The 72,089-nt window shown below is 36.2% G+C and overlaps 2 protein-coding genes and 1 long non-coding RNA gene across 3 annotated transcripts; 1 reads left to right on the forward strand and 2 right to left on the reverse strand.

The window, feature by feature from the left end:
• Positions 1-5,456: 5,456 nt before the first annotated feature.
• LOC126818225 (zinc finger protein 501) lies at positions 5,457-9,807 on the reverse strand. Its single transcript, XM_050545517.2, has 2 exons — positions 9,675-9,807; positions 5,457-7,057 (listed from the first exon to the last, which is right to left on the reverse strand). The coding sequence occupies exons 1-2, from the start codon at positions 9,675-9,677 to the stop codon at positions 5,867-5,869; spliced, it is 1,194 nt and encodes a 397-aa protein (XP_050401474.1). The 5' UTR covers positions 9,678-9,807; the 3' UTR covers positions 5,457-5,866.
• Positions 9,808-12,061: 2,254 nt separating this feature from the next.
• On the forward strand, positions 12,062-18,855 carry LOC126818981 (uncharacterized). The gene is made up of 3 exons (XR_007679438.2): positions 12,062-12,185; positions 13,460-13,561; positions 16,752-18,855. It is a non-coding gene; the product is annotated as an uncharacterized LOC126818981 (long non-coding RNA).
• Positions 18,856-62,438: 43,583 nt separating this feature from the next.
• LOC126818821 (zinc finger protein 235-like) lies at positions 62,439-63,321 on the reverse strand. Its single transcript, XM_050546426.2, has one exon. It carries the CDS (start codon positions 63,250-63,252, stop codon positions 62,548-62,550), a length of 705 nt encoding a protein of 234 aa, XP_050402383.1. The 5' UTR covers positions 63,253-63,321; the 3' UTR covers positions 62,439-62,547.
• Between the last annotated feature and the right edge of the window lie 8,768 nt (positions 63,322-72,089).

Here is a 72,089-nt window from a genome sequence, read left to right on the forward strand (position 1 = left end):
AAACAATTGATTGAAATGTTTCATCAAATATATTGTTTTTTCAATAAATTAGTATATTCTGGTCGTTTTGACAAAAGCGAGTTTTGGCCATTATAATTTAATCCCATTTAAATCAGGTCAATTTAAATCATTCCACTTCTGACGATTTCTTTACAGGTCATGTGACTTGAATTTATAGTAACAGGCTACAATTTAAATCGTTTACACGTCATTCGTTTACATGGCATTCGTTTACCCGGAATGTTGCTTACGTAGTAACAGTAATACTCGCCATTATTTTGTTTCTAAAGTTCTGCTACAGTAAATGGTCGGTTATCTTGTAAGCTGTTCTTTCGCCAAGTTCAAAATATGCTTTAATATACAGAAAATTACAAAGGGAAAACAAGTCTTTCTTATTTCCCAAGTTCATTTCCGGTGGAGCACAGATTGCCGGTTGTATTATAAATATAGTCTGGATCTATTCAATGCGAACAACTCATAAACAAATTTAACGTTACAACAACATAATATTGCAATTATTTTAAGACATATGATTGAGGTAATGGCTGAGTCGATATGATTGCAGCAATACCTGGGTTGATTCCATTTCTTAATTAAAAAACAGGTGTCAGTTTCTCATACGCTACACTTATTTCGATTCAGGTTGTCATTTCTTTTACCTAGGTGGGAATTCAGAAAGACAAGTCAACACTACACTTCTGGAACCGGGATTGATAATCATAAATCCTGAGATGAGATCTATCTGTGTATCGAACCAGAAATTCAAATATTAAAGTCGGGAGTCCAGAGCAATAGCTACTTTAAAGTTATATTACCCTAGATATTTCAAATAAATTTAGGCTTTTTTTGTCAATAAGAATTTTTTCAATTGAATTTGGCTGATTTACTACAGAAGCTATATTACTTTAGCCCATATAAAGCTATATTACCCTAGATACTTTAAAGCTATATTACTTTAGATCATTTAAAGCTATATTACCCTAGATATCTTAAAGCTATATTACCATAGATATTTTATAGCTGCATTACCTTAGATACTTTAAAGCTATATTACCTTAGATATTTTATAGCTGCATTACCCTAGATACTTTAAAGCTATATTACCATAGATATTTTATAGCTGCATTACCTTAGATACTTTAAAGCTATATTACCTTACCGCATTTAAAGATATATTACCTTAGATCCTTTAAAGCTATATTACCCTAGATATTTTAAAGTTATATTACCATAGATATTTTATAGCTGCATTACCTTAGATACTTTAAAGCTATATTACCTTAGATATTTTATAGCTGCATTACCCTAGATACTTTAAAGCTATATTACCATAGATATTTTATAGCTGCATTACCTTAGATACTTTAAAGCTATATTACCGTACCTCATTTAAAGATATATTACCCTAGATCCTTTAAAGCTATATTACCCTAGATACATTAAAGCTATATTATCTTAGACACTTTAACGCTATATTACCGTAGCTCATTTAAAGATATATTACCCTTGATCCTTTAAAGCTATATTACCCTAGATACGTTAAAGCTAAATTATCTTAGATACATTAAAGCTATATTATCTTAGACACTTTAAAGCTATATTACCATAGATACTTTAAAGCTATATTATCTTAGACACTTTACAGCTATATTGCCACGGATACTTTAAAGCTATTTAAAGGTATTACAAATCATCGTAACTACTAGGCCAAGTTTGAACTACAATTGCAGGTCTGTATTGGTTGGAATTACCTGTAACTTCATAGAATGACTCAATATATTTCCTGTGTGCCTGTAAAAAAAAGAAGTCATTGTATTTGATGTTTATTTTTTCCTATGTTTACATCATGTATTGGTAGGCCTATAGTTCAGTACATTAAAGCATAGAAATAAATGGAAAGGTAACTCACACATCAGAATAATAAAATTAAAATAATCTTGGCCTTTTTATTTTTCTCTCTATCGAACAGAGCCAACAAAGATAAAACCAACTGAATGAAACTATAGATGTAATATTACTAAAAAAAAAGAAAATAAATTAGTTCTGATCAATGTGTAGCTTTAAAGATAGTTGTGGTCATTTTCTTTAACGGTTTCTTCACTGACTTCCCCTTTCTGATTACCAGAACTTTTTTCAGAGTGTAGCATTTTCTCTGGAAGTATACCGAAAGCATTATACTTCAAGTAGTTGAAAGCAAAGCTGCGAATATCTTCAAATTGCAGTTTGATTCTCTGAATCATGTCAAAGGTGTACTTCCGCTGGTTGTGACATACGTGTAAAGTCCATCATATAGCTCAGGAGGGTAAGAACCTCTAACCGACAGACTCATAAGACTTATCGCCAAAGTCAACCACCTTGTATGGTTTAGTGGACCAATTTTCCAGGCTGCAAATGATGGGTCTACCTCACCCTTTGATATCCCAAGCACATACTCCAAGAGAAGTCTTTGGTCACTACTCAGTTATGTCTTAAACCCCGTTTACATATGAGCAGCTGTTGACCCTATGACGTCAGACATCTGATTAACCAAGCAGCATTGACGTTACTAGTGGATTACCCACAGTTCCATGCAAAACATGCCTAAAGCTCGCTGTAACAGACCACTTCATTGGCTTATTCCTCACACCAATAAGAACGCCTATTATATAACAACTCTTCCAGATCCTAGTGTAGTAAAGACAAGTAAAACAAAATTTTGAACTATAAAAAACGAAACGAAATAGGATCCGTGTTTTAACCAGATTGAAATACAGGTGGCCACAGCTGTCACAGCTTACAGTTTCTCATACGATACACTTATTTGAATTCCGGCTGTTGTTTCCTTTACATACATGACCAGGGGTGGGAATTCAGAAAGACAAGTCAACACTACACTTCTCAGTCTTTCATTGGAACCGGGATTGATAAATCCTGAGATGAGATCTATCTGTGTATCGAACCAGAAATATTGAAGTCAGGAGTCCAGAGTTATAGCTACTTTAAAGTTATATTACCTTAGCTACTTTAAAGCTGTATTACCATAGCTACTTTAAAGCTATATTACCTTAGATATGATACATTAAAACTATATTACCTTAGTTCCTTTAAAGCTATACTAAAAAAACAGCCAAAAAAAACAAAAAAACCAAAAAAAAACCCAAACTCAGTACGATTTCAAAATCAGAGAGGCACTTTTACCAAATCATTATAGAAAACGACTTACTAAATGGATCAAAGCATTTTTTTGTAAACAGTATGTTGACACATTAGTGATTAACTCATCACAATTCCAAGACATTACGAGAAGATTTAGAGTCTGTACACAGTCTATACACCAGTATCTGGTGTGTCCACCACGTGTCGACCAGACGATTGATTGGCACCTGGAACCACACCCTCAGGAAAGCCTGGGCAATCCATTGGTCTCGGTACGACATTATGTTTAATTGGGTTTAAGTCCGGACTATGGGCTGGCCATTGCATAATGTTGACACCGTTCTGCTGTAGAAAGTCCCGAGTAACTCTGTCAGTGTGGGCAAGGGCGGTGTTTCCAGGACTTGTGAAATGTGGTATGACGTGGGGTCTGAGAGCTCTATCGATATAGCGCACTGCTGTGATGCCGCCTCCTCTCCCTGGACCAAGAATTTGGAACACCACAGGACCTAATATCTAGTTCAGGCCGATTCCACCCCAAACCATTATGCTTGGACTTCCCCACGAGCCTCGTTCTATGACACATTGGTCAGAATAACGCTGACCACGTTGACGCCATATTCTGGTCCTGCCATCTGCAGTTGATACGCAATACCGACTCTCATCTCTGAACAGAACAGTTCTCCATTGCCTGTGTCGCCAGTTCTGGTGTTGTTGGGCAAACTGTAGACGTTCACGTCGATGGAGAGGGGTGAGGATCGGTCCACGGCAATGGATGTTCTCTCTGGTGAGACGTCGGCGTACTGTATCGGTACTGATGGATCTTCCGTGTCTTCCCACTGTCTGACGTGCTGTCTCAGATGCCTGTGTGAAGGGATTCTGCACATGCTGTCGCACAACCTGTGGTAACCCTTTTGAAATTTGTCAATTCCGAGAACGTTGTTTAGAGCGCCTCTAGTATTCCAAATTCCAACATTAAACCCTTTAAAATACATGAAAATGAAAAAGACAAAAGACTATGTCATTCAGTCCCATGTTTAAAGCAACATTTCCATAACTTATAATTTTCTTTTTATTCGACCGTAACGGATTGAGATAAATAGATTAAATTCATTGTTCATGCCAAATTTGATAAAAAATCCATGCAGGCATAACCGATAAATTTTGACTTTTGTTGTCATCAGCACCCTTTATTATCATGCTTTTGGGTCAAGTTTGAAACATAGTTGGTAAATTTAATTGGTATTTTTTTTGGTGATGAGTATCTACCTGATCACTCCAAATAACAAAACAGTTCATATCTTACCTTATCAACAAAAATTACAGTGCTAGATTTAAAATGAATATTTTCGACTGCTATGGTAATATAACTTTAAAGTGTCGTACGTAATATAGCTTTGAAGGGGACTAAGATAATATAACTTTAAAAGCATTAGGTAATATAGCTTTAAAGTAGTGTTGTGATTTTGCGCTGTATAATACAGGTGTCCGTCAGGATAACCGGGACTACTTCCACCTTTCCCATACTACCAGTGGGATTTTTCTAACCTATATATTGCCATTTTGCCGTGGCTACGGCTCAGATTATGCTTTAGACTTCAAATTGTTAACATTGATATTATTGCGGATGACCTGGAACACCAAGTAAAGTACTTAGAGATAGACACTTTGTTTATGATTACTTCGCCATGTTTCCTCGTATTTGTTAGGAGATGGTCATGAAAAAATGTCAGCAGACTGTGGAACCGGTACCAACAAACACACAATGTTGATGATACACCTCGTTCAGGTCGTCCTAGAGCCACTACACAAGCCCAATGATCGATACATTTGTACACAGGTCCTGCGAAATCGAGGATAAATGGCCAATCAGCTTTCTGTAGGCTTCCATCCTGTCTGAGTTAGAGAGTTTATATTCAGTGGCTAACAATACAACTATGAAGTTGAAAATATCTGCATAGTTCCGACAATAAATTAACGGAAATTATTAAAATTAAATGTAGTCTGTAGAGTGTTTACAAGAAACTGTGGACGACAGACTGACCAACGTACAGACCGGGGCGACAGCAATGTACGACCAGATTTCCATTTGGGTGTATCAAAATGTCGACATAATTTGTATCTTTATCGACATTTAATAACTCATGAAATATAGATCATACTTTATTAATTCATAAGATTACGAACACATAAGTTAAGTTCACAATAGATGTTTTTTTTTTCATCTCTAGTTACAGAAATGGCAAACTTTGTATTGTTGTCGACATCTGTTAACTCATAAAATATAGATCATACTTTATTAATTCATAAGATTACAAAAACATCAGTTAATTTCCCAATAAATGGTTTTATTTTCATCTCTAGTTACAGAAATGACGGGAGAATGTCACATGACTGCTAATATTGACAAGATGGGAAAACTATCGCTCTGATTTCGTTTTATTACCCAAAAAACCAGTCGGACATCTGTGATAGGGAATTATATAGTAATGAACATTTAATTATAGATATACAGTTCGCAAAATTCAATAACCGATAATCTGATAATCTGGACTTTATTAATTAATCATACAGAAAATAATTTAAGTTCACAATAAATGGTGTGTCTTTTTGACTGCATAGGAAGCCGGACCCAATTATCCCTTTAACAAAATCGCATTCATACTTGATTCAAGTGGTAAAATAGTACCAGACATCACAATTATCTATAAATCATTTACTACAAACATCACATTTAAAAAAGTTTTTCTCCAGTGTGAATTGTGGTATGTCTCTGTAGATGATGACTACTATTAGTAAATGATTTACTCCAAACATCACATTTATAAGGTTTGACTTCAGCATGAGTTTTCATGTGTTCCTTAAGATTTCCATTCTGTGCAAATGATTTACTACAAACATCACATTTATAAGGTTTTTCACCTGTATGTATTCTTATGTGTCTCTGTAGACTTCCACTCTGTGTGAATGATTTACTACAAACATTGCATTTAAAAGGTTTTTCACCTGTATGAATTCTCATGTGTAACTGTAGGCTTCTACATTGTGTGAATAATTGACCACAAACATTACATTTATAAGGTTTTTCACCAGTATGAATTCTTATGTGTGACTGTAGATTAATATTCTGAGCAAATGATTTACTACAAACATTACATTTATAAGGTTTTTCACCAGTATGAATTCTCATGTGCTTCTGTAGACTACATTTATGTGGAAATGATTTACTACAAACATCGCATTTGTAAGGTTTTTCACCTGTGTGAATTCTTATGTGTGATTGTAGATGACTACTATTAGTAAATGATTTTCTACAAACATTACATTTATAAGGTTTTTCACCTGTATGAATTCTTATGTGTAACTGTAGACTACTATTCTGAGTAAATGATTTAATACAAAAATCACACTTAAAAGGTTTTTCACCTGTATGCGTTCTCATGTGATTCTGTAGATTACTATTCTGTGGAAATGATTTACTACAAACTTCACATTTATAAGTTTTTTCTACTGTTTGAGTTTTTGACTGTTTCTGACTAAAAGATTGACTACAAACATCACCATAATAATCTCTTTCTCCTATTTGGCCTTGTTGACTAACATGTATTTCACAGTGTTTTTCTAAATCTGTTTCTAAATTACATTCTTCATCACACAATTTACACTGATAAACAGATTCAATATCATCAGTTTTCTGTTTTTTAACATGACAATATTCATCTACATCATCAGTTTTCTGTTCTTTATCATGACAATATTCATCTACATCATCAGTTTTCTCTTCTTTAACATGACAATATTCATCTACATCATCAGTTTTCTCTTCTTTAACATGTATTATATTGTGTTTTTCTAAATCATCATAATGTTGAAAAACATCATCACATACAACACACTGATGAAATGTTTTAACATCATTGGTTTCCTGTAATATATAAAATGAAATGGGGTTTAATGTCCTACTATTCAGCTCTGACTTGGCTGACGCCATACACTAATAAAAAACAAAACGAAATAGGATCTGTGTTTTAAACAGATTTTATTTATATGTGTGTGTGCGGGGAAGGGGGAGGGTCCCTCCCAGTGCCGCCGAGTATTATAGGGTTGTGTGGAACATGCTAGGGTCATTTTGTAGCATATCTAACCCACGGTATATGTTTGACACTGGTTGAGCATTATGAGTAGGATTTAATGTTGACAACAGCATTGAAACCGCATGATTTTTGCCATTTGCGAAAGCAGCCCAAAAACTCAAAGGGGCACAAAAACTCACAACCATGATGCAAAGAAGGCCATTGCGACCCTCTCACCTAGCCCCTGCTCAGTACACTAAATTATACTGACGAAGAAAACTTTCTGTGTCTTTAACATTAAACAATACCTTGTGAACGAGTTTATCAACATATTTTTATACCGTGACAAGGAGAAACCACCCTGAAAAAAATCATGATTAACACGGGACCTCCAGAGTAGAGAGGCAATGTCTTACTCACTGAGCCACCGTGGCTCCTAGACAGACAAAAATTGCACAGGCAGAAAAACAAACATCGAGAAATAATTTTGGCCGTTTCTGAAATCTGAATGTAAATTGCACTTGAAAAACAATTGATTGAAATGTTTCATCAAATATATTGTTTTTTCAATAAATTAGTATATTCTGGTCGTTTTGACAAAAGCGAATTTTGACCATTATAAGTTGGAGGCTGTGTAGACCACATCCCATTTAAATCAGGTCAATTTAAATCATTCCATTTCTGACGATTTCTTTACAGGTCATGTGACTTGAATAGTTTAGCTATGTGACAATTCTGATTTCTCGGCAGTACAAACTTTGGCAGCAGCCTCGTTTTCGTTTGGACTGCTGGGAACTACAGCGTTGGTACCCCCCTCATACAAGCGGTGTTTTGGTGTTTATTCACATTTTTGGGGGGAGGGTCTACACACATTTTGATGATGTAGATAACATGTAGATGACATTTTTCAAGTCATCGAAACCAGTCCGTTTTAATAGAAGGTAAGTAAAATATTTTTTTAAAACTATGATAATATTTTACATTGGTTATCCAACAATCTACTTGACAAATTTCAGGCAAATCTATCGACTCCCAAATAGTGTATTTAGACGCGCAGTTTTCGCCTATGGCATTTCAGCCATTTTGTGATGTCAAATTTGCCATGGGGCATGCCGGTAAAATAGATGCTAATACTCTTCAATAATCCAACTAAGCTTATTCTTATTTGGTTCTGTGGGTATTTTAATGTGTAATGGAGATTCCTTAAAGTGGAGATTGCAAATTTTTAAGTTATATTTTTAAAATTTATTAAAATAAAGCCTGAAAATAGATGGTATCCATAAACAGTCCTACCTTGTTAAAGAATAATCCTATTAATCCTATAATTCACTATTGACAGCTGAGAAATTGGCAAAAATATCATTTTCCTCTTCATTTTCAAACGTTTGAAAAAAGCTACTCCATGGTGGAGAATAGAAAACAAGGTAGGTAATCTGGAGGTAATTGTGTTATTATTTCCTGTGTAAATGATTGTTAAGTGTGAGAATGACACCTATGATCGTATAATTGTGAGTTGACAACCTATTGAGCAAAAGACATAGAAATAATTACGTTTTGACTTTCTTAGAAAATTTGCAATTTCCGCTTTAATTGAACATTTGTGAAAAGACGCCTTTTGATGGATGTTAATCGAAGATTTTTAACGGTACTGTTGTGCCCAAAATAGAACACGCTCACGTTTTTTTGGGTCACATGAGCCATTTCCCGCACACCCATTGGCTGATTGCATTTTTTTTGACACAACAAATACTTGTGCAATTAGTCATGATTTAGCCTTGTAGGGCGTTTGTTACGCTTTCCAATGATACCAAGTTCATTGAAATTGAACAATAATTTAGAAAGTTAAAAAAACTTTTAGTGAGGTGTTAACTTGGGTCACAAAGTTATTTTGCGCGCCCTATTGAAATTGAACAATAATTTAGAAAGTTAAAAAAACTTTTAGTGAGGTGTTAACTTGGGTCACAAAGTTATTTTGCGCGCCCTATTGTTTCTTACTAAATTAATTGACGCGTTAATGACTAATTATGCAACATTTAAATTGGTGTAACTTTCTTGCTATTTATCAGAGAAAGGTGATTTTGGTGTCATTGGAATGGCTTGCTAAAGGGCTTTCTAATAGTGGTATTTGGATTGAAATCCATTGACTTTAATTTTTTTTTTTTTGTCACATAGCTAAATAGTAACAGTAATAGGCTACAATTTAAATCGTTTATGCGTCATTCGTCTACACGTCATGTGGCTTGAATAGTAACAGTAATACTCACCATTATTTTGTTTGTTTGTTTTGGTATCATTGGAATGGCTTGCCAAAGGGCTTTCTAATAGGGGTATTTGCATTGAAATCCATTGACTTAAATTTTTTTTTGGGGGAAATAGCTAAATAGTAACAGTAATAGGCTACAATTTAAATCGTTTACGCGTCATTCGTCTTACACGTCATGTGGCTTGAAAAGTAACAGTAATACTCACCATTATTTTGTTTGTAATGTTCTGCTACAGTAAATAATCCGTTGTCTGGTAAGGTGTCCTTTCGCTAGGTTCAAAATCTGCTTTAATATACGGGAAAATTACAAATGGAAAACCAGTCTCTCTTCTTACTCAAGTTCATTTCCGGTGGAGTCCGGATTTCCGGTTGTATTATAAATATAGTCCTGGATATATTCAACGCGAACAACTCACAAACGACCCATTTTCGTCAAATGTGAGAGAGAGAGGGAGAGAAATGGGGTTTAACGTCCACTCGACACAAACCAGGTCATTTCGGGACTAACATATGCTTTAATTTTATTTTAATAATTCGCATGCGCGTAGGGGTCTTTAGCAGTTGGAGGAAACCGGAGGACCCGGAGAAAACCCACGAGGGTGGACAGGCGACCCTACTCCTTGCCACGTACACCCGAGGATTCGAAACCACGCCAGTTAACTCAATGACAGACCGTATGATACAGCACGCACGTGCTAACCATTCAGCCCCCCCCCCCCCATGTCAAATGTAAATCAAAAGGAAAGGAAATTAACGTCTCACCAACACAATTAGTTTAAAACATAAGATTGCTGTAATAACTGGGTCAATTTCACGTTTAATTATTTCTGTCCGCTTCTCATAGGCTACACTTATTTAAATTGCGGCTGTCATTTCTTTTACGTACGCAGGAATTCAGAAAGACAGTGAGCTCGACACTTCCGTGTCTTTCATTAGAACCAGGATTCATAAATCCCGAGATGTGATCTATCTGTGTATTGAACCAGAAATACCTATCTGGGTATTGAAGTCTTTCATTGGAACCGGGATGGATAAATCCCGAGATGAGATCTATCTGTGAATGGAACCAGAAATATCTATCTGGGTATTGAAGTCGGGAGTCCAGACCCATTACAAATCATCCTAGTTGAACTACAAATGCAGGTCTCAGAGGCGGATCCAGGAATTTTTGCAGGAGAGGTGTAGCGTCTCAACATTTATTAGAGACTTTTTAGGGGTTCGTTCCAGCCTAGCACTTCAATCGAAAGAACTAACAAACTCGGGTGTAGATAAAAATGAACATCTTTATTTGGATCAATTTATAATTGGGATACATCGCATTAAGGGGAGATAATTTGGGTGAGACGCCAACCCTTTGGATAAATTCCCAGGTATGGAAACAGGAATTAGGTAAATAAATACATTTGCCCTGTCAGGCCGGTGGATATGACGGGATTAAATCGGAGATTTGGTGACATAAGGAATTGGTAAGACTTGGCCTTGGGGGAATGGGTGAACCACAACTATCTAGGCCTATCTTGGATCAAGCCAGTCAAGGTTAAACCAACCTATGAGTCTTTAAATAGGAGACCAGTTATGGATAAATTACCACAGCCAAAGCTAGGATATTAATTCCTTACCATTTTTGGTGATCCATATCCAATTTAAAATAGCTGGATTGCTGCCAATTACGTAAGGAGCTTTCCCGAGTGCACCGAGTGTCCACTGAGGATTTCCTTGTCGTCTGCTTCTATTTGTAAGGGGATTCCGATGACGTCAGTTGTCGACCAATCAATGCGAGCGTTACTAACAATGACGACGTTGTAGCCTTGACCGCGCTAAAGTGTCATGGCCGCCGGCTGTTTGATGTCGCTTGTTTCGCTAACTGATTTGTGTCAATTCATCGGCCTAACGGGAATGTTATAAACATAATTATGTGAAAAGGACAAGGTGGATATCGGGCATTATATTGTGATACATGGTAATGTATGACATTGTTATATAAATGTGTTTCGGGCGTGAACTCTACAAGGGAGCTGGTCTCATTTTTTGACACTCTCAGTCGGAAACGACGTGCGAAAGACTGGAATCGCCTGGACCGTAACATTGCCCCCTTCCTCGGAGAAGTTCGTCCCGAACGCTAAAACGGTTATCCAACACACACTGACTCTGACGTGATTGACTTTGCCAATGTTATCTTCCATGTGATGACTGGAAATAAGGAAAGAACAACTCACTTCTGCAGTGGTAAACGTGGATATTATTGCCACAAGATTAATTTTTATTTTAATACAGGTGAGTGGCTCAATATAATATTATATTATAAACATATATACGGGGTAATAATATTGAGTAAAAATAGTATATACAATTTCATATATGTTAAAGTTTAACATCCTCACTTGAAAATTACATTTAAGTTAATTACAATTTTGAATTAGATATGTCCAACCTCATGGGTTTTCTCCGGGTCCTCTGGTTTCCTCACACTGCTAAAGACCCCTACGTGCAAGCAAATTATTGATATACAGTTTAACCATATGTTAATCCCAAATTGACCTAATTTTTGCCAAGAGGACATTGAACCCCATTTATCTCTCTCTAAGGATTGACACATAATTGTATTTATTATCTTTATTTTTCAGCTATTACAGATTTTGTATGCCTTCAACAAGCTCTAGTACTACTAGCAAAGAAAAATCTGGAGCACTCTCAGAACTATCATCCATTCATGGCAGGTAATATTTGTTTGTAGAGCAACATGATAACTGTCTGCAACTAATAAATTTTTCTCTTTTTATACGCCCACATTGAAATGTGGTCGTATATTGTCGTCGCCCCCGTCCGTCCGTCGATTGTGGACGCTCTAGAACCTAAAGTTAATAACCGAATGACTTGAAATTTATACACAGTGTTTAAGGTCATGAGACGAAGAAGCCTATTGATTTTCAGCAATTTCCGATAATTACTGCCAGAGTTATGGCCCTTTATCACTTTAAAAAGTATTGTTGACGATCTAGAGGTCAAAGTTAATATCCGATTGACTTTAAATTTATACACAGTCTTTAAGGTCATGAGACGAAGAAGCCTATTGATTTTCAGCGATTTCCGATAATTACTTCCAGAGTTATGGCCCTTGATCACTACAAAAAAAATTCTTGTGGACACTCTAGAGGTCAAAGTTAATATCCGATTGACTTTAAATTTATACACATTGTTTAAGGTCATGAAACGCAGAAGCCTATTGATTTTCAGCAATTTCCGATAATTACTGCCAGAGTTATGGCCCTTGATCACTTCAAAAAATCTTGTGGACGCTCTAGGGGCCAAAGTTAATATCAGATTGACTTTAAATTTATACACAGTGTTTACGATCATGAGACGGAGAAGCCTATTGATTTTCAGCGATTTCCGATAATTACTGTCAGAGTTATGGCCCTTGATCTCTTGGAAAAAATCTACTGGACGCTCTATAGAGGCTAAAGTTCATATCTGATTGAGTTAAAATTTATACACAGTGTTTAAGGTCATGAGATGAAGAAGTCTATTCATTTTCAGAGATTTTGGATAATTACTGCCAGAGTTATGGCCCTTGAGCACTACAAAAATTCTTGTGGACGTTCTAGAGGTCAAAGTTAATATCCGATTGACTTTAAATTGATACACAGTGTTAGAGGTCATGAGATGAAGAATCATATTGATTTTCAATGAATTTTTATGACTTGAACAGCTAAATCCATGATGTTAAAAGTTTTGTATACTAAACGTTAGCATTGCGCAGAACTTTATAAAAACCAAACAAATTCTAATGGTTTTCTGATAATTACTTAATGAGTTGTTACTCTTAATCAGATTTTAATGTATTATAAATGTTTCATTACTGAAAAAAGTAAAAATATGCGACAACTCTTGTTGACTGCGTATGTTTCGTTACCTGGCAACCTATCTTTTGGCAATTAGGGTAGATCAGAACCATACTGGTAATGATATTGTCATGATTTTGTTTTTATAGTACTGAAATAGATGAGACCAAGAACAGACCTGATATGTCTACATCATTTGAAGGAGTCACCCCCTTACAAGATGATGTTACTCAAGAAGAGGACGTACCATGGTAAGTTTAGAGAGGGAGAGAGATATGGGTTTTAACAGCCACTTAACCCAAACTAGGTCATTTCGGGACTAACATATGATTCAATTTTATTTCAATAATTCGCTTGCGCGTAGGGGTCTTTAGTAGTGGAAGGAAACTGGAGGACCCAGAGAAAACTCACGAGGTTAGACAGGCGCCCTACTCCTTTTCAGTACAAACACAGAATCAAAACCATGCCAGACCTAATGATACAATGCGCCATCCAACCCCCTTTATAGAAGATTAGTTAAAGAACTGTCAGTTCCATTATAATAGTTAAAAACTAGATAATGTAAAGAGAATGTGCTGAAAATTGCAGTCAAATTGCTTCACTCTAAGCCAAGAAAACCTTATTTTAAAATCGCTGTAGCCTCAATTGTCATTGTTACCGCTGTCACAATAGTTAACAAAGTCTCAATTATCCATTTTTTGCGTTTAATCATCTATGGGCGTTGAACAACAGATCAAATTCAAATCCAATGAAAATCAGACACATAAGATGCCATTGAGAGTTGATTATGGTCTTTTCATGTTAATAAATGTCTTAATTAAACATACATTATGCAAGAGCTAAATCTGCCTATTGCAGGTTTTATTTTAGGCCTGAAATGCTATCTAAATTATTAATTACACATTAATTAACTTGTCCAGACCATAATCAACTCTTAATGGCATCGCTAGCCTGCGATATTTATTGGATTAAGTTCCAATTTTCTGCTCGACTTTAATTTAATCATGAAATGGATAATCAAGACTATATGATTTTTATCGTATCGACTTTAGTAATGATGATCGAGGCTAGGCCGAAAATTCAATCGCTAAAATCTTGGTTCAGAGTGGATCAATTTCAACTCTAGTTTTTAACTATTATAGTGAGAACTGCCAGCTTTTTATCTAATCTCCCATAATGTATGGTTAATAAGTCATATAACATTTCAGGCCTTAAGAAAGACGTAGGCTACAATAGGCAGAATTAGAAATTGGATAAAAGAGATAAATAACAGCTGACTAGTTATTCGGTTGGGACGAAAAAACGAGGCCCCGTGTACACATTGGCGTGCACATAAAAGATCCCTTGGCAGATGGAATTCAGTATAAGAGTAGGCCATCGTGCCGCTGCCCGGACAAAATTTCCCTCATAGCACACTGTATGGCGTATACCCATCTTCATTATTCATTAGCCAAGTCGGAGCAGAGTAGTAGGACATTAGACCCCATTTCATTTCATTGATCGTCTTCATCAGCCCAATCGGAGCAGAACAGTAGGACGTTGAACTTCATTTCATTTGGGGCATCACATAGCTAAGTGGTTAAGACGCTGGCTCGCTAGCCTGAAGGTCTGGTGTTTGATCCCTGCATTGGCCGAGAAAGTTCATCCAGATTTTCCGGCGTGGTTCTCCGTTGTCAGTGATGCAGGTCGGGGGGGCTGACAAGGAAAGCTGTCTAGTCGTTCAGATGGGACGAAAAACCGAGGTCCCGTGTACACATTGGCGTGCACGTAAAAGATCCCTTGACAGTTGGAATTTGATATAAGAGTAGGCCGTAGTGCCGCTGTCTGGGCTAAATTTCCCTCATAGCACACTGTATGGTGTATGCCCGTCTTCATTAGCCCAGTTTGGAGCAAAACAGTAGGACGTTAAACCCTAGTTTATTTCATTGATTGTCTTCAATAGCCCAGTCGGAGCAGAACAGTAGGACGTTGAACTTCATTTCATATCATTGATTGTCTTCATCAGCCCAGTCGGAGCAGAACAGTAGGACGTTGAACTTCATTTCATTTCATTAATTGTCTTCATCAGCCCAGTCGGAGCAGAACAGTAGGACGTTGAACTTCATTTCATTTGATTTCCTATCTTTGTAGTATAGAGATAGATGTGGTATTGAGTTCGGATGTTAGTGCTGATCATGAAGGCGACAACGATGTTGACGACGACGACGATGATTTTAATGACGGAGGTCATACGTAACTAACGTACGAAAATTAATTGGTGGCTAGCTTTTTTTTCGCACGTATACAGTGAATGTCCATTTTGCTCAGTAATCCCAGCCAGAATTTGGCTATTTTCTAAATTTGCGTTAAAGTTTAAAATATTTGTTTTAGAACTGAAATAAATTAACTATTAGCCAATCCCAATGATAAAAACATCAACAGAATAGATTGTGTATATCTGAAATAGACACGACCGACGCACAAAATAGTGCCAAGATGGCAGCTACCATTTGCAGACGCTGTCATTGAAGACAACGTCAATTCTATGAGTTGTAGATGTTATTTTTGTGAAAAATCATTGGAAGAAGAGAGAACACGTTGGGACTGTACGAATTATATAGTTTTTATGGGTGCAAAGGACACAATGCTGAAGATAAACCTATTGTTTACAATTTAACGTGTTGTTGACCTCATGACCCATTGAAGTAAATGTCATGACCCGTGATGTGTAGATCACGTGATATAGATATCATGGCTATTGACTGTGTCTGAGATACTTCTCCACAGGTAGCGTGTCTCAGATGTTCAGAATGGATGGAGGTGTAACATATGTCAATTCTCAGCCAGAACCAATTTCACAAATAGATAAGAAACAGAAAACCAGATCTTGATGTAAGTTCAATCACTTGTCCTATCAAAAATTGATTATTGTAACAGTTTACAAGGTGGTAGTACACAAGCTGCCAGGATCATATCCAGAACAAACAAATCATCACACATCTCCCCTGTCTTGAAATCCCTACATTGGCTTCCAATTCATTCACGTATAGACTTCAAGATCTTTTGGGGGGGGTGGATGGCCGAATGGTTAGCACGCGCGCACTTTATCATACGGTCTGTCATTGAGTCAACTGGCGGGGTTTCGATTCCCCGGTTGTACGTGACAAGGAGTAGGGTCGTCTGATCAACCTCGTGGGTTTTCTCCAGGTCCTCCGGTTTCCTCCCACTGCTAAAAACCCTTATGCGGAAGCAAATTATGTCAATAAAATTGAACATGTTAGTCCCGAAATGACCTAGTCTGTGTCGAGTGGACGTTAAACCCCATTTCTTTCTCTCTCTCTCGTTCATACCAATTGCTAGGATATCGTTTCGATGTACATGGACAAGATTCAAAACTCCTTGATCTAAACAATACTGTTCAAAATCCTAAAAAAATTAACTATTCTTAAAATATATTTTCAGTAAACCAGCTAATTTTAAAGAGAGTGAAATGAAGATATGAATGGTTGTAGTGGAAGGTTGCATCAGGGGTCATACAAGCAGCTTCTGACCCTATGATTAACCAATGACATGTGGATTACCCACATCAAGAACTTGCCGTAACAGACTGTTTCATTGATAATCCCTCACATCAACCAGATCGTGGGTTATATAACAACTCTTCCAGATTCTAGTGTAGTAAAGACAAATAAAACAAAATTTTGAACTATAAAAACGAAACGGAACAGGATCTGTGTTTTAATCAGATTGTCGAAGGATATTTTGATAGAAAAAATTCGCTTACTGCAACATAACGTCTCACTCATCTCAGTATCTTCAAGGCTTGATCTCGCTATATTTCCTTACATCTTATCAAGGCCTTCACGTAATACTCTGCACTAATATTGATTGGGTATTCACCCATCTTGAGCGTCTATCAGATTCCTTGATCATAGCGAATACCAAGTCTCGCACATTCAAGCTCAAATGTCTACCTGTGTTAATCAAGTTGCAAAGTTCAAGTTTCGTTCAAAGTCAAGGTTTCTGTGGAGGTCGCTATATTTGATTTGAGTGTGTTTGTGTCACAACCTCTGATAGGGCGCTATGTCTGCAGTAAAGGGAGAAAACGTACCTATAAGTTCGGGAATTGTGAAGCAATCTAGCAACATCCAAATGTTGTAAAACTTGTAGTCGTTGCTTCAGGAACAAGTATCTGTAGGCATATCATCTACACATTAGTCACAGGAATACCAACCTGGCGCAGTTGTGATTGGATTAGGGGATTGACTTTACTTGACTTAGAGAGAAAGAGAGAGAGAAAAGGGGTTTAACGTCCACTTGACACAGACTAGGTCATTTCGGGACCAACATAGGTTTTCATTTTATTTCAATAATTCGCTTGCGCATAGGGGTCTTAGCAGTGGGAGGAAACAGGAGAAACCCGGAAAAAACCCACGAGGGTGGACAGGCGACCCTACTCCTTGTCACGTACAACCAGGGATTCGAAACCACGCCAGTTGACTCAATGACAGACTTTATGATACAGCTCGTGCATGCTAACCATTGAGCACTCCAACCACCTATAGCCCCCTATAAAAACCTGGCACAGTTGAGATTCGATTAGGGGATTGACTTTACTTGACTTAGATCTTCCAAAATAAATAAAACTGCAGGCATTTTTTCAGCAACATCCAACAAAAGTCTCCTACATCCATCTACGGAACTTCTGGCTCATTTACCACTTTCTGAAATTGTTTGAAAATTGTGTTAGTAATTTGTAAATGATTATCTGCATTCTCCTATACTGAGTAAATATTTTATATAATTATTACCAGAGATCATCATTTATATATATATATATATATTTTTGTTTCTATGTAAATATGGGGATCATGTGGCTAAGACGCTGGCTTACTAGCATGAAGGTTGGGTGTTCGATCCCTACATTGGCCGAGAAAGTTCATCCAGATCTTCCGGCGTGGTTCCCCCTTGTCAGTGATTCAGGACGGAGGGCCTGACAAGGACAGCAGTCTAGTCCTTCGGATGAGACGGAAAACCGAGGTCCCGTGTACACATTGGCATGCACATAAAAGATCCCTTGACAGTTGGAATTCGAAAACACCCACCAACCAATCTGCCATTGCCGAACACCTATTTGAAAACCCGCGCCACCGAGTGAAGTGGACTAACGTCAAAAAGTTAGCTGTTAATTGCCACTACAAACAAAACCGAAGAACCCATGAAGCTATTAATATACGCAGGCATGAACCAAAACTAAACAGGGACCCAGGAATTTACATTCCAAGAGCGTATGATCGCATCATTAAAATGTAGTTTACATCGTCTCTGAACTATCCTTTAATTTTAATATTTGTATTGCTTTTAACTTTGTATATCTCCTCAAATCAATTACAATTTGCTTTACTGCATATTGCCTTCACTGTTAGGATTAACTGCTTATGGCTTCAGTTTCACTTCCCATAATACTTGTCCTTTCATCTTTTATTATTACTTTCATCTATAACTAATTACTGTATATATATATATATAGATTTATTTAATATGTTTTTACAGTCAGGACCAGTTGCTCGTGACTCATTATACCTGCTAATAATTGTTTGATCCTCTGGCTTCATTCCTGCACTTATCTATACCAATTACAGTTTATAACCATCTATGTACATTGTTTATTTAACGGCTTGGGACAGTTGCTCATGCTTGCTGATTTTGCATCCCATTGGAGGGTTCGCACTGCTCGTGTATATATATATATATAGCTATTTTGTTTTCATTTTATTTATTTGTGTTATATGCTTGATAACGACTTGTGAAATCTTGTTGAAACGTCGCAGTGAAATAAACCACAGTAATTGTTATCCATAAATAGTGTGTTATTTGGTCCCGTGTATACATTGGAATGCACGTAAAAGATCCCTTGGCAGTTGGAATTCGATAGTGCTGCTGCCCGGGCAAAATTTCCCTCATAGCACACTGTATGGCATATGCCCGTCTTCATTAGCCCAGCATAAGAGCAGAACAGTAGGATGTTAAACCCCATTTCATTTCTACGTAAATACATATACAATTAAATATAAGAATATAATCATCCATCGTCCGCTTATGTTTTTTTGTTTTTATGTAATTACAAGAAAGTGAGCAAATTGTAATCTACCGTGAGCTTTCAAAATGTTTCTATGTAAATATTTCTGTAATTATTAAAAATTTGTTCTTTGTTAATATCCTGTTTGTTATTTTGTTTCTGTGTAAATATTTTTATTTTACAACTATTAAAAGAGTTCTTTTCTTACCTTGATTCCAGGTCCATTTGTTTCTGAGTCTTTCAACTGTCTCCCTTGTTGTCTCAGTTTTCCCTTTTGTTCTTGTCTCGTTGGGGTGGATGAAGGGATAGTTTCTGATGACTTATCCATTAGAACAACTTGACGCTTTTGCCTCTTTTAGGTCTCGTTGTGGTGGATGGAAGGATGGTTTCTGATGACGTTGTTACATGTAATTGCAACTTCATGTCTAGATCTAATTGTCCTTGATGTAGATCGTGCTGTTCATGTTGAAGGTTGGGCAGCACAAGTAACTAGAGGTGGTCGGGGGGTGTCAACATCGGGTAACGAATCTAATGATTCCACCTAGCATGCCATAAACAGTTTTAACTGTTGTCTGTCATAGCGAGAAGCGAGCCCTTGGCCAGTATGCATGCGCTACAATGGGATTCCCATTATTCAGGTCTGTAGAATGTTTTACCAGTCTCATTGATAGCCTGTACATTCGCTTGTTTTTATTCTTTCTATGCTAAATACAAACATGGGAATGCATGAACTTTTTCTATTTTTTTGTTTTCTCTTATCTAGTGACATAAATTTTCTAGTTTTATAAATTGTCAGATACCCTATCATAGTCTCATATAACAACTTTTAGAGCAGAAATTCGCCCGTGTATCTTATCGCTCGCTGCTTCAGTCCGCTACATAGAAGAATAACACATCTTTTCCTTTTGCTTTCGTCACTTCTGGGTTTTTTTTCAAATCTTTGTTACGCAATGATCTCTGAGTTAAAATTATAACCAATATTGTCCTTTAATTTGGTGTACTCTGTATCCAATGTATTAATTTGAGGTACTTTATATCAAACGCAGGGCCAGATTAAAAATGGGCATGGTGGGGCCCAGGCCTCAGGAACTCTAACATCAGCCCCCCCCCCACCCCCCAAAAAAAATCTCAGTTGCGACAAAGTGATGTGAGCTTGGTCGGACCGAAGACTTCATCTACTAGTGGCAGAGGTAGGCCCTCTGGGGCCCTCCATCGGAGTTTCAAAGTTCTGGACAGTGGGGCCCCTTCCATCCATTGTGGGTTTGTGTTGGGGTTGACATCCGACCGAGAATTCGATGTAATCTGGCGAAAAGAGTATCAAGAAAACACATTAGAATCCTCTTCAACGACAATATTTTGGTTACAACATGTTGTTCTACTAGGAGGTGAAATCAAAATAACTTTGAACCCATTTATATTCAAGTAAAAGATGTCATTAGTAATCTCCGGACATAGATTTTTCTTTTTGTTGTCGGTAAATCGAGGAACCTTAACCATTGGACTCATATTTTTCGAGGTTTAGCCCCTAGACTATAATTATTTGATAATTTGGTGTGTATAAAATGTGTAATTAATGTTCCAAGAAAATTCATTTAAATTTGGGTTAGCCTTGTTCAACGTTCGTCAAACATCGACCTCAGTCTTTTACTATGTCATAATGTTAAAGCCTTCGCAGATATGACTAAAGCCCCCCCCCCTCCCTTATTTGTCACTCACCGAGTTCAAATTAGGTTTGATGTAGTAACATTCATGTGTATGAAATAACACTGCCTAAGTTCTGGTCACTTGTGTTGGGTTGGGTGGGGGGCAGAATGGTGAATCCAGCGCTGATCCATTGTATTAATTTGGTGTATCCATGTGTTGTTTGTATTTAGATGAATATAACTCTGAATGGATCTAGCTTTATAGGATCTGTGGTAATATAGCTTTAAGGTAATATAGCTTTAAAGGATCTAAGGTAATATAACTTTAAAGGATCTGCAGGACGGAGGGCCCGACAAGGACAGCTGTCTAGTCCTTCGGATGAGACGAAAAACCGAGGTCCCGTGTATACATTGGAATGCACGTAAAAGATCCCTTGGCAGTTGAGTTGGAATTCGATATAAGAGTAGGCGATAGTGCCGCTGCCCGGGCAAAATTTCCCTCATAGCACACTGTATGGCGTATGCCCGTCTTCATTAGCCCAGGTTAGGAGCAGAACAGTAGGACGTTAAACCCCATTTCATTTCATTTCATTTCATTTCTTTAAAGGATCTAAGGTAATATAGCTTTAAATGATCTAAGGTAATATAGCTTTAAAGGATCTAAGGTAATATAGCTTTAAAGTATCTAAGGTAATATAGCTTTAAAGTATCTGGGGTAATATAGCTTGAAAGTATCTAAGGTAATATAGCTTTAAAGTATCTAAGGTAATATAGCTTTAAAGTATCTGGGGTAATATAGCTTTAAAGTATCTAATGTAATATAGCTTTATAGGATTTAAGGTAATATAGCTTTAAATTTGTAATATAGTTTTAAAAGATGTATGTAATGCAGGGTAATATAGCTTTAAAGTAGCTACATTAATATAGCTTTAAAGGATCTAAGGTAATGTAGCTTTAAAGTGGTAATATAACTTTAGATGATATAAGGTAACATAGCTTTAAAAGCTAGAGTAATATAGCTTTAATTTTGAAATGAAATGAAATGGGGTTTAACGTCCTACTGTTCTGCTCCTAACCTGGGCTAATAAAGACGTGTTTCGAGAAAAGAGATGGTACCGGTACTATATAGATCCAACTGGCTAACCATATAGGGATTCGAATAGGGCTGGCGGAAATAATCGATAATTGCCGATAATCGTCGGGAAGTGTTTTGAAAATCGATTATAGATACAGTTTTAAAATATCGATTATCGCGCAATTATAGGTACTTCACTTGCAAGAAGAAGTCCATAAAAATAATCCTTATCACTGTATTCTTTGCTTGGGCCTAGAACTGTTTAAATTAAACAGAATAGTCATAATAAAATACACGTGTTTGTTGTTTTTTTTCACGCGAGACGCAACAGGTGAGGAATGTTGGCCGCTTATGTCATGATGAGAGCCAATGTTCAGGGGCACTTTACAAAGTGACAATGTAAATCACACATAAACAACAAGATTATGGGCTTGTTAACGATTGTATACAGAGTCAGTTAAAAGCCTGATTAAATAAATGTGTTTTAAGTTGTTTTTTTAAAAGAATACAGAGATGTACAACATCTTAAACTAAATGGTAGATTATTCCATAAAACAGGTGCTTGATAACTAAAAGAATGAAAGAGAGTGTTATCTTATACGTCACGGATATTTTCATTGCGTCAAAATTGTTTTCTTTGGTATTTACGTCATTAAAACCAAAAACCACCGTCAACTATCGATCGCGTCGAAAGAAAGAATTCCAAGAAAAATGTTAAATATTTTGGGCTACAATATCGATAAACACCCCCTGTTTAGAATTTATCGGACTGTTATTGTCCATTTGATACCGCTTAAATTTTCAGGTAAACAAACCCAGGAACGAATGTTTTGTATTATGAGTTATCCCTTCAACACACACAAAAAGGACAGCCAACTATTCCGATAGCAGGAGCGCTACATGAGAATCAACACCAACCACAGATTTCTGATTTTTTGAACAACTTTTGATATAATTTTAAAGGGCAGACTGAGTGTATGCCAACCATTTCAGATCAACAGTGATTGGGGAATGGCCATCATTCTCTCTGTCCTCGATGAAATCCCGGTTGTACGTGACAAGAAGTAGGGTCGCCTGACCAGCCTCGTGGGTTTCCTCCGGGTCCTCCGGTTTCCTCCCACTACTAAAGACCCCTACGCGCAAGCGAATTATTGAAATAAAATTAAAACAATATGTTAGTCCCGAAATGACCTAGTTTGTGTCGAGTGGACGTTAACCCCCCCCCCCTCTCTCTCTCTCTCGATGTATTCAATTTCGAAACTATGCCTATGTATCTTAAAGCGAGAATTTTTCAAATTTTGTAAGAAAGTCAAAACATAATTATTTCTATGTCTTTTGCTCAATAGGTTATCAAATCACTATTATACGATCATGGGCATTATTTTCCACCCTTAAAAATCTATGACACAGGAAATAACACAATTACCTCCCCTGTTTTACTATTGACAACATGGGGCAGCCATTTTCCAACGTTGGAATTTGAAGTTAAAAATGATATTTTTGCCAATTTCTCAGCTGGCAATAGCGAATTATAGGATTAATAGGATTATTCTTTAACAAGGTAGGACTGTTGGGTCTTCTGTCCAACCTCGTGGGTTTTCTTCGGGTCCTCCGGTTTCCTCCCACTGCTAAAGACCCCTACGCGCAAGCGAATTATTGAAATAAGATTAACACCATATGTTAGTCTCGAAATGACCTAGTTTGTGTCGAGTGGACGTTAAACCCCATTTGTCTCTCTCTCTTTTTATTTAATAAAGGGATGAACATCCAACTAAACATACTCCATGGCCTAAGACCGGAAATGGAAAGATTGCAAAATCATATTCTAAAAACAGGAAGAAGCTTCGGCTCTCCTACGTCTTGTCTGCGATATCACTTCTGTGGAAGCAGACGGTAAAGCACCAGGTAGACAGAGATCTGGGTATCTCATCTTCCTCTGTAGATACTCAGAAGATATATATTGATTGTTTCTTTCTGGGGCTAAGATCATGTTCTATGGGGAAAAGTGTAGTGTCAAATTGATTCATTTTAAATGTCAATCGTTCACTGTGTTCCTTAAAAAAATGAAAAGAAATGAAATGGGGTTTAACGTCCTACTGTTCTGCTCCTATACTAGGCTAATGAAGACAGGCATACGCCATACAGTGTGCTATGAGGGAAATTTTGCCCGGGCAGCGGCACTATCTCCTACTCTTATATCGAATTCCAACTGCCAATGGATCTTTTACGTGCATTCCAATGTATACACGGGACCTCGATTTTTCGTCTCATCCGAAGGACTAGAAAGCTGTCCTTGTCAGGCCCTCCGTCATGCATCACTGACAAGGGGAAACCACGTCAGAAAATCCAGATGAACTTTCTCGACCAATGCAGGGATCGAACACCCGACCTCCAGGCTAGCAACCCTGCGTCTCGCCCACTTAGCCAAATGTTCCTTAACCGTCTGATTCATAGATAATAACCCCATCAAGTTAAAATCTGTTGAACTTCTTGCAAAGTTTGAGATTGACTAATAGACTACAGAAGTTTTTGGATCAAGACACCTTTTCTTCATGATTTTCTAACGGTATTCCGCCCCCAGTAATTATCTAACTATCTTCCATGTCCTGTTAAAGTTACAATTGCAAATTTTCAAGTTATATATTTTTAAAATGTATTAAAATAAAGCCTTAAAATAGATGGTATCCATAAACAGTCCTACCTTGTTAAAGAATAATCCTATTAATCCTATAATTCGCTATTGCCAGCTGAGAAATTGGCAAAAATATCATTTTTAACTTCAAATTCCAACGTTGGAAAATGGCTGCCCCATGTTGTCAATAGCAAAACAGGGGAGGTAATTGTGTTGTTATTTCCTGTGTCATAGATTTTTAAGGGTGGGAAATAATGCCCATGATCGTATAATAGTGATTTGATAACCTATTGAGCAAAAGACATAGAAATAATTATGTTTTGACTTTCTTACAAAATTTGAAATTCTCGCTTTAAGATACATAGGCATAGTTTCGAAATTGAATACATCGAGAGAGAGAGGGGGGAGGGGTTAACGTCCACTCGACACAAACTAGGTCATTTCGGGACTAACATATTGTTTTAATTTTATTTCAATAATTCGCTTGCGCGTATGGGTTTTTAGCAGTGGGGGAAAACCGGAGGAAACCCACGAGGCCACCCTACTCCTTGTCACGTACAACCGGGATTTCATCGAGGACAGAGAGAATGATGGCCATTCCCCAATCACTGTTGATCTGAAGTGGTTGGCATACACTCAGTCTGCCCTTTAAAATTATATCAAAAGTTGTTCAAAAAATCAGAAATCTGTGGTTGGTGTTGATTCTCATGTAGCGCTCCTGCTATGGAATAGTTGGCTGGCTGGGTTTGTTTACCTGAAAATTTAAGCGGTATCAAATGGACAATAACAGTCCGATAAATTCTAAACAGGGGGTGTTTATCGATATTGTAGCCCAAAATATATTTAACATTTTTCTTGGAATTCTTTCTTTCGACGCGATCGATAGTTGACGGTGGTTTTTGGTTTTAATGACGTAAATACCAAGGAAAACAATTTTGACGCAATGAAAATATCCGTGACGTATAAGATAACACTCTCTTCCATTGTATTTGGTAGACTGGATAACCTGCTCTAAATGACGTCAGGCTGGTTCCTACGTCACTGTTCGGGATGAAACAGTTTTTATGTTTTGATACCCATTTTAAAAGAAGAGGGAGATTTGATAGATATCCAGTGGCAAATGGTCGAAGAAGGGGTCAATTTTCGCAATTGCAGGAAAACATATTGTAAAATCAATGCTAAGATTGGGGAAAAATATACAGATCGGTCAATTACAACAAGTGTTTTTTTTAAAGCTAGCAGGGAATTTATATGGCCGTAAATAGACATTTAATGGAACCAATGAAAGTAGGCCTAACTGATTTATTTATAAAAGCCGTAGATAGATAATTTAAAGAAACCAAAGTAACTGATTTATGTTTGAAATGATACAAATAGTATTATTAAAAGTGCTATGACGCATTGTTATTGTTATAAATGTATGAATAAAATATTAAAAATACGTAAAACTTGTTTATTGATTTGTGGGATGAAACGACTCGATATAAGTGGGGTGAAACGACTTGTCTCATTTTCGGATGAAACAGCCCGGGGTGAAACGGTCGTCGGATGAAACGACCTCCTCCCATCCAATCTATTCTATTTGGTTCACTAAGCGACTGGTTAATTGAGTCTGTTTGGTAAGGGAGGTGACTCTGCGATAATTTTAAAGATCGAAACAGAAATCGTAAGTGTATTTTATGCACTTTTTAAATGATTTTGAACTTCAGCAGTGACTAGGTTCGAAATAAATAACATTATCATGTTTGATAAATGTCCATACACTCGTGTGACCGTGTAGATATATACTGTGTAGCGTACGCATGTGGTTATGGAAGGGTATCGCTGCCAATATTAAATGCTCTGCGACAATGTGGCGTCTTTTCCATTGATTAGATTATATGTAAAAAGTACAATGTACAAAGTCCTCATACCGGTAATGATAAAGTCAAAATACCTCTAAGGCAAGAGTTAAATGTAAAACGTCAGATGTTAAGTGTTAAATGACAGATGTTTTGTGGGAAAATGCTTTTATTTTGACGTGTTTACATTTTACTCATTACATTTTACATTTCTCATTTGCGCTCTGTCACATCCCATTTGTCCTTCACGCTTTCTACACAGCAACTTTCGCACAGCATCAACTTTCATATGCAAATGTAGGATATCACGTGACTTATTAATATATACGGAAACCAATAAGCCAGAACAAGGATATTCACGACACTATAACAGGAAATCAGCCTAGCACACAATAAAAATTTACTTACCTTGACACTTTGGATGGTACTTTACCATGATTACGGGGTGTGTGGGGGTGGGGGCTGTGCAGTGTCCAAATACGAAATTCCAGGTATCATGTTACATATTAGTGAAAAGCAGGTTCATTTCTGTTTGTAAATACCGTATGTAAATAGTTTTCTGGTACAATCGTATTTTCATAATTCAAATCCAATAAATATCACACTATTAAAGGGGTATTCAAGTAAAAATACTGGTCTAAATACGATATTCCAGATACCATGTTACTTATCACTGATTAATCTTTTCAAATACCGGTATGCAAATAATTTTTTGGCAAATTCATATTTGCTTAACTTTACAAAATAAGATTAAAGTTGAAGTGAAGGGGGGGGGGCTAAACTAAACCAAACTAAAGATACAGTGCTTAATCAAAAATTCTCTATGTCTATACTAAAAAATGTATAGTCATTCCTCTCTTGTTGGGCACAATGCTTCTAGATGTATATTGGGTTTTTTTTTAATGGATCAAAGTTAATTAGGCTGTACTTAATGCTGTTTATAGAGAGACCGGAAAGAGTGGGGTGTTTAAAATATCAAAATACGGGTATTAATACGAAATTCCAGTTATTGTGTTATAAATTACTGGAAGGTATGTTTCTTTGGCTGTTTGAATCTATGAATTATTTCCTGGCACATTCATGATTATGCACGGTCGTCTAGATAGTTTCTTACGGTGTGTCAGCTTGATTTACTGTTACCCTGCGGTGAATATCCTTATAGTGTGCTGGTTTATAGTGTGCCGGGTTTCCGTATATGTTAATGAGTCACGTGATATCCTACATTTACATATGGAATTTGATGCTGTGCGAAAGTTGCTGTGTAGAAAGCATGAAGGACAAAGGGGATGTGACAGAGCGCAAATGTAAAATGCAATGAAAGAAATCTAAAATGTAGACACATCAAAAAAAGCATTTTCCCACAAAACATTTCTCATTTAACTCTTGCCTTAGAGGTATTTTGACTTTATCATTATCGGTATTAGGACTTTGTACATTGTACTTTTTACATATAATCAATGGAAACGACATTGTCGCAGAGCATTTAATATTGGCAGCGATGCTTGTTTACTTTGTCATTTTGACGCTGTGATTTTTATACGCCCACATTTTCATGTAGACGTATATTGTCGTCGCCCCTGTCCGTCCATCCGTCTGTCCACCCACAATTGTTTGTGAACAGTCTACAGGTCACAATTTTTATCCGATTTCAATGAAACTTGAAATATAGGTTTATCACCCTAAGATCTCGGTTCCTTTCGATATTGGCATGTGGAGGCAGACCACCATTAAATTTCACCATCTCGGTACCCATGAATTGTAGTTTGTCTATTTATAGCAATTCTCTCTCTCTCTTTTCTCCCCTTTTGCATGCCCATTTTTGTTGATTTTTTGTTCTAGAATGGACGAAGAGGGTTTGAATTAACATTTTCTGCCAGGTTTTGGTAAATATTCATGATTTTGAGGCGGAAGGATAACAGGGTTATCAGGTTGGCTACGGCGATATGTACGGCAACTAGTTACATGTTTTTAGTATGCTTCTTCAAGTTTGTGTATCTCAAAATTTTGGTGGTCAACCTCATACAAATTTTAGTGCAAAGACATGACCATTCGTTCCTCTGTCTATAGCATAAAGCATTCAGCCAAAGAAAATTTGGGGAAAAGTTGGAGGTGGGCAAAGAGGCCAGAATTAATATTGAAGTCAATGGGGAAATTAATAGGAGGCAGACCACCATTAAATTTCACCATCTCGGTACCCACAAATTGTAGTTCGTCTATTTATTACTATCAAACATATTCGTATCCCCCCCCCCCAAAAAAAAATATATACACCTTCTGATGTATCTAATAATAAAAGAGAAAGTTAAGACACTTTTCTGTTGTCCGTGAGGTACCCCTGTCACTATTTAATTCAAAATTGTGAATAAAATTGTCTTGCCTTACAAATCAACCACTCGGTTCCTTTCGATATATATTCCTTTGGATAAAAACACATATTTCAATTTTTTTGAAAAATGCTAAGTCAGTTTATTTGCCATAAATCACTCGAGTTTTTCTACAATTCATCGACATTTTCAACATGTTGAATAGAAATGACGGAACTGGTAATAAGGGTGACAACTCTGTCAACTGGCCCAAATAAATCGGCGTTAAGTAAAGGTACATGGAAAAGGTAGGCCGAATGAAAAATAGGAGAAAATCACAGGTGCATGCGGACAGGGATATTGTAAAACATTGTGACAAAAACTATCTGTGTGGAAAATGGATGAATGTCAAACATAGTTTCAAATGGACACAACTAAGTTATTTCTCATTCGACACACCTTTTCGTAATACCGATCAAATCGGGCCAGTTGACAGAGTTGTCTCCCTTATTACTACTTCCGTCATTTCTACTGAACATATTGAAAATGTCGATGAATTGTAAAAAATCTCGAGTGATTTATGGCAAATAAACTGACTTAGCATTTTTTTTTAAAATTGAAATATGTGTTTTTTATACGCCCACATTTAAATGTGGTCGTATATTGTCGTCGCCTCCGTCCGTCGGTCCGGCATCCACAATTGCTTGTGGACGCTCTAGAGGCTAAAGTTAATATCCGATTGATCTTAAATTTATACACAGTGTTTAAGGTCATGAGACAAAGAAGCCTATTGATATTCAGCAATTTCCGATAATTACTGCCAGAGTTATTGCCCTTGATCACTTTGAAAATCTTGTGGATGCTCTAGAGGCCAAAGTTAATATCTGATTGACTTTAAATTTATACACAGTGTTTAAGGTCGTGAGACGAAAGAATCCTATTGATTTTCAGTGATTTCCGATAATCACTGCCAAAGTTATGGCCCTTGATCACTTTGCAAAATCTTGTGACGCTCTAAAGGCTAAAGTTATCATCCGATTGACTTCAGATTGATACACAGAGTTTAAGATCTTGAGAAGAACAAGTATATTGATTTTCAATGAATTTTTATGACATGGAACAGCTAAATCCATGATATTAAAGGTTTTGTATACAAAACGTTAGCATGGGGCAGAACTTTATAAAAACCAAACAAGTTCTAATGGTTTTCTGAGTTGTTGCTCTTAATCAGATTTTAGTGTATTATAAATGTTTCATTACCAAAAAAAGTAACAATATGCGACAACTCTTGTTGACTCCCCGGACGATTTAGCTGCTGTGGGCGTATGCTTCGTTGCCTGGCAACCTATCTTATCGAAAGGAATATATATCGAAAGGAACTGAGTGGTTGATTTGTAAAGCAAGACAATTTTATTCACGATAAATAGCGACAGGGGTACCTCACGGACAAAAAAAATGTCAACAGAAAAGTGTCTTACCTTTCTCTTTTATTATTAGATACATCAGAAAGTATATTTTTTTTATTTTTTTTTTATTCGAATATGTTTGATAGTAAATATTATATGATTTAGCACCAAATAGGAAGAAAAATAAAGAAGATTAAAAAATTTGAAAAATATTAAGAAAAAACCCCAGAAAATATTTTGAAAAAATCACATGTGACATATAGCATAGGTGCACCATATAAGGGCGTGACTGTCCCCATGTACCTGTGATTGACTTCAGATTGATAATTACTTCATGAGTTGTTACTCTTAATCAGATTTTAGTGTATTATAAATGTTTCATTACCAAAAAAAGTAAAAAATATGCGACAACACTTGTTGATCGACTGCCCAGATGATTTAGCTGCTGTGGGCGTATTTTTCATTGCCTGGCAACCTATCTTTGTTTTCTATACTGTATCAGTTTTATAAATTTGTTTTAAATTATTGTGATATATTATAGGTAATCATGATCTTGTTCAACTGAAGATTTGTTTCTATAGAAACCAACCAATTTACAACTTCAAATTACTGTGTGAACATTATATGAACTGAAAATGTTCGGATATGACTTAAACGAGGTCTTAAAAGATGTGTTAAAGATGGCAGCTACCAGTCCCTGGACATTTATATATTATGTTCTCTTATGCCTATCACCTTTCTTCTTGTTAAGTGCCATTTTAGCCTGGCAATTAGCAAAGCAAATAGAAAATAAAGATAAGGAAAAGAAAAGAAGAGCTAAAAGAGAAGCTAATGTTAAAGCCAGGCGACAAAAAGCAGACTAACTTTTGTTTACTGAATTATATAAAAATTTAAGTAAATTTAAATTGCTTGATTTTTAGAATAATATCTAATCTGTCACATATTAATCCACACTAAAATGTACACAAATATATTTTTTAACATTTAAACATGCATTATGCAAGAGCTAAATCTGCCTATTGCAGGTCTTTCTTTGGGCCTAAAATGTTTTCTAAAGTATTAATTAGACATTAATTAACTGATCCAGGCCTTAATCAACTCTTGATGGCATCATATTTCTCCGATATTAAATAGATTAGAATGGTTCAGCGATACTTTGATTTAATCAAATATGGAGGACCGAGACTTAGCTTCGATCAACCAGTACGGTGGTTGAAATTATTGCACACGTCTGTCAAACCTTCAAAGGCTAATATCTTCGCTTGCAATAGAGTAATTTAAATGAAATTTTGAAATTATTCATTTTACATCATCTACTTTCGAACTATTATAGCAAGAATGGCTAGTTCTTTATCTAAATCTTACATAATGTATCTTTAAGTAAGATTCTTACTAAGAAACAAAATAAAAATAACAACAATCGGTAATCTCTGCTTGGATTCAGTGGGTGAAAGAGATGTCCATCAAAAGATTTTAGCTAAGTCTTATGGGTTTTGCTGGCTTGTTTATTATAAACCAAAATAGTCTTAAAATTTGATCAAAACTATCATAGCGTTTAGACAAAATAGCCATAGATGGGAGGGCATAATGGCCATAAAAACAGTTAAACATAATGTTATTAGATATGAATCCAATGTATATATTAATTAACACAAATTTTGACCAAATGTTTCGCTGTTTACCTCTGCTCAGACAATTTTCTGTTTATATCATCTTCAGAGGACACTGAATGTTTTTTTTAAAGTTACAATTTCATATTTTCTAAGAAAGTCAAAACATAATTATTTCTATGTCTTTTGCTCAATAAGTTGTCAACTCACTATAATACGATCATAGGTGTCATTCTCTCACTTAAAACTCATTTACACCGGAAATAATAACACAATTACCTCCAAATTACCTCCCTTGTTTTCTATTCTCCACCATGGAGTAGTTATCTTCAAACGTTTGAATTTGAAGATGAAAATGATATTTTTGCCAATTTCTCAACTGGTAATAGTGAACTATAGGATTATTCTTTAACATGGTAGGACTGTTTATAGATACCATCTAGTTTAAGGCTTTATTTTAATAAATTTTAAAAATATAACGTAAATATATGAAATTGCAACTTTTAATTGTCATATCTTTGTAAATATTGAGCATATCTTTTATGCTTATATTTCTTTTAGTGATAAACTTTCATAATATTTCAATTCCATCATGTGATGACCCTATTGAAACTTTGCATCCAACCAATATTTATTGTTATTGATGTTATTATAAACTCATCAATTTACACATGAAGTATCGAGTAGCTGCTTATATGTAACCGTTTTGATCCTCTCTTTGAATCACCCTTGTCAGGGGCGGATCCAGAGGGGGGGGGGTTGGGGGGTCCAAACCCCCCCCACCCCCGCCCCTGCTCAGCTACATGTACATAAAAAATTTTTTTGTAAAACAACTTTTTTTGTCAGAAAAGTGTCATAATTGTGCTTTATCTTTTATCGTCAGATGGTGCGACAGGATGGGCACTCAAAGCGCAAGATAATGATATATGTGATATCAAAATTAATGCTTTGCATCAATAATTAGATTGAATCACAATGTCATCGTATTAATTCATAATAAAAATTGACGTCAAACAGGATGTTGGATTTAAAAAGCTCAATGTGTATGTATATACGTTAAAATGACAATAGAGACCATTTATTTCTCAAAAAATTTCAAGCCGAGGGTGGGGGGGGGAGGGAGATATATTTTCTCAGGAACCTGGCAAACCCCCTCCTGCAAAAATTCCTGGATCCGCCCCTGCTTGTACACAGTGTGCTTCTCATCCTGTCATTTATATATACCTTCTTAGTTTCAAAACAATCTGTGTTGAGGAAGATTTTAAAAAATATTTATTTTATTCCATTTGTTAATTTGTAATTTCTCTACCACATTGCTATAAAATTATAAAGCACTAACCGCAACTATTCTTGTACAAGCCCTGGGTTATTCCTCCTTATTTATGTTGTATATACTTGTATTTGCAAATGTTGACAACGCATCCAGACTAATATTCGTAGAATATTTTTCTGGATGATAGAGACTAATAGTAACTATAAATTAGGACCAAGAAATAAATCATTCCAAGATGTTATCCTGGCTGTGTGTGTGTTGATTTACATATTTGTGTCCCCCGCCCTTCAAAGAAATTTCTCCTACTGCTAACACTGTAACCCAGGTATCGTTTAATCTTGTGTATCTAGCACTAATTTCTTTCACATTCGTTTAATATCAAATATTTGTTTAAAAATTTGTAAAAATTGTTTAAAATCACCATAAATCGTTTAATTTGTACTTCTGTCCAGTTTAAAGCTGACCATTCAATTTTGATAATAAGTGTCCAATTTACAAGTGTTTAATTTCTCAATCATTGTTAAAAAATAAACAACCCAATTGATTAATGACGTATAATGATAAATTTTTGAACAGTGATCAGTAAATTAAATACTTGTAAATTGGACACTCATTATCAAAATTTATCAGTCAGCTTTAAACTGGACACAAATACAAATTAGATGATTTTTGGTGATTTTAAACGATTTTTACGAATTTTTAAACAAAGATTTGTTATTAAATGAATGTGAAAGAAATTAGTGCTAGATACACAAGATTAAACGATACCTGGGTTACAGTGTAAAATGAGTCTGTCTGTCTGTCTGTCCTTGTGTATGTCTGTCTGTCCGTCACACTCTTTGGGACACAACAACTATCCTTCTAATTGAGCTAGAATGTTCAAACTTGGTGTAGGTGTCTATCAGGTGAATAACTTGACAGAGTTCGATCATGCGCATTTTCCACTAAGGCTAAGCAGAGATAAGCAATTTGATTGGTTGAGATTTTGGAAAATGATAACTTTGGTTCAAATCGGGTGAGAGCAATGAATCTCCAAGAGGTTCATTATATCAATACATTGACTAAGTTCGATGCTTTTAATTGGGGTATAGATGTTCATTAGGTGAATGTCTTGACTGAATTCAATGATTAATATTAGTGTATAGTTTCACTACCAGGTACAATACTTCTAAACCTGACTGAGCTTGATCGTGAACATTTTACGCTTAAACTAAGCATATATATAGAGAGAGAGAAATGGGGTTTAACGTCCACTCGACACAACTAGGTCATTTCGGGACTAACATATGGTTTAATTTTATTTCAATAATTCGCTTGCGCATAGGGGTCTTTAGCAGTGGAAGGGACCCGGAGAAAACCCACGAGGTTGGACAGGCGACCCTACTCCTTGTCAGGTACAACCGGGGATTCAAAACCACGCCTGTCGACTCAATGACAGACTTTATGATACAGTGCACGCACGCTAACCATTCAGCCATCCAACCTTTCTCTCCCCCCCAATCATAGATAATCGGTTTGATTACTTCATACTTTTGAAAAAGATAAATGTGCAATTAATTAATGTGTCATATTAGTTAATATTGCATTTTATGTTCATAAGAAATGGTTATTTACTGATGAATTTTAAAGGACAATATTGGTGCCAGTCATTATCACATATGTGATAGAGCTGGTTAAACACATTCCAAATATAATTTTAACACACAGTTTTCCTGAATCGGAAGTGACAAACGCCAAAGGAAAACATGCGTCATCTCTCTATATAACTGTCTGAAGTGACGAGTGATAACAGATACATGGGCAAATTTCTGCTCACTAATAATTCCTTCTAAGACCAAAAGTTGTTGTGTGGACGTATATTGTCGTCGCCCCTGCCCGTCCGGATGTGGACACTCTACAGGTCACAATTTATATCAGATTTTTAACGAAACTTGAAATATAAGTTAACCTCCCTAAGATCTTGATTCCTTTTGATATTGGCATGTATCGGACCGTAACTTCATGGATTATGGCCCCTGATTGTACGAAAAATTGCGTTTCTGGCTCAAGAGGTCAGAAGTATTATCTGATTTAAAAAACTATGCCAATATGTCACCGTTACAACCCCCCCCCCCCCCAAATAGTGTAAACATCTGGTATACCGTTGTGCACCCTCTAGAGGTCACAATTCTGATCCTTTTTTAATGACTTCAAATGCATGTATATAACCCAAAGATCTTGGTTCCTGTCGATATTCGCACATATCTGATCGTACCTTCCTGAATTATAGCCCTTGATGTTACGAAAAATCGCTTTTTGTTTAGCTTGTTCTCTATCCATCTCTTGAAAAATGTGGGCGTATCCTCTCTAGCAGCCGCTGGGTTTTTTCTGCGCAAAAAAACGCTGGCCACTGTATGAAAATTAGTTGTCTGTCCTATTCATATCAGTATCAGCCCGACTTGTATATTTTTAAAAATATATCCCAATCAGTTATTTACGGTCCATACAGAGTTCAATGAATTTTAGTATTTTTATTCACTTGTTCAAAATCTTCCAGTCTGATTATGATAGAATGACCATAGCAACAATTATGGTCAGACCAGCCTTGAAATGAAATTTACTTATTATCTTTCACATACACTCACTAACTTTGTTTGTTTGTTTCGGGTGTGTGTTTCAATAAGCCAATGGTTGAATTTCATTGTTGATGACATACAAGAAAAAATTCATGAAGATTTCCTAGAATAAAGTTTTGAGGTGTAGAATTTTTGGCCACTGCAAACAGAGTCTAACACCCAGGCAATTTAGAGGACTGTTATACTCATTCAACGTCACTTTTCGACCAATCAGAATCCACAAAATTTCCATTTTGGGCTACAATGAAAGCTACACATGACTTTGCCAACTTGTTCCATAAAAGCAAACTGTTGTGTAGCCAATAATAAATGAACATTGGATCAAGACCAATGTTTTGAATCAATCCTTGATCTGACCCAGGGGATTTGATGTCATTCTGGAATTTTGCCTTTAACTTTAGCAAACTTTCGTTTAGGTCTTTGCTAAGTCTCCCTAATTGATGATTCTCAGCTGATATTGGCAAGATATACTTAAAGGGATTTTCCCGAATTTCATAGAATCTGAGAATTACAAGTTCGTGTACGCCAAAATATAGAGGAATTGTGTATTAACCTTGTCTGAAAAGTTCAGTTCAAAATATTGAGTCGTTTGGACGTGAACGTCAAAACCACTTATCCAACCACTAGCATTTTTATACGCCCACATTTTCATGTGGACGTATGTTGTCGTCGCCCCTGTCCGTCCGTCCACAATTATTTGTGGACTCTCTACAGGTCACAATTCTTATCCGATTTTGACGAAACTTGAAATATAGGTTTATCCCCAAAAGATCTTGGCTGCTTTCGATATTGGCATGTATCGGATCGAAACTTCATGGATTATGGCCCCTGATTGTATGAAAAATCACGTTTTTAACTTGTGGACCCTATAGAGGTCACAATTTTTATCCGATTTATTTGAAACTTGAAATGTAAGTTTATAACCCAAAGATCTTGGTTCCTTTCGATATTTGCGCCTATCGGACCGTAACTTCCTGAATTATGGCCCCTGATTGTATGAAAAATCGCGTTTTTAGCTTGTGGACCCTATAGAGGTCATAATTTTTATCCGATTTAAAAAAACGTATTATTATATCACCGTTACACACTAAGGACGGCTGAGTTAGAATTTCGTGAAAATCGACCCAAAACTGACAGACAAAATGGCCGCCGTTCGTTCTCAAATAGCGTAACCAGCAGCTGCCAGGCAGGATACGCCCACATTTTCGAGAGATGGATAGAGAACAAGCTAACAAGAAAGTGATTTTTCCTACAATCAAGGGCCATAATTCAGGAAATTACAATTCGATATGCGGAAATATCAAAAGGAACTGAGATCTTTGTGTTATAAACTTACATTTCAAGTTTCAACAAAATCAGATAAAAATTGTGACCTCTATAGGGTCCACAACCTTGTTATACCATATTTTTACGCTATTTGAGAACGAACGGCAGCCATTTTGTCTGTCAATTCGAACTCAGCTATCCTTAGGGTGTAACGGTGATATAATAATACGTTTTTTTAAATCGGATAAAAATTATGACCTCTATAGGGTCCACAAGCTAAAAACGTGATTTTTTGTACAATCAGGGACCATAATTCAGGAAGTTACGGTTCGATATGCGCGAATATCGAAAGGAACAGAGATCTTTGGGTTATAAACTTACATTTCAAGTTTCAACAAAATCGGATAAAAATTGTGACCTCTATAAAGTCCACAACCTTGATATACCATATTTTTACGCTATTTGAGAACGAATGGTGGCCATTTTGTCTGTCAGTTTTGGGTCGATTTTCACGAAATTTGAACTCAGCCGTCCTTAGGGTGTAACAGTGATATAATAATACGTTTTTTTAAATCGGAATAAAATTATGACCTCTATAGGGTCCACAAGCTAAAAACGCAATTTTTCGTACAATCAGGGGCCATAATTCAGGAAGTTTTCGTCCGATATGCGCGAATATTGGGTTATAAACTTACATTTCAAGTTTAGACAAAATCGGATAAAAATTGAGACCTCTATAGTGTCAACAACCTTGATATTATGATATACCATATTTTTACGCTATTTGAGAACGAACGGCGGCCATTTTGTCTGTCAATTTTGGGGCGATTTTCACGAAATTCGAACTCAAACATCCTTAGGGTGTAACGGTGATATAATAATACATTTTTTTAAATCGGATAAAAATTATGACCTCTATAGGGTCCACAAGCTAAAAACGTGATTTTTGGTACAATCAGGGGCCATAATTCAGGAAGTTACGGTCCGATATGCGGAAATATCGAAAGGAACCGAGATCTTTGGATTATCAACTTAGATTTCAAGTTTCAACAAAATCAGATAAAAATTTTGACCTCTATAGTGTCCACAAGCTAAAAACATGATTTTTCGTACAAACAGGGGCCATAACCCATGAAGTTTCGATCCAATACATGCCAATATCAAAAGGAACCGAGATCTTTTGGAGATCAACCTATATTTCAAGTTTCGTCAAAATCGGATAAGAATTTGACCTGTAGAGTGTCCACAAAAAAATTGTGGACGTCCGGACGGACACGGGCGACGACAATATACGTCCACATGAAAATGTGGGCGTATAAAAATATGGTATATCAAGGTTGTGGACCCTATAGAGGTCACAATTTTTATCCGATTTAGTTGAAACTTGACATCTAAGTTTATAACCCAAAGATCTCGGTTCCTTGCGATATTCGCGCATATCGGACAGTAACTTCCTGAATTATGGCCCCTGATTGTACGAAAAATCATGTTTTTAGCTGGTGGACCCAATAGAGGTCATAATTTTTTTTTCGATTTAAAAAAAAGTATTATTATATCACCGTTACACCCTAAGGACGGCTGAGTTCGAATTTCGTGAAAACCAGCCCAAAACTGACAGACAAAATGGCCACCTCTCGTTCTCAAATAGCGTAAAAATATGGTATATCAAGGTTGTGGACCCTATAGAGGTCACAATTTTTATCCGATTTTGTTGAAACTTGAAATGTAAATTTATAACCCAAAGATCTTGTTTCCTTTTGATATTCCCGCATATCTGACCGTAGCTTCCTGAATTATGGCCCCTGATTGTGCGAAAAATCACGTTTTTAGCTTGTCGACCCTATAGAGTTCATTATTTTTATCCGATTTAAAAAAAAACATTTGATTATATCACCCTTACACCCTAAGGATAGTTGAGTTTGAATTTCGTAAATATCGGACCAAAACTGACAGACAAATAGAAGTTAATAACCCAAAGATCTTGGTTCCTTTCGATATTCAGCATATCGGATAGTAATTAACTGAAATATGGCCCTTGATTGTACAAAAAATTGCATTTTTAGCTTGTGGTCCTTGTAGAGGTCACAATTTTTATCTGATTTAAATAAAATGTGTGATTATATCACCATTACACACTAAGATCATGGATCCTTTTGATAATCACGGTTACCCGAACTTAACTTCCTGGCATTTTTAGCTTGCGGATTCTCTAGAGGTCACAATTTTTTTTCCAATTTTAAAAACCGTTTAAATATTTCACCATTCCACCATAATGAAGGTTGAATTCGAATTTCGGGAAAATCGAAATGAAACTGCCCAACAAAATGGCCGCTCTTTGTACGCAAATTGTGTAAAAGTATGCAATACGAAGGTTATCAACCCTCTAGAGGTCACAATTTTTGCCCGATTCTGATGAATCTACGGCGTCTACGCGTGAAACTATAACGACTGAACGAGTGTAGAACTGTAGTGTAGATAGTGCTACCATCTGACAATCAAAAAAAGAAGAAAGACCTGTGTCACTTATGTAGTATATTTGTACGCTTATGTGCTCTAAGAACAAGTTTTTTGTGGAAGATATTCAAACATAAATATACCTGATTATTATTGTCCATGGCTACGATTGAACGATGTCACCAATGTGGAGCAGACGACAGGGCCGACAGGGGCGGTTCTTTATTCGAAACTATAACTATGCATTCAAAATTATGTTAACGACATGAAAACCAGAAATGGTGAATTCAAGACACATAAAAATAACAAAGAAAGCAAACTATTAAAAGTTGTATTAAAATTTAGCATAAAACAATATGTTAGTGTTAACTTCCGTTAAAAATTATTGATGCTCCCCATGCAACTTTCTGGTAGTAGGAATGACTTTCCTCGAAGGGTAGCCTCGGTCATCCAAGCCCGTTAGTCGAGGGAGCTATCGCGGAGGAGCCATATTGTCTGGATGACCGAGACTACTTGAAGGGAGGTTTTGTTTTTATGACGCAAGCTTCGGCTAAAATCGGAACCACGCCTTGATGGATGTGACATGTGGAGAAATTACATTGGAAGAAAATACCGATGTCGAAGTTACATATGTCGATTATGCACTAGTAGAAATTACAACAGTTGAAAGATCAGATGTAGAAAATACAAACGTTACAAGGCGCATTTGTACATGTGTTTTTTCGTTAGTGGACAATACTTTTCTATTTTGTAAAATCGAACATGGAAAAATCATCAAAACAACACTTTCATATGCTGACATAGTAACTTCTACTCGTGTTTACATGTCTTTTAATGTGGCGTCGATCCCCTTCCATAGACTCCTGCCATGGGTACTCATTCATAGGCCAATATTTATGATTGCTTGTCAGTGCTATAATTTCACTTTTAATAGTTAACTTTTTATTTTAATAATAAAAAAACGAACAATAGTTTATACAGTACTATAGGACTAATGAAATGATTAATTGTTATCATTCTATAAATAGAAATTAAGTCACGCCCATTCTATTTATAGCGAGATGATATTATATAAATGGCTATAGGCCTCGTGCGTAAAAAATGTCAACCTACCCTTTGTCTTTCTCTCTTTCTAAAACCACCTCTCGGTGTATCAGGTCCAAGTAACGGCTCTACTCCCAGTGATAATGTCGGGAAACTATCTATTTTTAGGCGTAAGCCTTTTGCAGTAAAATTAATAGACTGGAGTAACAACGGGTCTTTCGTGAAACTGTCAGAACTGAAGTGCTTTGAGCAGACGTGAGAATGCTTAGATGGCTCCCAAAGCTTTTTAGAATTTGGCGTATGTGACTGTGAGCGTCTTATCTTAACTATCCATGTGTGGTAGAGATCTTTTTTCTTATCCTTGTCAGGAAATTTGAAAAAACTTTCTCCGCACCCAGTTTTACTGTTGCAATTCACAACAACACAGTGAACCATCTCCAATGTAAACAACGGGATACCGGAACCGGTCAAATGAGCAGAAGGACTAAAATGACGTCACGGCTTTTTTATTGGCGGAAAACTACGACGACTCACGGAGAACGGCGGAAATCGCTAACGTTGAAATTTACCTGTGGCAGGTAATGTTGACATTCGGGATCGTATATACTTATGGAAATGATATTTTGACATAATTACTTGCATTATTTAAACGATTTATGAAGCCTTTTCCGGTGACCTTTAAATCATATCTTTATATTCCAAAGATCTCAGTCCCTTTTGATATTTGTGCATTTCAGACCATAACTTTCTGGATTATTGCCCTTGATTGTACAAAAAATCCTGTTTGTTTTTAGATTGTTCTCTATCCATCTCTTGCAAAATGTGGGCGTATCCTGCCTGGCAGCCGCTGGTTATTGCTTAAGATGGTACATCGGTACTATAATATAGCACACTATAAAAAAAAACATAGATGCTTGCATATTAACTTATACATATAAGAAATCGATTTTACTCACTGTTCCTGTATGCTATCATGTGCACTGTGAATAATATTTACTGCAGATGTATGGAAGACCAAATGGGACAATATTCATGATTCATGTTCCTACATTCCAGTTTGAACATTTTAGACACGAACGCAACATTCTAAACTAATGATTCTTGTTTCTACATTCTTATGTCAACATTTCATGCACAAAATCAACATTTTAAACAAAAAATTGACTTTATGTATCATTTTCGGCGTTTTATCGGTAACTTTTATATATCATTAAATATTAAAATTAAAAAATAATTTCTTAATTTTACATGACAAAGAAATCATTTCATTGGTTTCTGAAAGTATCTAAAAAAAATCTGGAATTTGAACTCTTATGAAAATATTTTCTACGTTTCAAAAAGTCTTGAAGTTAAAATCTTGAAATGAAAATGTCCAGAAAAATATAATGAATTATCAACATTATTACACCAGAGGCCTTTGTGTTTCTAGAGTGTCCACAATCTTGGAATTAATACTTTTACACTATTTGCTTATGAGGAGTGGCCATTTTGTCCGGCGGTTTCGCTCCGATTTTCATGAAATTCGAACTTAGTTGTCATTAGGGCATAAAAGTGATATATTGAAACGTTTTTTAAAATCGGATAAAAATTGTGACCTCAAGAGGAACTTCAAGCTAAAAACGCGATTTTTCTTAAAATTGGGGGTCATATTCCACGAAGTTACGGTCCGATATGCACGAACATCGACAGGGACAGAGATCTTTGGGATCTAAACATAATTATTTTAAGTCTCATGAAAATCAATTATAAATTGTGACCTTGAGGGTGTCCACAACCTTGGAATTACATATTTTACACTATTTGCGTACAAGGAGCGGCCATTTTGTCCGGCAGTTTCGATCCGATTTTCACGATATTCGAACTCCGCCATCATTAGCGTTTTTAAAAATCAAAAAAAAAATTGTGACCTCTACAGTCATGGGCCATAATCCAGGAAGTTAAGATCCGATATGTGAGAATATCGAAAGGAACTGAGTTCACTGGGTTATAAACGTACCTTTTATGTTTCATCAAAATCGGATAAAAAATTGTAACTTCCATGCGTGCAGTGTCCACTAGTTAAAAACGTGATTTTTCTTAAGTTCAGGGGCCATAGTCCATGAAGTTACGGTCCGATACATACCAATATCGACAGGAGCCGATTTCTTAGGGACATAAACCTATATTTCAAGATTTCTTGAAAATGGATAAAAATTGTGACCTGTAGAGTGCCCATACACAAATTGTTGACGGACGGGCGGAGACAATATACATTCACATGAGAATGTGGGCAAGGTGTTCCTATTTTTATTACGTGCGGATTTGAATATTTTTAATTGTGGTATGAATCCGTCTGCTTAAATAACGATAAGAGTTATACCCCTTTATTTTCGGTAAAATGTCGGACAGGAAAATTTTTGAAATCCCAACTCTAACTCAATTGTTTTTCAATATTTTCGAATGAGATATGGTTTGTGATAGAGATACGTGTGAACTTCAAATTGTATCCCTGATGACCTCGCAATTGAAGGTCACGATGAAGACTAAATAGGTGATTTTCATGGAAATTGGGTCTGTTTTGCATAATTGTCGACTTTCATCTGCTCTAACCCGACTGTTTTTCAAAATTTTGAATTGAAATTTCTCATTTTTCATAGAAAAAAAATGTTTAAATAATCAGGATTGACATTTTAGATTGAGAATCTGCGAAAATCCATATTCACTGGGAGACGCCATCTTGGATTTGTAGACTGGATACCAAACCACGCCGAGACTGAATATTTTGGCAAAGCGGGTTGAAGGGGAGCCGGAGTTGATATATTGACCCTTTGAATAACAATATTGGCGATTGGGTACCTGAATAATCCTCTGATGTATCCCAATCAAAACTGAAGTTTTTGGTAACTTTCGACAAGAATTTTCATACTTTTGCAAGTTAGTCACAATTTTTATCCGATTTCAATGAAACTTGAAATATAGGTTTATCACGCTAAGATCTCGGTTCCTTTCGATATTGGCATGTATCGGGCCGTAACTTCCTGAATTATGGCCCCTGATTGTACGAAAAATCGCGTTTTTAGCTTGTGGACCCTATAGAGGTCATAATTTTTATCCGATTTAAAAAAAAACCGTATCATTGTATCACCGTTACACCCTAAGGACGGTTGAGTTTGAATTTCGTGAAAATCGGCCCAAAACTGACAGACAAAATGGCTGCCCTTCGTTCTCAAATAATTTTTATCCGATTTAAAAAAACATATTATTATATCACCGTTACACCATAAGGACGGCTGAGTTCGAATGTCGTGAAAATCAGCCCAAAACTGACAGACCAAAATGGCCGCCCTTCGTTCTCAAATAGCGTAACCAGCGGCTGCCAGGCAGGATACGCCCACATTTTCGAGAGATGGATAGAGAACAAGCTAAAAAGAAAGTGATTTTTCCTACAATCAAGGGCCATAATTCAGGAAATTACAATTCGATATGCGCAAATATCGAAAGGAACCGAGATCTTTGTGTTATAAACTTACATTTCAAGTTTCAACAAAATCGGATAAAAATTGTGACCTCTATAGGGTCCAAAACCTTGATATACCATATTTTTACGCTATTTGAGAACGGACGGTGGCCATTTTGTCTGTCAATTTTGGGCCGATTTACACGAAATTCGAACTCGGCCATCCTTAGGGTGTAACGGTGAATTTCGAGGTCATAATTTTTATCCGATTTAAAAAACTGTTTTATTATATCACCGTAACACCCTAAGGATGGCCGAGTTCGAATTTCGTGAAAATCGGCCCCAAATTGACAGACAAAATGGCCGCCGTTCGTTCTCAAATAGTGTAAAAATATGGTATATCAAGGTTGTGGACCCTATAGAGGTCACAATTTTCATCCGATTTTGTTGAAACTTGAAATTTAAGTTTATAACCCAAAGATCTCGGTTGCTCTCGATATTTGCGCATATCAGACTGTAACTTCCTGAAATATGGCCCTTGATTGTAGGGAAAAATTGCGCGAATATCGAAAGGAACCAAGATCTTTGGGTTATAAACTTACATTTCAAGTTTCAACAAAATCGGATAAAAATTGTGACCTCTATAGGGTCCACAACCTTGATATACCATATTTTTTAGCTATTTGAGAACGAACGGCGGCCATTTTGTCTGTCAATTTTAGGCCGATTTTCACGAAATTCAAACTCAGCCATCCTTAGGGTGTAACGGTGATATAATAATACGGTTTTTTAAATCGGATAAAAATTATGACCTCTACAGGGTCTACAAGCTAAAAACGTGATTTTTCGTACAATCAGGGGCCATAATTCAGGAAGTTATGGTCTGATATGCGCGATTATCGAAAGGAACCAAGATCTTTGGATTATCAACTTAGATTTCAGGTTTCAACAAAATCGGATAAAAATTGTGACCTCTATAGTGTCCACAAGCTAAAAACGTGATTTTTCGTACAAACAGGGGCCATAATCCATGAAGTTTCGATCCAATACATGCCAATATCGAAAGGAACCGAGATATTTTGGAGATAAACCTATATTTCAAGTTTCGTCAAAATCGGATAAGAATTGTGACCTGTAGAGTGTCGACAAACAAATTGTGGACGGACGGACGGACAGGGGCGCCGACAATATACGTCCACATGAAAATGTGGGTGTATAAAAATATGGTATATCAAGGTTGTGGATCCTATGGAGGTCACAATTTTTATCCGATTTTGTTGAAACTTGAAATGTAAGTTTATATCACAAAGATCTTGGTTCCTTTCGATATTTGCGCATATCGAATTGTAATTTCCTGAATTATGGCCCTTGATTGTAGGAAAAATCACTTTCTTTTTAGCTTGTTCTCTATCCATCTCTCGAAAATGTGGGCGTATCCTGACTGGCAGCCGCTGGTTGTACAATAGAATAGACTATCGTTATTTTCAAGGATTGACCGGTCGTCCGGCTAAGAGAAGAGAGAAAACTAATTTTGCTGAGTATTTAAGAAAAAAGAAGAGATTTATGAATGCTGTACTCTTAAAAAAACGTCCAAATAAAGGTGTTTTAAAATGTTTTATTGCTATTTTGATCTTTTGGGGCGATAGATAATATATTTATATACCCATGATGTTTAAAATCTCAATTTCGATCAAAATCAATATTTTTACTTGTTTTCCCTTTAGCTCATTATTAGATTTTGCACATTCCAGCTCTTTTTGCCAGTACGGGTCACATTTGTCTTTATAAAGCTCACATGTGCACCAAAGAGAGAGAGGGAGAGAAATGGGGTTTAACGTCCACTCGACACAAACTAGGTCATTTCGGGACTAACATATGGTTCAATTTTATTTCCATAATTCACTCGCGCATAGGGGTCTTTAGCAGTGGGAGGAAACCGGAGGACATGTTGAAAACCCACGAGGTTGGACAGGCGACCCTACTCCTTGTCACGTACAACCGGGGAATCGAAACCCCACCAGCTGACTCAATGACAGACATAATGATACAGCGCACACATGCTTACCATTCAGCCATCCAACCCACCCGTGCACCAAAGAAATGTGTAATAATAATAATAATAGATTCTATGTAAATAAATATATTTATTTCAGTAATTCTTTAGCCCACCAAAGTAGCCGTTTCCGTAATTATGTGTAACATCAAACATCACATTTATAAGGTTTATCTGTAGACCAACATTCCAACTAAATGATTTAACAAATACATCACATGCATAAATGTCTAATTAAAGATACATTAGTTAAGAGTTTAATGAAGAGTTGGTCATTCTTGCTATAATAATTAAAAAATAGATGATACAAAAAGAAAATATTGAAAATTTCATTCAAATTACTTCATTATCAGCCAAGTTATCATTGTTTGACAAGATGTGTGCACAGTGGTAACCAGGGCACTGGTATAATCAGGACTCAGCCTCGCTTTCCCATTTTTGTATTAAATTTTTAAATGGCGAACTGTTTTAATCTAGTTAAAATCTCGAGGATCGATGTAATCTCGAGTCGATTATGGTCTTGTTTTTTTTAATAAATGTCTAATTAATAGTTTATATAATAGTTTATATAATATTTCAGGCCTAAAGAAAGACATGCAATAAGCATATTTAGCTCTTACATAATGTATGTTTAATAGTTTATATAACTAAAATGAAATGAAATGGGGTTTAACGTCCTACTGTTCTGCTCCTAAACTGGGCTAATGAAGACGGGCATATGCCATACAGTGTGCTATGAGGGAAATTTTGCCCGGGCAGCGGCGCTACTGTCTACTCTTATATCAACTTCCAACTGCCAAGGGATCTTTTAAGTGCACTCCAATGTGTACATGGGACCTCAGTTTTTCGTTCCATCCGAACGACTAGACACCTGTTCTTGTCAGGCCCTCCATCCTGCATCACTGACAAGGAGAAACCATGCCGGAAAATCAGGATGAACTTTCTCGGCCAATGCAGGGATCGAACACCCACAATAAGCAAATTTAGCTCTTGCATAATTCATGTTTAAGATTCCTGAATATCAATTTCGTGTTCACCAGTATGAATTCTTATCTTGTGTATTTGTAGATTACTACGCTGTCTAAATGATTTATCACAAACATCACATTTATAAGGTTTGTCACCAGTATGAATTCTGACATGTTTCCATAGATCACAATTACGAGTAAATGATTTACTACAAACATCACATTTATAAGGTTTTTTTCCAGTATGAATTCTTATGTGTATCTTTAGGCTGCTACTCTGTGTGAATGATTTACCACAAACATCGCATTTATATGGTTTTTCACCGGTATGAATTCTGATATGTCTCTGTCGAGAACCTCTATCAGAAAATGATTTACTACAAACATCACATTTATAAAGTTTTTCACCCGTATGAATTCTGATGTGGGAACGTAGATTAAAGTTCCTAGAAAATGATTTGCCACAAATATTACATTTATAAGGTTTTTCTCTTGTTTGCCCTTGCTGACTAACATGTTTTTCACAGTGCTTTTCTAAATCAGTTTCTAAATTAAATTCTTCATCACACAAATTACACTGATAAACAGTTTCAATATCATCAGTTTTCTCATGTTTAACATGACAATATTCATCTACATCAGCTGTTTTCTCATCTTTAACATGCATCTTATTGTGTTTTTCTAAATCATCATATTGTTGAAAAATCTCATCACATACAACACACTGGTGGAAAGTTATAACATCATTAGTTTCCTGTAATATATAAAAGTTATAACATCATTAGTTTCCTGTAATATATAAAAGTTATAACATCATTAGCTTCCTGTAATATTTAAAAGTTATAACATCATTAGTTTCCTTTAAACATACACTATGCAAGAGCTAAATCTATCAATTGCGGGTCTTTCTTTAGGCCTGAAATGTTATCTAAATTATTAATTAGACATTAATTAACCTATCTAGACCATAATCAACTCTAGATGGCATCGCTAGCCTGCGATCTTTAGTGGATTATGAGCCAATTAACTGCATAACTTTCCTTCATGATTTAACGATTAAGCGGGTAATTGAGACTATGCTGTTTATCTACAGACTTTAGTAATGATGATCGAGGCTAGGGGGAAATTTCAATTGCTTAGTTCTCGGTTCATAGTGGATCAATTTGAATGAAATTTTCAGCAAATTGCCTTTACATTATCTACATGTAGTTTTTAACTATTAAAGTGAGAACTGCCAAATCGTAATCGAATCTCCCATAATGTATCTTTAATATATAAAAGTTATAACATCATTAGTTTCCTGTCTTCTAATATCTTTGTAAAAGACGACTGCCTTTAACACATGCCGTCACAGCATGCGGCGTCAATCATTGGCTGAATGGCGCGTGCATTGTTTACATAAGACGTTACTGCTTCGGGCAGAATGCTGCCTTTTAGTCATTTTAATACCCATTTACACTAAATAGGAAATAATTTTTACCTACAAATATGTCAAACGTCTTTATTCATTTTTCTAATACATCAAAATAATGTTTTAAAATTTAATTTGTCGGTGGAAAAAAGATAATATTTGACACTCATTAAGTCGCATTGATGTCATCCTTATCAGTGATTGTAGCGGCTTAGCGAATATTCACTGCTGATCAGTGTGAGACCATCCCTGGAAGTTCGTTTACACGGCATGTGGCATGAATAGTAACAGTAATACTCACCATTATTTTGTATGTAAAGTTCTGCTACAGTAAATGATCAGTTGTCTGGTAAACTGACCTTTTTTGGTGAGGCTTGATATCAGCCTCAACAAATAAGATAATATAATAAAGAGAAGAGTGTATCTTCGTTGTTTCTCAAGTCCATTTCCGGTACAGAACGGATACAGGTTGTATAATTAATATGGTCCTGGATCTAATCAACACGAGCAACTCACAAACGTAACGCGTAATTCAATTTGTAATTTCCATCTGATGTGAAGGACAATATTGCAATTATTTTAAAACTAATGATTGGTGTAGTCAACACTACACTTCTGAGTCTTTCTTTTACTTATTGGAATTCCGGCTGTCACTTCTTTTAAGTACAGGAGTGGAAATTTAGAAAGACAAGTCAACACTACACTTCTGGGTCTTTCATTGGAAGCAGGATTGATAAATCCAGAGCCCAGAGCCATAGCTATATTAAAGCTATATTACCTTAGATCCTTTAAAACTATATTACCTAACGCTTTGAAAGATACATTACCATAGTTACTTTAGAGCTATATTACCTAAAGCTTTTAAAGCTATATTACCTTAGCCGCTTTTAAATCTATATTACCATATCCCCTTTAAAGCATATAACCATATCCGCTTTTAAAGCTATACTACCCTAGATACTTTAAAGCCATATTACCATAGATACTTTAAAGCTATATTACCCTAGATGATTTAAAGCTATTGTACCTTAGATCCATTAGAGCTATATAACCTAAAGATTTTAAAGCTATATAACCTAAAGCTTTTAAAGCTAAATTACCCTAGCTACTTTAAAGCTATATTACCTTAGATCCTTTAAAGCTATATTACCATAGCTACTTTAAAGCTATATTACCATAGATCCTTTAAAGCTATATTAGCATAGATACTTTAAAGCCACCATAGATACTTTAAAGCTATTTTACCTTAGATACTTTACAGCTGCATAGATACTTTAAAGCTATATTACCATAGATACTTTAAAGCTATAGGGCCATTCCATGTCAAGTGGACCAGGGCTTTTCAAGTGACCCTCTCAGAAAATTATGAAAATAATATTTGTTATAATACATACAAATTTATGTAAACCTGCAAAGCTAAAAGACTCTAGGGTTTATATTAACTGAGATATGGCCTTTTGAATAGGTGGTCTCGTCTTCATTAGCCCAGTCGGAGCAGAGCATTGGGATGTTAAACCCCATTTTATTTCATTTTGAATAGGGATAACCTTTCGCAAGTTATACGACTTGATTTTCATGATTTAATTTTATTCCTTCTACTCAGACTATATTCTTGAAATTGTTGGGTTTGTAAGAGAATGTTGTATAGATTAAACATACATTATACAAGAGCTAAATCTGCCTATTTTGCAGGTCTTTCTTAAGGCCTGAAATGTTTTCTAAATTATTAATTAAACATTAATTAACTTATCCAGACCATATTCAACTCTCAATGTCATCACTAGCCTACGATATTTACTGGATTAGGATACAATTTGCTGCTCAATTTTTATTCATGATTAAATCATGAAAAGGAAAATCGAGACTATGTTTTTTATAGTATCGACTTTAGTAACGATGATTGAGGCTAGGCCGAAAATTAAATCGCTAAATTATCGGTTCGGAGTGGATCCATTTGACTGAAATTTTCAGCAAATTCCCTTTACATTAATCTATTTTTATACGCCCACATTTTCATGTGGACGTATTATGCTGTCGCCCCTGTCCGTTCGGACGTCCGTCCGTCCGTCCGTCCACAATTGTTTGTGGACCCTCTACAGGTCACAATTCTTATCCGATTTTGACGAAACTTGAAATATAGGTTTATCTCCAAAAGATCTCGGCTGCTCTCGATATTGGCATGTATCGGATCGAAACTTCATGGATTATGGCCCCTGTTTGTACGAAAAATCACGTTTTTAGCTTGTGGACCCTATAGAGGTCACAATTTTTATTCAATTTTGTTGAAACTTGACATATAAGTTTTTAACCCAAAGATCTCGGTTCCTTTCCATATTTGCGCATATCGGACTGTAACTTCCTGAATTATGGCCCCTGCTGGTACGAAAAATCGTGTTTTTAGCCTGTGGACCCCTATAGAGGTCATAATTTTTATCCGATTTCAAAAACGTATTATTATATCACTGTTACACCCTAAGGACGACTGAGTTCGAATTTCGTGAAAATCGGCCCAAAATTGACAGACAAAATGGCCGCCGTTCATTCTCAAATAGCGTAAAAATACGGTATATCAAGGTTGTGGACCCTATAGAGGTCACAATTTTTATCCGATTTTGTTGAAACTTGAAATGTAAGTTTATAACCCAAAGATCTCGGTTCCTTTCGATATTCACGCATATCAGACGGTAACTTCCTGAATTATGGCCCCTGATTGTACGAAAATTCGCATTTTTAGCTTGTGGACTCTATAGAGGTCATAATTTTTATCCGATTTAAAAAACCGTATTATTATATCACCGTTACACCCTAAGGACGACTGAGTTCGAATTTCGTGAAAATCGGCCCAAAATTGACAGACAAAATTGCCGCCGTTCATTCTCAAATAGCGTAAAAATACAGTATATCAAGGTTGTGGACACTATAGAGGTCACAATTTTTATCCAATTTTGTTGAAACTTGAAATGTAAGTTTATAACCCAAAGATCTCGGTTCCTTTCGATATTCACGCATATAGGACGGTAACTTCCTGAATTTTTTAGCTTGTGGACTCTATAGAGGTCATAATTTTTATCCGATTTAAAAAACCGTATTATTATTATATCACCGTTACACCCTAAGGACAGTTGAGTTCGAATTTCATGAAAATCGGCCCAAAATTGACAGACAAAATGGCCGCCGTTCGTTCTCAAATAGCGTAAAAATATGGTATATCAAGGTTGTGGACCCTATAGAGGTCACAATTTTTATCCGATTTTGTTGAAACTTGAAATGTAAGTTTATAACCCAAAGATCTCGGTTCCTTTCGACATTCGCGCATATTGGAATGTAACTTCCTGATTTATGGCCCCTGATTGTACGAAAAATCGCGTTTTTAGCTTGTGAACCCTATAGAGGTCATAATTGTGATCTGATTTTAAAAAACGTATCATTATATCACCGTTTCATCCTAAGGTCGGCTGAGTTCGAATTTCGTGAAAATCGGCCCCAAATTGACAGACAAAATGGCCGCCGTTCATTCTCAAATAGCGTAAAAATACGGTATATCAAGGTTGTGGACCCTATAGAGGTCACAATTTTTATCCGATTTTGTTGAAACTTGAAATGTAAGTTTATAACCCAAAGATCTCAGTTCCTGTTGATATTCGCACATATCGGACCGTAACTTCCTGAATTATGGCCCCTGATTGTACGAAAAATCGCGTTTTTAGTTTGTTAACCCTATAGAGGTCATAATTTTTATTCGATTTAAAAAAAACCGTATTATTATATCACCGTTACACCATAAGGACAGCTTAGTCGATTTCGTGAAAATCGGCCCAAAACTGACAGACAAAATGGCCGCCCTTCGTTCTCAAATAGCGTAAAGATATGGTATATTAAGGTTGTGGATCCTATGGAGGTCACAATTTTTATCCAATTTTGTTGAAACTTGAAATGTAAGTTTATAACACAAAGATCTCGGTTCCTTTCGATATTTGCGCATATCGAATTGTAATTTCTTGAATTATGGCCCTTGATTGTAGGAAAAATCACTTTCTTTTTAGCTTGTTCTCTATCCATCTCTCGAAAATATGGGCGTATCCTGCCTGGCAGCCGCTGGTTTAACTATTATAGTGAGAACTGCCAGCTCTTAATCTAATCTCCCATAATGTATCTTTAAGAATTGACCATCAACTTTTACAGAATAAGTACCGTCAACTGTGTACTGAGTGCCTTAAAATTGATACTTGTGAAATAAAAAAATAAATATTTCTATACAGTGTAGAAATGTTACGACACTATATTAGAATTTGTGAAATGAAATGAAATGGTGTTTAATGTCCTACTGTTCTGCTCCTATACTGGGCTAATGAAGACGGGCATACGTCATACAGTGTACTATGAGGAAAATTTTGCACGGACAGCGGCACTAGGTGCTACTCTTATATCGAATTCCAACTGTCAAGGGATCTTTTACGTGCATGCCAATGTGTAGACGGGACCTCGGTTTATCGTCCTATCCGAACGACTAGACAGTTGTCCTTGTCAGGCAAATGAAGACGGGCATACGTCATACAGTGTGCTATGAGGGAAATTTTGCCCTGGTAGCGGCACTATCCCCTACTCTTATATCGAATTCCAAATGCCAAGGGATCTTTTACGTGCATTCCAATGTATACACGGGACCTCGTTTTTTTTGTCTCATCTGAAGAACTAGACAGCTGTCCTTGCCAGGCCCTCCATTCTGCACCACTGACAAGGGGAAACCACGTCGGAAAATCCCGATGATTAGAATTTGTAACTTATCACGTTTAATGTATCAATGGGTATTGTTTGAACAAACCTTATTAATAGTCATATCTTTGTTGGTTTTTTAGCTTTGAAAATCGACTCACACAGAAAAATAGCTAAAATCACTGTGAAAACACAAATTATTTGTCAATTTAAATCAAAATTGATGCTGTTACATGTATCTCACCAGGAAAAGATGGGCTTCTGATATCCAATATTTAAGACAAAATAAACATTTTCCCATTAATACACGAATGGGTGTAGACTGGAATAACCAGACGCTAGAGATGGCCATCGATTGAGACTTCTGGCGTATTTCGCCGAGCATAACTGATTTGAAACTAGAGTAAAAACATCAGTTTATATACACATTCGCATTACATTATTATATTTGTTGCTACCCATTTGTGTCAATTTCTAGGTCTCAAATATTAGCGATTTAGCGCCTTTAAGTTAATTTCTTATAGTGGGCTGATTTATAGTGTTCCAGGTTGATTTTCTCTTATCGTCTCGTGAATATCCTCATAGTGGGCTGATTTATAGTGTGCCAGGTTGATTTTCTCTTATCGTCTCGTGAATATCCTCATAGTGGGCTGATCCAATACATGCCAATATCGAAAGGAACCGAGATCTTTTGGAGATAAACCTATATTTCAAGTTTCGTCAAAATCGGATAAGAATTGTGACCTGTAGAGTGTCCACAAACAAATTGTGGACGGACGGACGGACAGGTGCGCCGACAATATACGTCCACATGAAAATGTGGGCGTATAAAAATATGGTATATCAAGGTTGTGGATCCTATGGAGGTCACAATTTTTATCCGATTTTGTTGAAACTTGAAATGTAAGTTTATAACACAAAGATCTTGGTTCCTTTCGATATTTGCGCATATCGAATTGTAATTTCCTGAATTATGGCCCTTGATTGTAGGAAAAATCACTTTCTTTTTAGCTTGTTCTCTATCCATCTCTCGAAAATGTGGGCGTATCCTGCCTGGCAGCCGCTGGTTGTACAATAGAATAGACTATCGTTATTTTCAAGGATTGACCGGTCGTCCGGCTAAGAGAAGAGAGAAAACTAATTTTGCTGAGTATTTAAGAAAAAAGAAGAGTTTTATGAATGCTGTACTCTTAAAAAAAACGTCCAAATAAAGGTGTTTTAAAATGTTTTATTGCTATTTTGATCTTTTGGGGCGATAGATAATATATTTATATACCCATGATGTTGAAAATCTCAATTTCGATCAAAATCAATATTTTTACTTGTTTTCCCTTTAGTTCATTATTAGATTTTGCACATTCCAGCTCATTTTGCCAGTACGGGTCACATTTGTCTTTATAAAGCTCACATGAGCACATTTATGTGGTTGTTGTGCACCAAAGAGAGAGAGGGAGAGAAATGGGGTTTAACGTCCACTCGACACGAACTAGGTCATTTCGGGACTAACATATGGTTCAATTTTATTTCCATAATTCACTCGCGCATAGGGGTCTTTAGCAGTGGGAGGAAACCGGAGAAAACCCACGAGGTTGGACAGTGGGAGTGGGAGGAAACCGGAGAAAACCCACGAGGTTGGACAGGCGACCCTACTCCTTGTCACGTACAACCGGGGAATCGAAACCCCGCCAGTTGACTCAATGACAGACATAATGATACAGCGCGCACATGCTAACCATTCAGCCATCCAACCCACCCGTGCACCAAAGAAATGTGTAATTATAATAATAATAGATTCTATGCAAATAAACATTTTTATTTCAGTAATTCTTTATCCCACCAGAGTAGCCGTTTCCGTAATTATGTGTAACATCAAACATCACATTTATAAGGTTTATCTGTAGACCAACATTCCAACTAAATGATTTAACAAATACATCACATGCATAAATGTCTAATTAAAGATACATTAGTTAAGAGTTTAATGAAGAGTTGGTCATTCTTGCTATAATAATTCAAAAATAGATGATACAAAAAGAAAATATTGAAAATTTAATTCAAATTACTTCATTCTCAGCCAAGTTATCATTGTTTGACAAGATTTGTGTGCACTGGTATAATCGGGACTCAGCCTCGCTTTCCCATTTTTGTATTAAATTTTTAAATGGCGAACCGTTTTAATCTAGTTAAAATCTCGAGTATCAATGTAATCGAGAGTCGATTATGGTCTTGTTTTTTTAATAAATGTCTAATTAATAGTTTATATAATAGTTTATGTGATGGATAATTGCCGAAGACTGTCCATTATGTAAATAGAAAGAACAACTGAGGGGCGTTAGCCCCGAAGTTTTTCTTTGCATTTACATAATGGACAGTCTGAGGCTACATGTATTATCAAACTTAAAACATAGCACCATAGAGATACAAATAATGGATAGTTTTCTAAAACAACAAGCCATAAAATAATGGATATATTCTTAAAACAACATGCACATGCTCATGAATGCACTTGACAAAACACTCCAAGTCATACAATGCAAGCATACACAGACAGTCCAAAATATTCGACATGGAGACGATATGTTTATAACATAGTTGAAAACAAATATTAACAATGAGAATATATTTGATAATCATTTTGATACTGATTAAATTGGTAGTGTGCTCGATATGGAAGATAATAGTCATAAAAATTGTGATGTTCTTGATATGGGAGAATGATAGCCGTCAAAGTTGTGATGGAAAGGCTGCTCATGAGAATGATTTAGATATTGATAATAATCTTAGTACTGTGGTTAATATGGAGGGTACTAGCCGTTCAAATTTTGAATTAAAATTTAATATATACTCTGATATAAGTGACAAGACACAGGATCAAAGACACAAACCAATTCACGAAATTCAAACTCAACTGTCATTATGGTGTAACGGTGATATACTTGAACGTTTTTTAAAATCGGATAAAAATTGTGACCTGTATAGGTTCCACAGGCTCAAAACACTTTTTTTTTTTGTTCAATCCGGCCATAATTCAGGAAGTTATGGTCCGATATGTGCCAATATCGCAAGGAATTGAGATCTTTGGGTTATAAACACACGTTCAGTTTCATCAAAATGGGCTAATAATTGTGACCTCTAGTGTGTACAGTTGGGGGCCATAATCCATGAAGTTACGGTCCTATATAAGTCAATAACGAAAGGAACCAAGATGTTTGGGATATATACCTATATTTCAAGTTATAACCTGTAGAGTGTCCACAAAGGAGGTGTGAAAATGTGGGCGTATAAAAACGTATCATCGATCTAGTGGCGAACGTACTATTAAACGGACAAGTGGCATGTAACAGACGGAATTAAGTGCAATTCTTTGTGTAGACAAACACGTGAAATCAACATTCGGTCATGTGACATTTCGGTAACTATGAGGTTTTAAAGTAATTTCATGTTCTGTAATTTAATTTGTTCAGAGAATAAATTATCCCAAAATACATGTTCATTTTTCAGATAAGTGTCTATTATTGATATTTTCTTAAACAAGCGTCTATTATTTATAAAACTGTCCATTATTTATTATTGAAAATAATGAACAGTTTTATAAATAATAGACGCTTGTTTAAGAAAAGCATACATTCTCCTATATACTGGTTAAAAACATCAAAGGGTGACGTCATATCTATGTTTTAAATAATATTTCAGGCCTAAAGAAAGACATGCAATAGGCATATTTAGCGCTTACATAATGTATGTTTAATGGTTTATATAACTAAAATGAAATGAAATGGTGTTTAACGTCCTACTGTTCTGCTTCTAAACTGGGCTAATGAAGACGGGCATAAGCCATGCAGTGTGCTACAAGGGAAATTTTGCCCGGGCAGCGGCGCTACAGCCTACTCTTATATCGACTTCCAACTGCCAAGGGATCTTTTACGTGCACTCCAATGTGTACACGGGACCTCGGTTTTTCGTCCCATCCGAACAACTAGATAGCTGTTCTTGTTAGGTCCTCCGTCCTGCATCACTGACAAGGGGAAACCACACCAGAAAATCAGGATGAACTTTCTCGGCCAATGCAGGGATCGAACACCCAACCTCCAGACTAGTGAGCCAGCATCTTACCCACTTAGCCACGTGATCCCCCAGTTTATATAACATTCAAGGACAAAAGAAAGACCCACAATAAGCAAATTTAGCTCTTGCATAATGCATGATTAAGATTCCTGAATATCAATTTCGTGTTCTCCAGTATGAATTCTTATCTTGTGTATTTGTAGATTACCAGACTGTCTAAATGATTTACCACAGACATCACATTTATATGGTTTGTCACCAGTATGAATTCTCACATGTTTCCATAGATCACAATTACGAGTAAATGATTTACTACAAACATCACATTTATAAGGTTTTTCACCAGTATGAATTCTGATGTGGGAACGTAGATTAAAGTTCCTAGAAAATGATTTGCCACAAATATTACATTTATAAGGTTTTTCTCTTGTTTGCCCTTGCTGACTAACATGTATTTCACAGTGTTTTTCTAAATCAGTTTCTAATTTAAATTCTTCATCACACATTTTACACTGATAAACAGTTTCAATATCATCAGTTTTCTCATGTTTAACATGCATCTTATTGTGTTTTTCTAAATCATCATATTGTTGAAAAATCTCATCACATACAGTGCATTGATGAAATGTTATAACATCATTAGTTTCCTGTAATATATAAAAGTTATAACATCATTAGTTTCCTGTAATATATAAAAGTTATAACATCATTAGCTTCCTGTAATATTTAAAAGTTATAACATCATTAGTTTCCTTTAAACATACAATATGCAAGAGCTAAATCTATCAATTGCAGGTCTTTCTTTAGGCCTGAAATGTTATCTAAATTATTAATTAGACATTAATTAACCTATCTAGACCATAATCAACTCTAGATGGCATCGCTAGCCTGCGATCTTTAGTGCATTATGAGCCAATTAACTGCATAACTTTCCTTCATGATTTAACGAATAAGCGGGTAATTGAGACTATGCTGTTTATCTACAGACTTTAGTAATGATGATCGAGGCTAGGCGGAAATTTCAATTGCTTAGTTCTCGGTTCATAGTGGATCAATTTGAATGAAATTTTCAGCAAATTGCCTTTACATTATCTACATGTAGTTTTTAACTATTATAGTGAGAACTGCCAAATCGTTATCGAATCTCCCATAATGTATCTTTAATATATAAAAGTTCTAACATCTTTAGTTTCCTGTCTTCTAATATCTCTGTAAAAGATGACTGCCTTTAACACATGCCGTCACAGCATGCGGCGTCAATCATTGGCTGTATGGCGCGTGCATTGTTTACATAAGAAGTTACTGCTTTGGGCAAAATGCTGCCCTTTTGTCATTTTAATACCCATTTACACTAAACAGGAAATAATTTTTACCTACAAATACGTCAAACGTATTTATTTATTTTTCTAATACATCAAAATAATGTTTTAGAATTTAATTTGTCGTTGGAAAAAAATAATATTTGACACTCATTAAGTCGCATTGATGTCATCCTTATCAGTGATTGTAGCGGCTTAGCGAATATTCACTTCTGATCAGTGTGAGACCATCCCTGGAAGTTCGTTTACACGGCATGTGGCATGAATAGTAACAGTAATACTCACCATTATTTTGTATGTAAAGTTCTGCTACAGTAAATGATCAGTTGTCTGGTAAAATGACCTTTTTTGGTGAGGCTTGATATCAGCTTCAACAAATAAGATAATATAATAAAGAGAAGAGTGTATCTTCGTTGTTTCTCAAGTCCATTTTCGGTACAGAACGGATACAGGTTGTATAATTAATATGGTCCTGGATCTAATCAACACGAGCAACTCACAAACGTAACGCGTAATTCAATTTGTAATTTCCATCTGATGTAAAGGACAATATTGCAATTATTTTAAAACTAATGATTGGTGTAGTCAACACTACACTTCTGAGTCTTTCTTTTACTTATTGGAATTCCGGCTGTCACTTCTTTTAAGTACAGGAGTGGGAATTTAGAAAGACAAGTCAACACTACACTTCTGGGTCTTTCATTGGAAGCGTGATTGATAAATCCAGAGCCCAGAGCCATAGCTATATTAAAGCTATATTACCTTAGATCCTTTAAAACTATATTACCTAAAGCTTTGAAAGATACATTACCATAGTTACTTTAGAGCTATATTACCTAAAGCTTTTAAAGCTATATTACCTTAGCCGCTTTTAAATCTATATTACCATATCCCCTTTAAAGCATAGTTAGTTAGTTGTTAGTTGTGTTTTACGTCCGCTTCCACCGAGGTGATATCACAGACAATTTAAAGCATATAACCATATCCGCTTTTAAAGCTATACTACCCTAGATACTTTAAAGCCATATTACCATAGATACTTTAAAGCTATATTACCCTAGATGATTTAAAGCTATTGTACCTTAGATCCATTAGAGCTATATAACCTAAAGTGACCCTCTCAGAAAATTATGAAAATAATATTTGTTATAATACATACAAATTTATGTAAACCTGCAAAGCTAAAAGACTCTAGAATTTATATTAACTGAGATATGGCCTTTTGAATAGGTGGTCTCATCTTCATTAGCCCAGTCGGAGCAGAGCATTGGGATGTTAAACCCCATTTTATTTCATTTTGAATAGGGATAACCTTTCGCAAGTTATACGACTTGATTTTCATGATTTAATTTTATCCCTTCTACTCAGACCATATTCTTGAAATTGTTGGGTTTGTAAGAGAATGTTATAGATTAAACATACATTATACAAGAGCTAAATCTGTCTATAGCAGGTCTTTCTTTAGGCCAGAAATGTTTTCTAAATTAATAAACATTAATTAACTTATCCAGACCATAATCAACTCTCGATATCATCGCTAGCCTGCGATATTTACTGGATTGGGGTCCGATTTGCTGCTCAATTTTTATTCATGATTAAAACATGGAAAGAATAATATAGTATCGACTTTAGTAATGATGATCAAGGCTAGGCCAAAAAGTAAATCACTAAATTATCGGTTTGGAGTGGATGAATTTGACTGAAATTTTCAGCAAATTCCCTTTACATTATCTAGTTTTAACTATTATAGTGAGAACTGCCAGCTCTTTATCTAATCTCCCATAATGTATCTTTAAGAATTGACCACATCAACTTTTACAGAATAAGTACCGTAAACTGTGTACAGAGTGCCTTAAAATTGATATTTGTAAAATAAAAAAATAAATATTTCTATTCAGTGTAGAAATGTTACGACACTATATTAGAATTTGTGAAATGAAATGAAATGGGGTTTAACGTCCTACTGTTCTGCTCCTATACTGGGCTAATGAAGACGGGCATACGCCATACAGTGTGCTATGAGGGAAATTTTGCCCGGGTAGTGGCACTATCCCCTACTCTTATATCGAATTCCAAATGCCAAGGGATCTTTTACGTGCATTCCAATGTATACATGGGACCTCATTTTTTTTGTCTCATCTGAAGAACTAGACAGCTGTCCTTGCCAGGCCCTTCATTCTGCACCACTGACATGGGGAAACCACGTCGGAAAATCCCAATGATTAAAATTTGTAACTTATCACGTTTAATGTATCAATGGGTATTGTTTGAACAAACCTTATTAATAGTCATATCTTTGTTGGTTTTTTAGCTTTGAAAATCGACTTACATAGAAAGATAGCTAAAATAACTTGTGAAAACACAAATTATTTGTCAATTTAAATCAAAATTGATGCTGTTACATGTATCTCACCAGGAAAAGATGAGCTTCTGATATCCAATATTTAAGACAAAATAAACATTTTCCCATTAATACACGAATGGGTGTAGACTGGAATAACCAGACGCTAGAGATGGCCATCGATTGAGACTTCTGGCGTATTTCGCCGAGCATAACAACTGATTTGAAACTAGAGTAAAAACATCAGTTTATATACACATTCGTATTACATTATTATATGCGTTGCTACCCATTTGTGTCAATTTCTAGGTCCCAAATATTAGGGATTTACCTCCTTTAAGTTAATTTCTTATAGTGTGCCAGGTTGATTTTCTCTTATCGTGTCGAGAATATCCTCATAGTAGGCTGACTTATAGTGTGCCAGGTTGATCACGGCGTCGTTTCCGTATATGTTTATAAGTCACGTGATATCCTACAATTACATATCAAAGATAATGCTGTGTGTCAGATGCTATGTAGAAAGCGTGAAGGACACATGAGGTGTGACAAAGAGCAAATATAAAATGTAATGAGTCATTTTCCAGTAAAACATTTGTAGACTTTGCGCATTCCAACTCATTTTGCCAGTACGGGTCACATATGTCTTTGTAAAGCAAACATGAGCACATTTATGTGGTTGTTGTGCACTAAAGAAATGTGTAATAATAATAATAATAGAGTCTATGTAAATAAACATTTTTATTTCAGTAACTCTTTAGCCCACCAGAAATGAAAATGAAATGGGGTTTAACGTCCTACTGTTCTGCTCCTATACTGGGCTAATGAAGACGGCATACACCATACAGTGTGCTATGAGGGAAATTTTGCCAGGGCAGCGGCACTATCGCCTACTCTTATATCGAATTCCAACTGCCAAGGGATCTTTTACGTGCATTCCAGTGTATACACGGGACCTCGGTTTTTCGTCTCATCCGAAGGACTAGACAGATGTCCTTGTCAGGCCCTCCGTTCTGCACCACTGACAAGGGGAACCACGTCGGAAAATCCAGATGAACTTTCTCAGCAAATGCAGGGATCGAACACCCGACCTCCAGGCTAGCGAGCCAGCGTCTTAACCACCTAGCCAACGTGACTCCCTTTAGCCCACCAAAGTAGCTGCTTCCGTAAATAATAATAAAGTCTATGTAAATAAATATATTTATTTCAGTAATTCTTTAGCCCACCAATGTAGTTGTTTCCGTAATTATGTGTAACCAGAAAGTGGGTTAAAGAATAATTAACTAAAAACATTGATAAGGTTTTACTCTTGAATAAAGTCTGACAGCTTCCTGAAGATCTAGTGGTGAATGATTTACTTCAACCATCACATTTATTAGGTTTTTATTCAGTATGAATTCTCATGTGTGACTCTAGATGATTACTCTGAGTAAATGATTTACTACAAAAATCACATTTATAAGGTTTTTATTCAGTATGAATTATCATGTGTGACTGTAAGTGAGGCTTCTGTGAGAAAGAATGATTTATTACAAACATCACATTTATAAGGTTTTTTTAACCAGTATGAATTCTCATGTGTCTCTGTAGGCTTCCATTCTCAGTAAATGATTTAATACAAACATCACATTTATAAGGCGTTTCTCCAGTATGAATTTTCATGTGTGTCTGTAAATTACCTTTCAGACTAAATGATTTATTACAAACATCACATTTATAAGGTTTTTTCACCAGTATGAATTCTCATGTGTCTCTGTAGGCTTCCATTCTCAGTAAATGATTTACTACAAACATCACATTTATAAGGCGTTTCTCCAGTATGAATTTTCATGTGTGTCTGTAAATTACCTTTCAGACTAAATGATTTATTACAAACATCACATTTATAAGGTTTTTTTCCAGTATGAATTCTCATGTGTTGGTGGAGACCACTATTATCAGTAAATGATTTACTACAAACATCACATGTAAACGGTTTATCACCAGTATGAATTCTAATGTGTGTTTGTAGACTACTGCTCTCAGTAAATGATTTACTACAAACACCACATTTATAAGGCTTTTCCCCTTTATGAGCTCGGACATGTTTGTGTAGATTGCTACTGGTAGTAAATGATTTACTACAAACATCACATTTATAGGGTTTTTCACCAGTATGAATTCTGAAGTGTTTCTGTAGATTACAATTATGTGTAAATGATTTACTACAAACATCACAATTATAAGGTTTTTCACCGGTATGATTTCTCACATGGCCCTGTAGATGTCCTTTCTGGCTAAATGATTTACCACAAACATCACATTTATAAGGCATTTCACCAGTATGAATTCTCATATGTGTCTGCAGATTACTACTACCAGTAAATGATTTACAACAAACATCACATTTATAAGATTTGTCACCATTATGAATTTTCATGTGTGATAGTAGATTACTACCAGTAGTAAATGATTTACCACAAACATCACATTTATAAGATTTTTCACCAGTATGAATTCTAATGTGGGAACGTAGATTAAAGTTTGTAGAGAATGATTTACTACAAACATTACATTTATTAGGTCGTTTTCCTGTTTTCTCTTGATTAACATGTATTTCACAGTGTTTCTCTAAATCAGTGTAAGATTTAAATTCTTCATCACATAAATTACACTGATAAACAGTTCCAATATCTTCTGTTTTCTCTTCTTTAATATGACAATTTTCATCTACATTATCAGTTTTCTCTTCTTTAACATGTATCTTATTGTGTTTTTCTAAATCATCATATCGTTTAAAAATCTCATCACATACAACACACTGATGGAAAGTTATAACATCTTTAGTATCCTGTAATATATAAAAGTTATAACATCATTAGTTTCCTGTAATATATAAAAGTTATAACATCATTAGTTTCCTGTTTGTATTTTAGAGGAGATCCAAAAAAAGCTCCCTTTCATAAACAACTGAAAAAATCGCTCCCCTTAAAAAGTTCTCCCAGTTTCGATAAGAAGAGTGATTTACAAATTAAGGAGAGTGATTAGTTGTATGTATGGGAAATGGTTCTAAAGGTTAATAACTGTGTGTAAGGGGTCATTCCTTGTAACATAAATGTAAACATCTGCTAAAAAATAGCACTCCTAGTCGTATGGTCAAGGCAAACTTTTGCTATCGTCTAGAACTGAAATGAAATGGAGTTTAACGTCCTACTGTTCTGTTCCTATACTGGGCTAATGAAGACGGGCATACGCCATACAGTGTGCTCAGGGGCATGCTGGCCCCAAAGGGGCCAGGGAGGACGTCCCCCAAAGGGGCCCGTCGGTCGCCAAAGGCGCACCGCTGGGGTCTGGGGTGGTTTTGCCCCCAGAAAATTTTTGAAATTTGACAATGGGAAACGCGTTTTGCAAGCACTTCTAGTAGAAATCTAGGGATAATATTTTCCAAATTTATGCTGCTATTTTGACTATGAGACATACTACTGTACTACACAAGACACTCATGACAGGTCTGCTTAATATAATGCTAATACAATGTATTTCTATCCAAATAATAAATTGCATCCTATACATATCGAGGCATGGATACATGTATCAAAGACCATTTCACCTTAAGGTGACAGACATTTGCACGTCAGCATAATATATTTTACTAATCATTGTGTATGTATGATTTTTCGCGTGCACACTCTCAATTGCTATGAGTGTGCTATGAGGGAAATTTTGCCTGGGCAGCGACACTATCACCTACTCTTATATCGAATTCCAACTGCCAGGGGATCTTTTACGTGGTGCATTCAAATATATACACGGGACCTCGGTTTATCGTCTCATCCGAAGGACTAGAAAGCTGTCCTTGTCAGGTCCTCCATTCTGCACCACTGACAAGGGGAAACCACGTCAGAAAATCTGGATGAACTTTCTCGGCCAATGCAGGGATCGAACACCCGACCTCCAGGCTGGAGACACTTAAAAATAAACACACTTATATGGATATACTACTTCTGAATTTTATTAACATGCTACGTTTCAATACACATACATGTATCGTGTGAGAGAACCCGACCCATTTTCTGTCTACCTTAAAAATACAAGGGAAATACAAGTTGTTACATTTTTGATACAATAACACAACATGGAAATTCAACAAGTCAATACCGAAAAGGAAATTTGCTGAAAATTTCAGTCAAATTAAGTCAGTCTGAACCAAGTTTTTAGCGATTGAATTTTCGACCTAACCTTGATCGTCATTACTAAAGTCGGTACGATGAAAAAGCATAGTCTCGATTATCCATTTCATGATTAAATCATGAATGGAAGTTGAACAGCAAATTGAAACCTAATCCAATAAACATCGCACGCTAGCGATGACATCAAGAGTTGATTATGATCTGGAAAAATTAATTAATGTCTAATTAATAATTTAGTTTTAGTGTTTAAATTGCTTTATCATTGCATCTTTTGGTTTAGTACAAATAATATCTCTGAAACATTCCGGTTAAACAGGTACATGATACTAGCAGTAGTTTCATTTAACTCTTATAAGGTTCTTAAAACATTTGTTGAGTTGCCTACCGCGCATGTTTCTAAATTCAATTTCTTGCTCCACCTTTCTGTCATGTTTCGTAAAAAAGTAGTCTTGATTATCCCGGCCTGTCAATCAGGCAGAGAATGGTCGGCAGACCGGTTAAGCGAGACTAATTTCAAAACAAGGGAACATAACTTATTTTTTACTCACATGTGCACGGATGTTATGGACGACACTCAGAACCATTTTTCAATCTATTATTTATCGATTGTTAAATGGTCATAGCTTATTAAGTACAACATGGCTGTTTATATAGTGACTATAAATGTGCCAAACAGATTTAAGGATTGGTAAATATATAAATATTGTGGTGTAATTGTCGAGAAGAGACTTAAAGATGGGTTCCCAGAAAAGTATTTATCGGGTGGTTATTTCCAATAAAAGTATGGCAATTTTGGTATATATGGAAAGTAGAGATATCCAATCTTACTTGAAAAATACTGGATTCCACGAAAAACACTCATGGAGCGTATACAGGACAAAAATGTAAGGGTTCTCCTAATCGACAGCCCTGCGATTAGGACTTTCTGCACACGTGATGTCAAAGGTAACACATAAACATTAAGCGCTTGATGTACAAGTTGATAAACTTTATGATGAGTTATATGTACAACACTTTCTGAGATCAAAATGACGGCAAAAGACGCGGGTAGGGGATAATCCGAGAATTTAATTAGGATTCGATATTTGTAAATAAATAGTAAGTGATTAAAGATAACATCGTCTTATGTATGTATAGAAATTCGAGTCAACTTGACTGCCGAGTGATGCCCGTAATTAGAAGTAATCCAATTACCTTTAATTAACTGTGATTATTTTGTCACACTGTATAAATCTGACTACTAGAAGCTAACTGAAAGAAGTCCCACTGAGCAGACGGTCAATCTATTTATAGCCCAGCGTAGTAATATGGGAACAATGTTGTACTACTTGGTTAGGTTTGGTCCGTTATAGTCTCGGTTATTGAACGGGCCCCGTTCAATAGACACCGTATTAGTTACTATACTTGTAACGTTAAACTGTGTGTTTAACATTACAATTGATACAGTCTAAGAATCCTTACGCAAGTTCAAATAGGTTCAAACGCACAATTGTCAACACATATCATTACATTTTGTATTGGAATAAGTAATTCTATGACAAATAGTGAAGACTGGACCACTAAACAGTTACCGAACAGTTTTTCTTTGTGGTTATGCGTTCTACATTTGCATAGCGGTGTTTCTTGTGATGACGTATTACACACAAGCAGCCATGACACCAGCCTGTTGAAATTTCGCGTAGCAGTTGAGTTTCATCAAATCATATAATTATGCGGTAAGGCTTCACTTTTTTTTCAATAGGAATTGATTAATTATATGTTAAGCTAAGTGCAGTACTCTTTTGGGTCAGTTTATGTGTACATTAAGGGAGGTATAGGCAAGTAAACTTTTTGTAGTGATTTCACTAAAAAAAACTTGCGCAAAGGAACTCCGTAAGGACAAGCCACTACTGTGGCTGGAGTAAGGCGGAAGACATCAGTAGTGGTACCATTTCTAGGACGAGCCACGTGCTGTGGCTGGTGTAAGGCGGAAGACATCAGTAGTGGTACCATTTCTAACACCGTATGTGTTACGTTCATCAGCAAAAATACAACATATGCAATGAATTCTCCTCTGACCTCTGAGACAGATAAGTCACGTGACATAAACATGACCTGGTTTGATCGAATTTTTATAGCAGGTAATTCCTTGGCAATTACAATGTTTGAGAAGGATTTGAAGCAAAATTAAGACAAATTAATTAGTTCGAATATGTTTTTAGACCATATACCGTTAAATCACCCAGTTTGTACGCTGGAATGTAATCAATAATGGTAGACCCAAGAGAAGGTAAAAAAAAAAAAGGTCGGCCTATAACTATAAGCTTGTTAGGACATCCCTGGAAGTTCTTTTACACAGCATGTGGCTTGAATAGTAACAGTAATACTCGCCATTATTTAGTATGTAAAGTTCTGATACAGTAAATGGTCGGTTGTCTGGTAAACTGTCTCCTTTGGTGAGATTCAAACTCTGCTTCAACAAATAAGGAAGACAACGAAGAGAAAAACGATTCTTTGTTCTTTCTCAAGTTCATTTCCGGTAGAGAACGGATACTGGTTGTATAATGAATATGGCCATGGATCTTTCTAACGCGAACAACTCACTAACATCAAACGAAACACGTAACTTAATTTGTAATTTTCGTCAGATGTAAATCAATATTACAATTAGTTTAAAACATATGATTGGTGTAATGCCTGAGTCGATATGATTGCTGCATTACCCGGCTGTCATTTCTGTATAGGGGTGGGAATTCAGACAGAGAAGTCAACTACACTTCTGATTCTTTCACTGGAACCGCCGAGATTGATAAATTCTGAGATGAGATCTATCTGTATATTGAAGTCGGGAGTCCAGAGCCATAGCTACTTTAAAGTTATATTACCCTAGCTATTTTAAACCTATATTACCAATATACTTTAAAGCTATATTACCATAGTTACTTTAAAGCTATATTACCATAGTTACTCTAAAGCTATATTACCCCAGATAATTTAAAGCTATATTACCATAGCCCCTTTAAAGCTATATTACCCTAGTCCCATTAAAGATATATTATCATAGTTACTTTAAAGCTATATTACCCCAGTCCCATTAAAGCTATATAACCTAATGCTTTTAAGACTATATTACATTTAGAAATGGTTCCACTACTGATGTCTTCCGTCGTGGACCGCCCTAAGGCCTTCCTTTAAGCACATTTGACTACTGTACAAAAAAGTTATTGGCCTATAACTCCCATAATTTCCAACAATTAAACTGACCCCAAACTGAACTGTACATTGCTAAACATATGACAAACCAATTCCCTTTGAGATAAAGGTGATTATATGATTTAATTACAAACAACTGCTATGCAAAATTTCTGTTCATTTTAAAATGGCCGCCAAACCAGAATCATGTGGTTTTGTTTCCTTCGAAAATACAGAGAGAGAGAGAGAGAAATGGGGTTCAACGTCCACTCGACACAAACTAGGTCATTTCGGGACTAACATGTGGTTTAATTTTATTTCAATAATTAGCTTGTGTGTAGGGTTCTTTAGCAGTGGGAGGAAACTGGGGATACTAAACTACGCCAGTGGACTCAATGACAGGCCTTATGACACAGCACGCACATGCTAACCATTCAACCATCCAACCCCTCTCAAAAATAACTGTTTGGTTAGATAAGATTATGATTTCAGTGTTCCACTCTTCACTATTTGTAACATAAGTACTTATTTCCATGCAAACTGTGATGATATGTGTTGAAAATTTTGAAATTGAACCTAATTTTACTTGCTCAAAGCCTCGAATAGTGTATCAATTGCAGTTGCATTACATTATGTAGAGAGTTAGTATATTCTTTTTAATATGTTTGGTAGTGATGGTTTATACCTTCCAAAATATCCAGTGTTCTGCAAGCCAAAACTAGAGCTGCATCATTTTAGAACGCCCACTTTGACCAGCCCTTGTTGGTGTCATCAATTCTGCTGTTTCTATATACAGTTTCTCCCCTAACTGTTTTAGAAATGAAATTGAATGGGGTTTAATGTCCTACTGTTCTGCTCCTTTGCTGGGCTAATGAAGACCGGCATACGCCATACAGTGTGCTATGAGGGAATTTTTGCACGGGCAGCGGCAGTATCGCCTACTCTTATATCGAATTCCAACTGCCAAGGGTTCTTTTACGTGCATTCCAATGTATACACGGGACCTCGGTTTTTCGTCTCATCCGAAGGACTAGACAGCTGTCCTTGTCAGGCCCTCTGTCTTGCATCACTGACAAGGGGGAACCACGCCGGAAAATCTGGGTAAACTTTCTCGGCCAATGCAGGGATCGATGTCTTTTACAAACTACACATGATCTGTGTATAACACTAGGCAGCACTTCAAAGGACTTCAAAGGAATATGCACTGGTCAGTAAGCATGCCGTGACGAGATAAAAGAGACAATTGCATGTATGGCCATGTGTCTTATCTATTCTCCGGCGTTATGTAATGAGGAGTTCACTGACAGTTAAACAAGAAAACTGAAGACAACTAAATTTGACTAGGGCGTTACACCATGACCTGCTGGTGTTGTGATAATTTTATTTTCCGATTCGTTGACATCACTTTTGTATCTAATGATAATACATTTATTGCTCTAAAACGAGACGTTTCCAAGATCTGGAGGCCAGAAAGTCCAATTGGCGGCCATCTTGGATTTATGCTAACTATGAAAAACGCTACAGGGTTTCAGCGGACAATTTTGAGTTGGGAGTCCTTTAGACACCCCTTTACTAGATTCCAGTGAAAGAAATTCTTTTGCAATTTGTTCTCGGTAGTTTTTTATTTCTCTCTGTCTATTAAGGATTCAGAAAATGTAACTCCCATGTCAGTAAGTATAATATCACGAAATTTTTTCCTTTTAATATATGATAAATATTATCGCGGCGCAGCCAACCGCTGGAAATTCCAGAGATTTTGACCACCGGAAGGATGCTTCAGCAGTCAAAAAAAGTCAAAATAGGCGATTTCGGTTTTTAGTGTTGCGGTCATTTTAAAAAATTGTCTTGTAAGGATAATGTGTATAGTACTAACACCTATCACTTACGGAAGAGGTGATAAGATCCCTTTACATTTGCAATGTCAAAATTAATTAAAACAAAATTTAAATTCCGAAAATCGTTTTTTTTGCTAAAACTCTTTTTTTTTAATCCGATACAAATGGGAGTAAAGCACGGAATCCGTACTGGGCGTACTGTGTCCAAATTTCATGGTTTTCCAATTTTTTCCCCTTACAAAATCCGTAAATTTACCAAGGGCAGGAAACGTGTCAAGAACAAACGACATGAACGAATGAATGTATCGCTTTGAAATTTTCAGGGCACCAAGGTACCAACGTGAAAAGTTCCTAGCCGGAATTTGGTAGTCATGGTACCTTTGGTTCCAGTGTGGCGCACGCGCTAAGTCAAACAAAGTTGTGGTGGATTTGGGGTGAATTTCGGAGTGGTTTGGTGTGGTCGGGTGGATCCGCGAGGTCGGGTTGACCTAAGATGGCGGTCATAATACATGAACAAGCATTCATGAATTTTTGCGACCGGGGTTGATTTTCAATGCACAGGCATCGTTCCGGTGGTCCGATTGCCTTCAAATTTGCACAGAATGTACCTTGGGATTCTAGCTATCACAAATTAAAAATAGAAGAGAGTGGAATTTCGAGAACGTTGAAAATTAATTCGAAGCCCACCCCCACCCATCAATGTTTTTTTTGCTTAAAAAATTGCCGTACTTTATCGATTTTTTATTGTTCTTGATATCTGAACATTTTCTCCTTTTAATATGTGATAAATATCATCGCGGCGCAGCCAACCGCTAGAAATTCCAGAGATTTTGACCACCGGAAGGATGCCTCAGCAGCCAAAAAAGGTAAAAATAAGCGATTTCGGATTTTAGTGTCGCAAACATCGTTGCGGTCATTTTAAAAAATTGTCTTTTAAGGATAATGTGTATAGTACTAATACCTATCACATACGGAAGAGGCGATAATATCCCTTTGCATTTGCAATGTCAAAATTAATTAAAACTAATATTAAATTCCGAAAATCATTTTTTTTGCTAAAACTCTTTTTTTTAATCGGATCAAAATGGGAGTAAAGTACAGAATCCGGGGTAGTAATAGGCGTATTGTGTCCAAATTTCATGGTTCTCGGACAATCCGTTCCGATGTCGTGGCGAAATTCCTCCTTTTTCCCCTTACGGAAGGCGTATCTGGACTTAAAAAAAATGAGAACGGCACCTGACCTGGAGCAGTGCCAAGAACAAACGACTTGAAGGAATGCAGGTATCGTCTTGAAATTTTCAGAGCATCTAGGTACCAACGTGAAAAGTTCCTAGAAGGAAATTTGGTAGTCATAATACCTTTGGTTCCAGCGTTGCGCATGCGCGAAGTCAAAAGCAGCTGAATATGTTGTTATGAAGGATTTTTTTTTACGAAATGGACCTATCTCTTCGAAACTTCAGCTACCCCCCATTTCCAACCTCGGCGCATCCCAAAATTGTCTCCAAATTTTACTTTACGTACCCCTGGGAATATGGCCACTGCTCGCCCCCCCATGGGTCGGGCCCTAAAATTTCTTGTTTGGAATTGTGCTTGGGACCATAAGCCAGATACCCCGGTGAGTTTCAAGTTGGTGTGCACGATAGTAGGGTTGTGACGCGCATGCGCGGGCCTACAATTCAAAACGGTGAGCATCATTTGCCCTAAATCAAAATTCTGCTCTGAACGTTTTTTAGGCATTCCTTTAAGGATTCCGAAAATGTAACTCCCATGTCTGTAAGTAAAATATCGCAAAAGCAAAGTGATTTTTCACGTTTCAAGATGGTGGCACTTCCGGAATGGGCTACAAACTCCATTTTCTGTGAACAAATCAGAAGTGTCGTAGCTAGTACAGAAAAAACATTTCAAGGCAATCTGACCAATATTTCGTCGATTTTTTTGAAAATTTTGATCCTTAATTTCATCAAGGGGAGATAATTTAGAAAATTTCTAATGACATCATTCAAGTCGCATTGGTAAGATTCTCTTACATACTAAATTTCATGAAAATCGTGCAACTATTAAAGAAGTTGTCAAGTTGGTTT

Source organism: Patella vulgata, chromosome 1 (assembly GCF_932274485.2).
Source record: "Patella vulgata chromosome 1, xgPatVulg1.2, whole genome shotgun sequence".
NCBI lineage: Eukaryota > Metazoa > Mollusca > Gastropoda > Patellidae > Patella > Patella vulgata.

Excerpts from the sequence above, each read along its gene's own strand:
- LOC126818821 (XM_050546426.2), bottom strand. The coding sequence starts at position 63,252 with ATGAAAATTCATAATGGTGACAAATCTTATAAATGTGATGTTTGTTGT.